The 72089-nt window shown below is 35.7% G+C and overlaps 1 long non-coding RNA gene and 1 pseudogene across 1 annotated transcript; one reads left to right on the forward strand and one right to left on the reverse strand.

Moving 5' to 3' along the window:
* Positions 1-6330: 6330 nt before the first annotated feature.
* On the forward strand, positions 6331-6910 carry LOC131513121 (phosphatidylethanolamine-binding protein 1-like; annotated as a pseudogene).
* A 9028-nt stretch (positions 6911-15938) lies between these two features.
* On the reverse strand, positions 15939-39017 carry LOC131512123 (uncharacterized). The gene is made up of 3 exons (XR_009261971.1): positions 38905-39017; positions 37411-37480; positions 15939-16296 (listed from the first exon to the last, which is right to left on the reverse strand). It is a non-coding gene; the product is annotated as an uncharacterized LOC131512123 (long non-coding RNA).
* Between the last annotated feature and the right edge of the window lie 33072 nt (positions 39018-72089).

Genomic DNA, 72089 nt, shown 5'->3' on the forward strand with positions numbered 1-72089 from the left:
CGCCACCTGAATTTATCTTTCTTGTATATTTAATTTCTCTCTTCCATTTTGAACTGTGACCTTTCTATACTTCTATCACTTTATCTCCAACCCTTAGAAGAGTAATTGGAACATACTGGGTATGTATCCAGGGAGGGTAAGGACACATGACAGAGAGAAAGACAAAGAGAGATAGTTTATGTACAAAATGATATTGAAGTGCTTGACATTTAACCCACATTTCCCTTTAAACTGGTTTGGATAAATTCTAATCTATAGGATTCTTAGACAAAAAAGATTCTTTGGACAAATTAGTTTGGAAGATTCCATTAGAGATTTATAAAAAAAAAAAAATTAGTCCATTACTCTATAAGTTTTACAATAAGGAATCTTATTTAATTATATTTGATCAAATGAATCCTAAAGTTAGTTGGCTCTGGAAAGTGTTTCCTGCCCTCCCCACCCCACTGCTTTTGACATAGTGACCTTTGGAACTGCTGATCTAAATCAAGACAGTGTCCCACTTAGAAGAGAATTAAGGTAACAGTAGGGTAATATCTTTTTTTAAGGTGTTTAAGAAAAAGCCTCAGTGAGTAAGAAAGATATATTTGTTTTTGAGAATTTTGTAGGAATTAAAAATGGCTACATTGAGAGAAGAGACAAAAATATGCTAAAGAGAAAATTTAGTTAACAGCAGTTAAGTAAATTTAGGAATTCCACTTTCTGGGGCACCTAGGTGGCTCAATTGGTTAAGTGTCATGATCTTAACCATGGTCTTCAGCTTAGGTCATGATCTCGTGGTTTGTGGGTTTGAACCCTGTGTTGGGCTCTGTGCTGACAGCACAGAGCCTGAAGCCTGCTTCACATTCTGTGTTTCCTTTTCTCTCTGTCTCTGTCTCTCTCTAGTTCTCTCTCTCTCAAAAATAAATAAACATTACAGAATTTAAAAAAAAGAAACCATACACATACACCATATACAAAAATAAATTCAAAATGGATGAAAGACCTAAATGTGAGACAGAATACCATCAAAATCGTACAGGAGAAAACAGGCAACAAACTCTTTAGCCTCAGCTGCAACAACGTCTTACTTGACATGTCTCTGGAGGCAATGGAAACAAAGGCAAAAATGAACTATTGGGACCTCATCAAGATAAAAAGCTTCTGCACAGCAAAGGAAACAATCAACAAAACTAAAAGGCAACTGATGGAATGGGAGAAGATATTTGCAAATGACATATTAGATTAGGGTTAGTATCCAAAATCTATACAGAATTTATCAAAACTCAACACCCAAAAAACAAATAATCTAGTGAAGAAATGGGCAGAAGACATGAATAGACAGTTTTCCAAAAGAAGACATCTACATGCACTAACAGACACATGAAAAGATGCTCAATATCACTCATCATCAAGGAAATACAAATTAAAAGCACAACGGGTGCCAACTCACACCTGTCAGAATGGATAAAATTAACAAGTCAGGAAACAACTTGTTACTACTAACAGATGTTAGTAAGGATGCAGAAAAGGAGAATCCTTTTGCATTGTTGGTGGGAATGCAAACTGGTACAGCCACTCTGGAAAACAGTATGGACGTTCCTCAAAAATTTTAAAATAGAACTACCCTGCAACCCAACAATTGCACTAACAGGAATGTATCCAAAGGATATAAAAATGCTGATTCAAAGGGTCATATGCACCCCGATATTTATAGCAGTGCTATCAACAATAGCCAAATTATGGAAAGAGCCCCCAAATATCCTTCAATGGATGGAATCTTGCCATTTGCAACAATGTGGCTGGAACTAGAGGGTATTATGCTGAGCAAAATAAGTCAGCCAGAGAAAGACAGATATTATTGTATGATTTCATTCATATGTGGAATTTAAGAAACACAACAGATGAACATAAGGAAGGGAAGGAAAAATAAGATAAAAACAGAAAGGGAGGCAAACCATAAGAGACTCCTAAAAACAGGGAATAAGCTGAGGGTTGACGGAGGGGAGGTGGGTTGGGGCTTGGGCTAAATGGGTAAGGAGGGCACTTGTTGGTTTGAGCACTGGGTGCTATATGTAAGTGATGAATCACTGAGTTCTACTCCTAAAACCAATACTACACTGTATGTTAGCTAACTTGAATTTAAATAAATAAATTTAAAATAAATAAATCCATAAAATAACAGTAGCAAAAATTAAAAAGAAAAAATGGACAATTAAAAATAGTTTCAGATGTAGAAGAATAATATTGGGAAATTTTGAGCAGAATGTAGTCAGATTTCTAAAAAGTGTAATTATCAAACTTGTTCTTTACAAAGTCTATAAAAGATGGGATAACATAAACATGAATATCCTGGTTCTAGTTAAGGAAAGTGATGTAAAACCAGACGTTCAAAGTTAAATCAAGAAAGATTAGGGGGATTAAATTGAGAGGAATAAGCCTGTGAAATTTATAATTAACCACAATGTAGAGGGATAGTTTTTAACAGCTGTTCTTTAAAAAATCCTGCTTTTAGCTCCATAAAACTTTACCTCATGGCTGTAGTGTTTTGAACTTTCATCATATATTTATACTTTGCTTTAAAGCTTATGAAGAGCAAATATGAAAGTTTGTCATAGATAGGGGATATATTATAACTCCTAAATGAAAAAAAATGTGTATTTGAATTCTAAGATCTTTATATACCTATCCACAAAATCACTGTTATGTTTTTAAACCTCATTCCTGGAAACACTGCAGATGTCAGATCAATTTAGAAGCCAAAGAGTACCTCTGGGAATGATATGGCAGCAACTGAAATAGTGTTTGGCCAAATTAAGCCTGTATGCCAAGGATGCCAAAAATCACAGTAACCTGGCAGGTAGATAGCTATTATTTAACTGTATGATCATTATTGCTTTCTCTACTGAAAAACTGTTGGCTGTTTATGCAGTGAAATGGAGCCCATGATTTAGGCAGAGTATCTCTCTTCTTTGATGTCAGTAGTAGCTGGTTGGGGATTGCACCCAATCACAAAATCAAATTTCTCAATCAAACTTTTGGGGACAAACAGAAAAAAAATAGCTTTTAACAAATTATATTATGACTCACTTAGAAACAGAAATGAGGGAATATCAATGTAGAGATTATTTTTGCTATAGATTCTTAAAAAATTTTTAACATTTATTTATTATTGAGAGACAGAGAGAGAGACAGAGCATGAGCAGGGGAGGGGCCGAGAGACGGGGAGACACAGAATCCGAAGCAGGCTTCAGGCTCTGAGCTGTCAGCACAGAGCCCTACGCAGGGCTCAAACTCACAAACCGCGAGATCATGACCTGAGTGGAAGTCGGACGCTGAACTGAGGGAGCCAGCCAGGTGCCCCTGCTATAGATTCTTAATATTCAAAATGGTATTCATATTCTGCACCACTTCTATATTTCTTTCTCTCTGGTACAAACAGACTGGCCTGATCTTAGTTTGGTGCAGAGCTTTTCAACTTAAGTGTTTATTTTGTAAGGCAACTAATAAGATCATTATTTTTTTAAATAACTTTCTCTATATGTTCATAGTTCCTGGATCCCTGCTCTCTCAACTGCATGCTGGTCATAGTCTCATGCTGTTTGGAAAGAACTTCATTTTCATAGTTCTTAAAATCCCAAATTGGCAAAAGTTGCCCAAGTACCTTGCAATGTAGCATGTGTTTTTAAATTTAGGAAATTAAGGGGCGCCTGGGTGGCGCAGTCGGTTAAGCGTCCGACTTCAGCCAGGTCACGATCTCGCGGTCCGTGAGTTCGAGCCCCGCGTCAGGCTCTGGGCTGATGGCTCGGAGCCTGGAGCCTGTTTCCGATTCTGTGTCTCCCTCTCTCTCTGCCCCTCCCCCGTTCATGCTCTGTCTCTCTCTGTCCCAAAAATAAATAAAAAATGTTAAAAAATAAATAAATAAATAAATAAATTTAGGAAATTAAAACTTCATTTTTGTAAGGTTGAAATGTAATGAAACAGTCTCATTAAACATATCCATTATGTAATGGAAAGAACATTAAATTTGACCCCTGTGTACCTGGATGACTCAGTCAGTTAAGTGTCTGCCTCTTGGTTTCAGCTCAGGTCGTGATCTCACAGTTTTGTAGTTCGAGCCCTGTTTCGGGCTCTGCCACCATGCAGAGCCTGCTTGGGATTCTCTCTCTCTCCTTCTCTCTTTGCCCCCCACCCCCGGCCCTGACCCACACTATTTCTGCCTCTCTCAAAATAAATAAATAACCTTTAAAAAAATTTGACCCCTGTGTGTGATCTGCCTCTTCCAGGTGGAGTGTATTTGGTCAAGTCACTTCTCCTAAATTTACTTCTTTGGTTAATGATGTGAGTGTAGTAACACCTGACTCTGAAATAGTGTTGTTTGTAACAAAATGCAAAGAATTATCATTATTATCATCTTCATCATCACCTATTTACATCGTTATGATTATTACAAAATTTAATGGAGTCCATGGAACATTTCAGAACTTCCACACTCACAAACATGTACAAATCTGAACCTACTATTTATGGGGTTAGAAGGCAGAATTCAGAATTAATACACAATCAAATGCCAAACATAATTTTGAGTATTTTTTATCTTTTCTATACTTGTCAAAATTTCTAAATTGCTGTCTTAGGCAAATAAACGATACAGAAATATAAATTAGAAAATGTAAATGTTTAACTCAAGTAAAAGAAATTATTGGGTGCTTCTGTTTCATGTCCAAGTTGAAATCACAGAAGAGGCTTTGGGCAATCACAAATAAATTGATGCTTTATTTATGTGCAAATTTAACTTCCCACATTGTATTATAAGTGATGAAGTTATGTCAGTTGTAGAAAGTGGCAAAGAGATTACATCTGCTAGAGTTCTTATAAAAGAATGACACAAAATACATTGTAATATAATATAAAAATTAGTTTTGATATGCAAAACTTTATGCCCTTTATGTCACATATGCTGGACAATGATAATCTAATGGAAAATTAGATTATTAGATTATTAAACTAGAAAATTAGATTATTAGAGATGACTGGGTGGCTTAGTCAGCTAAGCATCTTACTCTTGATTTCAGCTCAAGTCATGATCTCACAGTCGTGAGATAAAACCCCGTGTCAGGCTCTGTGCTGGGTGTGGAGCCTCCTTAAGCTTTTCTCTCCCTCTCCCTCTGCTCCTCTCCCACCCACATGCAAGCACTCTCTTTGTCTCAAAAAAGAAAAGAAAAAGAAAATTAGATTATCAAAGAATCCAGAAATTCTTTCATTAAATACACAAGCACAAGTGTTCTTGACAGATTGAATCATCAATATTGTTGAGAGCTAACTTTCATATCTAAGAAGCAAAAGCAAGAAAAAAACACACATCTGGGCAAATAAATATATCTGAATATTTTATCATTCTTTATCATTTTAGTCGGTGCATGATATCTTTTCTGAGTTTCGCAATGGTTTTATGTGTTTTTGTATATCCATAAGAAACACACACCATGCTAAAATATAAATGAGTTTAAATAGGCTGTGAATAGTCTAATCATTCATTTATCCATCCATCCACTGAAGAAACAAAGATATCTGAGTATCTGTTTTTAATTGACATTGCCAATTAAAAACTAAATGTTACAGCTTGGCAGACTTAAAAATAGTGTTTAAAATCTAGTATGATAAGTGCTACTACACGCACATGCACATGCACACACACACACACACTCAACATGTATAGTGTTGGACAAATAAAAGTGTAATTTCAAATTTGCAACATGGACAGGGAAGGCTTTACAGAGGAAAAATCATCTGAACTATGTTTAAGCCTACCAAGGGATTTTTAGACACTTAAAAGACAATTGTTTAGTTCAGGAGGGAGAAAAAAATCAGGAGCAATGGCAGAGAAGTTAGCATATAGCCTGAGTTGAATGAGGTGGGACCACATAAATGATGAGAACAAAGGCAGAAACTAAATCATAGAATACTCTACAATTTCATCGAAGGACTTCGGCGTTTAGACTATGGCAAATATAGTATCCCTGATGTGATTGTAGCATTTGAATAACAAAATTGATTTTCAGTTTTGAAAATTCCTGCTAAGAATTTTCAAGAGAATTCCTATAAGAATTTTCAGTTTTGAAAATTCCTATTAATTCCTAATTAATAGAAAGTGTGTAGAGGCAAAGACATGAATACAGTAGGAAGTTACCACATAGGTTTGTAAGACACAGTTAGGACTTAAATTAAGCCAATGAAGTGAAAATAAGAAAATGTGTTGAAACACTTTGTGGACCACTCGGAGTCGGTGCTTCAGGCTGGTACCTTGCCTCCCAAGACTCTTCCCAGCTGTCTGCCCAACCCGGCCCCGTGATGCCCATAGACCTCAGCAAATGGTCCAGGACTGAGCTTATAGGAAGTGGATGAGCAGCCACAGCATCTGCTGCAGGTCAAATATGCCAGGGTGGAGGTTGACAGCTGGCCAAATTGCTGACACCCACCCAGGATAAGAACAGACCCACCAGGACTTCATGGGGTGGTCTTGAGCCACATAAACCTTACACCTTGGTCATGACAGATTCAGATGCTCCCAGATGGAAGGATCCCAAGTACAGGGAATGGCACCATTTTCTGGTGGTCAGAGTGAGGGGCAATGACATCAGCAGTGGCATAGTCCTCTCTGATTATGTCGACTCTGCGCCTCCCAATGGCACAGCCTTCAATTGCTATATCTGGCTGGTTTACCAGCAGAATGGGTCACAGAAGGATGATGAGCCCATTCTCAGCAACTGATCTGGAGACCACCATGGCAAATTCAAAGTATGAGCTCGGGCACCTGGTGGCTGGCACGTGCTACCAGGGTGAATGAGATGACTGTGTGCCCAAACTCTATGAGCAGCTATCTAGGAAGCAGAGGCATGCTAGGAGACAGAAATCGTCCCTGAGGTGTTGAGCAGTGTTCTCAAGCTCAGTGATGCATGTAGATTTCTCTGCTTCCCAGCTTCCCATTCTCACAGGTGAGGCCTGAGCCATCTGGTAGTGGTTTAGAGTGACTTTTCCTTCTGCCTAACCATAATAATTCTAGAGGTTCACACCCAGGTTTATGTTTTGAACAAATTTGAACTGTATTTTGGGGAATATTTTGGTACTAGGTTGGGGTCATCAAATTGTGAATATAAGAATAGCAATCCAGGGGCGCCTGGATGGCCCAGTAGGTTAAGTGTCCGACTTCGGCTCAGGTCATGATCTTGTGTTTTGTGAGTTTGAGCCCTGTGTCGGTCTCTGTGCTGACAGCTCAGAGCCTGGAGCCTGCTTCAGATTCTGTGTCCCCCTCTCTCTCTGCCCCTTCCCCGCTCATGCTCTGTCTCTGTCTCAAAAATAAATAAAAACACTAAAAAAATAAAAAAAAAGAATAGCAATCCAGAATTTAAAGAAGAAAAAATGACCAGAAGAAAAAATGTCTATAGTAACAGAGCAGAGCATCAAAGAATCCTTAAGAAAGGTTTAAAAGAGAGAGAGAGAGAGAGATTTGTTGCCTCTGCCTTTGTGAGCCTGAGTCCAGAATTATGCATGATGGCACTTTTGGGAGTGTTTTCACTGCTATGTCCCTCACCAGGATAGCCAGAGACTGGTGTGGCCACTAACTCCCAAAGTGATACATCCTCGGACTCCTTACTAGGGGTCAGTGCCCCGCTCTGGCTCTTTTAAAGAGCAGTAGTGGAAAAAGCTATAGGGAGAATCACTTTGTGGTTAAGGCAAGGCCATACAAATGAGCTTCAGCGCTGGGTGAGAGGTTGTCAGAAATCCTCAAGTCTGCACCTGTTAAACTGTTCACTCCCCGTCTGTATAAGAAACCCTGATCTGGAGTTGTGGAACGTTGCGTTAATTCTGCTGTTTGCTTACAGTTGAATAAAAATAAAATCACTGTGTGGATAAAAGAAAGACAGAAAATGTGAAAAATTGGTAGGATATGGTAATCTATTGCATGCGAGGTCAGGACTGTGAGAGAGAAGGAAGATCTGCCAGGTCCTATGATTTCACTTTTGAATAGGAAGACTGCATAATTTTTTTTTAATCCAAATCCTAAAACTTACGAAAATAAAGAAGGTTCTAAAATAATCAAACCTTTGTAATGTTGACTTTTATATCTTAATGAATTTGTTGCTATTGTATTAGTGAATACATACTTTTATTCAAAACTATTCTTACAAATAAAATTACTTGTACAAGTAAAAATGCATACCTGTATATATCAAAACAAAGCAAAATATTGAAAAATTACATAAATAGAATTACTGTATTTGACTTATATTGATATACTTTAATAAGTTTCTTAGCCATATCTGTGTCTCAAACTATGTCGTTGTAGAATGATTTTTTTTAATGTGTTCAGATAATTTTTTAAAATAAAATTGCTTGCAATCTTTCTCAGAATTGTATTTTATGGTTAATAAATTTGAAGTAATGGGCTGCTTCTGTTGTTAAAGTTCCGTAAGCCAGAAATATTTTTACCTGAGAAAAAATCATCTGTATTTTCCTAAGGTACCTGTAAACTCAGAGTTAATTCTGCTAAATAAAAAATATTCTTCATTTTATGTTTTTTATTGGAACACATAAAAATTTTAGCCCAAGTAGGGCACAGTTAGTTAAGCTTCCAATTCTTGATTTTGGCTCAGGTCATGATCTCATGGTGTGTGATACAAAGTCCTGCATTGAGCTCTGTTCTGACAGCACAGAGCCTGCTTGGGATTCTCTCTCTCCCTCTCTCTGCCCCTCCCCAACTTGTGTATGAACACTCTCTCTCTCTCTCTCTCTCTCTCTCTCTCTCTCTCTCTCTCTCAAAATAAAGTATTTTTACCAGCCCTGTTTTTTTCCTTTATTCAAAGTAACATTTTTCAACAAGTATTTTTGTATAACAAAATTCATCAAATATATGTCTCTATGATTTTTTTCAATATCTTGTCAAACTTGGATGCTACAGTAAACAAAAGTTGTCTCAATTTCTTTCTATTCTATCACAGAATATTAATTTATTAAGATTAAAAAAGGAGAACCTTTAAAGTCTTTCTCAGAACCCAAGTTATTCTGCAGCTCAAGTGTAGATTTTCAAAAATAAGTTATGTACCCTTTTTGAGCTCTCATCATCTGATTTTCTAGATGTTTTTTGTTTCTGTCAGAAAAAAAATTATTCTTTCTATCTCCAATTTTGTTTCAATTTCCTGAAAGTGTTAAACTTGACATTTTTAAAAAAGATTTCCAGCAAAAGAGTTTGAAAAAAAAAAGTAAACCAAAATTTAGAAAACTCTTTTACAAAATAGTTCAATACCATTGTAGGACACTTAGATTGTTTTATAAGGTTGTTTTAAAGGCTAAAACATTTCTACAAATTTATTGATGGTGGGGAAGAAAGAAAGTGTGAAACTCTCTTTTGTAAGTGTGTTTTTGTTTTGTTTTTAAATTTTTTTAGCATTCATTTTTGAGAGTGAAAGAGACAGACCATGCGCGGGGGAGGGGCAGAGAGAGAGGGAGACAGAATCAGAAGCAGGCTCCAGGCTCCAAGCTGTAAGCACAGGGCCCGATGCGGGGCTCGAACTCACGGGCTGCGAGATCATGACCTGAGCCGAAGTTGGACGCTCAACCGACTGAGCCACCCAGGCACCCCTTGTAAGTGTGTTTTTGTATGTACAGCTGCTGTAGTTTACAGCTTGATACGTTAGACTGGCAATATACTACAAATTGTTGGAGATAATTATTAAGTTTGTGTGTATACAACAAATTCCAAATATATTCACTCTCCATACATTTCTTAATTCAAAAAAGAATATTACCTTTACTATGACTTTATGATCTACAAATGTTTATATTTTTATTCACCTAAAGCTTATCATTTTAACCTTCAAGGTTGAAGTTTTAAGTATTTTAGAATTTTAGTCACAATAATCTCAGGTGTTTCACCACAGAATAATTACCTTCCAAAAGCTTTAGAGTCCATTGATTAAATAAAGCTATAACTATTATTGGCATTAAAATTTCTATTTGAAATAACTTAAAGTCAATTTAAGCCATGTATCATTTAACCCTTTGCAAAGCTTTTCTTTGGAAAATAGAGCCAACCTATGAATAGTTGTTACTATATTGTTGTGTGTGCTTAAGAAAACTTGAGATTGAGGGGCGTTGAGCATGGAGCCTGTTTAAGATTTTCTCTCTCTCCCTCTGCCCCTCTCCTCCACTTGTATTCTCTTTCTCTTTCTCTCCAAAATTTAAAAAAAAAATGAGAGTGAAAAAGTGAAATTAATTTAGAATAGTCATAGAATCTTTTTTCAAAAATTTTTTTAATGTTTATTTATTTTTGAGAGAGAGAGAATGTGAGTGGGTTAGGGGCAGAGAGAGAGGGAGACACAGAATCCGAAGCAGGCTCCAGGCTCTGAGCTGTTTAGCACAGAGCCCAACGTGGGGATCAAACCCACGAGCTGTGAGATCATGACCTGAGCCAAAGACCGACACTTAACCGACTGAGCCACCCAGGCGCCTCTAGAATAGTCATATAATCTAAATGAAAAGCTACATTTCACAGAGTGATATATAAACCCACTTTGCATATTAATTAAATCAAGATCTACTGGCATGGTTTTCTTTTTAAAATTTTAAACTAAATGCTACTGTTTCCCCTTAAGATTTGGTTTTCATGTGGTCTGTGATATTATGGCCCCACATGTGGTAGATGATTAAAGTCACAAATATTCTGTGCAACTCAGAGCAACCTTTAGTAGTAGATTTTATATTAAACATCTATTTCTTATAGTTTAAATGTTTTGGTTCTTAAAAGAGTTTATTGCAAAATAAAAGTTCCAGCAATCAGTGAAAAATTAGTTATAAATATTCAGCATAAAATATAAGCTACCCTAGAGATGGGAGACCGGTCCATTAGCTGATCTAAGAAAGGATCAGAGGATCTAGGAAAGAGATAGTTTTTAGTTACAATGATGAGTTCAGGTTGGGCATCACTAGTTGTTGATAACTGTGGTACACACAGTTGGTGATGCCCACGAAATATTTGGTAATATTGCTTTGGAGTACAGGAGAGTGGTGAAAGACAGAAATACAAATTTGGAAGTTTTCAGCATATGGGTAGTAGTTGAAACCATGTGAGATAAAAGTAAGACATTTTCAGCACTGATACTTGTTGAGGAGTTTCTGGGAATAGGACCAAAGTTCTTTGGACGTTGACAACAAAGGGGAGAATATAATGTTATTACTTTACTCTAAATGACTTGTGTATTAGTTTCTTGTAGCTGCTGCAGCAAATTACCACCAACTTTTAAAGCAACAGAAATGTATTCCTTCACAGTTCTGGATGCCAGAAGTCCACAATAAGTATCACTGAGCCTGAATCAAGATATTTGCATGGCCACATTCCCTCTGGAGGCCCTAGGGGACAATTTGATTTTGGCCTTTTTCAGCTTCTGGGAGCTGTTGACATTGCTTGGCATGTGGCCACATTACCCCAATCACTGCTTCTGTCATCGTATTCTCTTTCTTCCTCAGTGGTGAAATCTCCCTTTGCTTTCCTCATAAAAATAAATAGGATAAATATGATTACAGTTAAAACCCCTTCTGATAACGCAGGATAATCTCTCCATCTCAATATCTTCAATTTAATCACACCTCCATCTCATTATCTTTACTTTAATCATATCTAGGAAGTCCTTTTTGCCTTAAAAGGTAACATTCATAGGTTCCAAGGATTAGGATGTGGATATCTTTGCAGATAGGAGGCTAATATTAGCCTACCACAGCTTGTATCTATCTGATCAACATTGCCCTTGAACATGGAAGACTTGGTACAAAAAAAGTAGTCTCATAATGTCTCATAATTTTTGATTGATTGAAATGACATCTTGGATATATTCTATTAAATATGTTATTAAAAGAATATTATATAAAACATTTTTTCAATATAGCTACTAGAAAATTTTAAATTGCAGGGTCCCTGGATGTCTCAGTCAGTTGCATGTCTGACTCTTGATTTCAGCTGAGGTCATGATCCTAAAGTCACAGGATCGAGCCCTGCATTGGACTCTGCACTGAGTGTGGAGCCTGCTTAAGATATTATGTCTCCCCAACACCTGCTTTTCATGCTCTCTCTCTTTCTAAAAAAAAGAAAAGAAAAGAAAATTTTAAATTGCATATGAAGTTAGCATTGCATTTCTATTAGCACTGGTGTAGAGTGTGTATGTGTTTAAATCTCTTCATCTTATAGAGAAATTGCTGTTTCCTTAAAAATAAATAGTTACAAATCTTGAAAGCTGCACATTAAGTTAATTAAATGCTGAATTTTAATGGTGCCTGGGTGGCTTAGTAGGTTGAGCGTCTGACTTTGGCTCAGGTCGTGATCTTGCAGTTTGTGAGTTCAGGCCCTGCATTGGGCTCTGTGCTGACAGCTCAGAGCCGGGAGCCTGCTTCTGATTCTGTGTCTCCCTCTCTCTCGCTGCCCCTCCACTGCTCATGCTCTGCCTGTCTCTCTCTCTCTCTCTCAAAAAAAAAAAAAAATTAATGCTCAATTTTATTCTATAGATGCACTTTGCTATATTGTAATCCATATTCAAACTGTTTATTTGTTGCTTTTCTCCATTTTACAGCAAGAAACCGAAAGGCCATCATGTGAAATTATTGACCACTTGTGTTTCCTCCGCCTCCATTAACCCCTAATCCTAGGCACCTGGGAGCTAAAGAACACCATAAAGAGCCACAGGTTCTCACTCTCTCTGATGAAGCATCTCTGGAAGGAAGTCTCACATGGTGAGTGCAGACTGACAGTCTCTTAGAACTGAGAAGAAATAAGGTACTTCTTAGGAGTTTGAAACTTTTTTTAAAAAGAGCTGGTATTCTAAAGGGTGAAAGGTGGTAAAGAAATAAGGGTAAAATATTTTTAGTGGGGATCCATCCAAGGGAAACTTATAGGAATTGAAGAGTCTTCCAGGAAAGGAGATTTGTGATTTGAGAGGTTCCTATATGTGGGACTGAGGAAAGAGGTGGAAAAGAGTGATCAGAAGAGGAAATCTAGGAGATCCTAAGCAGTGAAGATCTAGTGAGAGGGAGAAGAAAGAACACTACTATTTGTCAAGCCTCTACCACATGTTGAGTACCTTCATATATGTTATCCAAAATATATTTATAATATTCATTTTTGCAGGCCAAAAATTCGAGGTACAGAAAGATGAAATGATTTTCCTAAGGTCACACAAGCAGTACATATCAAGGGCAAATTTAGGATCCATTGGTTAGTGGGTTGATATTCTTTAGAGTGTTAAAGGTGGATTAAAAGGTGAATCTGTTGGGGGTGACTGGGTGGCTCAGTCTGTTAAGCATCCGATTCTTGCTTTTGGCTCAGGTCATGATCTCATGGTTCATGGGATGCAGCCCCACATTGGGCTCTGCACTGACAGTGTGGAGCCTACTTGGGATTCTCTCTCTCCCTCACTCTCCATCCCTCTCCTGCTCTCTCTCACTCTGTCTCTCTAAATAAATAAATAAACAAACTTAAAAAAGGAAAAAAGTGAACCAGGGGCGCCTGGGTGGCTCAGTCAGTTGGGCATCCGACTTCAGTTCAGGTCATGATCTCATGGATCGTGGGTTTGAGCCCCACGTCAGGCTGTGTGCTGACAGCTCTGAGACTGAAGCCTGCTTCTGATTCTGTGTCTCCCTCTCTCTCTGCCCCTCCCCCATTCATTCTCTCTCTCTCTCTCTCTCTCTCTCTCTCTCTCTCTGAAAAATAAATAAAACATTCAAAAAAAGTAAACCAATGATAATGGAAAACACGGCCAGTGACTTGAGTAAATCTAGGAAATTTCAATGATAGGAATGAATCTATGTGTGATTGAAGTAGGCAAGAGGAAGAGGCAGGCCAGGGAAGTATTTGTACTTGGAACTATTTGTGGCAGTTGTGAAAACACATCACATCCAAAGGGCTCAGAAGAAATGGGATATTGGTTAGATTTTTAGCTCGTTAAGTTTTTGTACTTGACCAGTTCCTCAGCATTGCCCTATATTTGTAATAAGCATAAACCTTTTGATTTTTATGTAAGTACACATAGGAAATATAAGCATATTCAACTTCAACATCCCACAGATTTCAAAGAAACATAGCAAAAAACGAGTTCGAGTTTTAGTTCATCTGTAAAAAATGAAGGCAGTAGAACTATTCTAGCTCATAATGATGTGATTTAAAGGTACCATGACATCACCTCAGCCTCCAGAATTCCCAAATCATGTATTCCCAACTTATGCTAGTCTCCTTAGAAATCATTTCATTTTAGGGGCGCCTGGGTGGCTCAGTCAGTTAAGCATCAGACTTCAGCTCAGGTCATGATCTTGTGGTTTGTGAGTTCAAGCCCCACATCGGGCTCTGTGCTGACAGTTTGGAGCCTGGAGCCTGCTTCAGATTCTGTGTCTCCCTCTCTCTCTCTGCCCCTCCCCTGTTCACACTCTGTCTCTCAATAATAAATAAACGTTAAAAAAAAAGAAATCATTTCATTTTCATTTCACCCAGAACTATTAAGGACTCAATACCTTTTCTTCAAATATTGGCATTCCCCTCATTTCAGTGGACCCTTCCATCCAGGGGCTCTGAGATCTGTTATGTTATTGATGCCCTCCCCTGGCATACTACTGATCTCTAATCACTGAAGCATCCAATCTAAAGGCAGATGACAGAGCAGCTGCTGGAGATGAGGGGGGAGAAGATCCTACATGCTAGCAAACTTGACTCACCATAAATTTACAGAAACCAGATAGAACTTTCATTCTTTCTCCTCTTTGGCAGCCTTCTTTTATTAATTGCTGAGTGTTTTCCCTGTTCTGATTTCTCAAAATCTTTATTTCTAGCTGTCAGTCTTGCATATCATTTAGCCAAAACAAGACACATGACTTAGGCTCTCTCATTTCACCTCCGTGTTTCAATGGATCACTCTCTCAACATACAGAACTTCTCATCCTTCCATGATGTCTGAGAAAAATAAAGCACTTGAAAGCAAGTATCTTTAACTAAGCTCTATTTCAGATTCCTTTTTGTTTTCTTAAAAAGGTGTTTCTCATTGTTTACTTTTCGTCTATTATTTTTAATTTCTTTTTTCTATTGATTCTCTTTTATGTCCTGATCAGTGGCTCACACTTTTTTTTTAAGTTTTGATAAATCAATAGAAGCTATTGATAATGAATATCATTATTATTTAAATTGAATTTCTTGAATAATGTGATTAAAATTTTAAATATTCAGCAGCGATTTCATATTCTATCCAGTGAACTGTCTTTTGAATATCCGTGCCACTTTTTCTATTGATAAATTAATATAAATTTTGCAATGTTTTTTAAACTTTTTAATTAATTAATAGAAAGCATTTTTCTATCACATTCGTGACGAATATTTTTCAGTTTGTTGCATCTGACTAACATATAAGAATTGGTAGGAATTAAAAAAGTTTAATTTTATCTATCACATTGGTCATCATTTCTCTTTCTGATATCCTCAAATGCTTCTATACTTAGAATATTACTTGGTTTATATATTTCAATTAATACATGCTTCTATATTTGTATAATATATGTTTTTATTTTATTACTTTAAAGTTTTGAATTCATGTGCAATTATTTTACTCTTTATCATAATAATTTTGCAATTTATGGTAGGTCATCAAAATTGCAAATCATCTTTGACTTGTCCAGCTTAATTTATATTCCATGTCATTAACTTAGAAAGTATAGTTTTCCAAAATTAAATAAAATTTCACAGCCTTGCTGATTCATTTTATTAAACAATAAGCATAGTAAGGATAAGAATCATGTCATATTTGTTTCCTTAGTACATAGTATAATCCTTATGTATTATTTAATACTATGTATAATACATAATAGGCTTTTGATAAATGTTTACTGAATTCGATTACAAAATTGGGTTATCACACTATGTCAATGTCATGATAATTATTTTATTAATATAATGCTTTGCACAGTCTTCTTGAAACTATGCTTTTAAGCAAGACAACTTATATATTATTCAGTAGTCCTCATTCCTTACTTCTATATTCTTCCTTCTTTCTATGCTGCTTTAGATGATGTTGGCATAGTCTCTTCCCTGTTTCTCATTCTAGAATGCTGCTGCTTTGATAGCGTGTGTTAACCCAGTGTCTTCTTGTTTCTGACCACTTTCGATGATCACCTATGTTCAGTCCTTAGGACTCCCTGTATGCATGAGCTTTTCAATAGAACTGGCCTTATCCATTCAAAAATGTGGCAGTCTTCATTCAGCCAAAAGTCTCTACACTTTGGACTTTCTAATATCACCTGCAGTAAGAAGAACACAGAGACAAAATTGCTTGGCTAATTGCTTATTGACCATATATTTTATTTTGTGACAGTCCTTTCAAATAGTGCCAACTCTAGCAAAGACCAGGAGGGTCCAGAGATTTCTAATAGGAAATTATTAAGCAGATTGCATTTGCCAATAAATGGAACTCCATAGTTGATGTATAAACTGTCAAGAAAAATAATGAAAGAAAGAAAAGTGTTGGAAAGTGTTAGTGTTGGAAAACAGCTTCCTATGTAGTCAGATGATTAAACTTCTGAGAGGATATAGACTGAGTTCATAGTTTAAGACTTCCTGAAGCAGATATAGAGAATGGAGAGGAGGGACAGTCAGATGAATGCAAGGAACTAAACAAGGAAATAGTGTGACGATCTCCATAGAATAAAATAAAGTACTAGTATTGCCTTCTATATATTTTTTTTTTTTAGGAAATAGCCTTGAAGAAGGAAACGCATGTTGTTTTAAGACTAGTGAGAAGAAAAATAATGAGTCAGAGACTACAACTGTGTGGGTAAGCCATAAAGCAAAATTTGTAGAATAATCTGGAAGTTTGAGACTACACAGCTTTGCTTAAGGCTACCTCTATTTTTTTTTTCATCTAGGCACTAGGTAAATAAGAGTAATGTAGAAGTATTTTCTGTCTTTTATAACAACATAGATTCAACTTTTTATAGAAACTATATCATAACTTTTATAGAAACTATGACATATTTTCACTGTTTAATAAGAAAATTACAGACTTTCAATGTCCCTTTTGTTCATTAAAAATAATAATAGCCAACACTTGTTGAGCACTGACTGTTTGTCAGACACTATGCTAAGTTCCTAAATAAATCACGTTTTATTTTATCTTCACAGATAAAATACAAGTGTAATACACATGAGATGATACAAGTGTAATATGCGTTTTACAGATTAGTACACAGAGACTTAACTGGTGAGGGCCATACAAATGTAAGTGCCAGAGGCAGGAACTGAACCTAGGAATTTGATCACAGAGCCTCTATAGAACAAAACCCTAATAGTAAGTCACATAAAATCCAATTTCCAGTATTAGTAATATAAGTTACTGGTTATGTTAAGAATATTTGTATATGTGATCACTTCAGCTTTACAGACTTAATCTTTTATCCATGGATTTAATAGTTGTATTTACAGAATGTATTTTTGTTTGCCTTCGTAAGTGATATACTAATAACAATTTGCATTTTCATTGATGAGTCCGGGCTCTGACCAGCCAACTAAAATAATGGAAATGATGTAGTTCACTGGATTAAATCTAAATATGAAAGGTCATATCTTCTATCTAGATCTCATGAATAAATCCATAACTCCATGACCTTTCGGTAGCCTTCTTTACTATAACTGCAGGAAATAATAAGCAATGGGGATCTCTGTGAAGTATATTGAGTTAAGACTGAGACAGCTGTCTGCTCAGGTTTGCCTCAGTGGCAATACTTGATAATTCCAAAATTTAGAGTGGTGGATTATTGAAATATAATTCTACATTAAAAAAAAAACTCCTTTGCAAGTTTTGGGTGAAAAAAGAGTACTGGAGAATAAGGAATATATTAAAGGTGAGGCATGGGGATGACAAGTTTTTAACAGAGAGGGGCAGGAGATTTTATTGGGAAAGTAATGTTGCATATTGCTCCAGAGGAAATGCATGCAAAGAAAGTAGATAATGAAAAGATAGTTTTTGTTGGTTATTTTTGTTATACTAATTTTGATATGCCAGCTGGGAGTAACACGTGTTTCCATTAACCTCTGGTCCCTTGCTGCTGTTTGAAAACCCTCCAGATGGCCTTATGGTTAGAGAATGCTTGTGATCATCTGACATTGGGGAAAAAGGGCCTTTGTAGTCCCTTTGAGGATATTGTTCAATTTGAAAAACAAACCCTAAGAAAACCTTACTTGATTCTTTCCACTTCTTTATATTTTGGTACAATGCATATAACATAAAACTTGTCATCTTAATTATTCTTAACTGTACAGTTCAGAGGTATTAAATACACTTGTAATATTGTGTAAGCATCACCACCATCCAATCCATCTACATAACTGTTTTCATCTTGAAAAACTAAAACTCTATACTCATTTCCTCATTCCTCCTCCTAGCCCCTCGTAACCACCATGTTACTTTCTATGATTCTGCATACTTCAGACACTTTATATAAGTAGAATGATGCAGTATTTATCTTTTTATGACTGGCTTATTTCACAGTCATAATGTCCTCAAGTTTCATCTATGCTATAGCTTATTTCAGAATATCCTTTCTTTCTAAAGCTAAATGATATTCTTTCTATGTATATACCACCTTTGCTTATCTATTCATATGTCAATGGGCACTTGGGTTGCTTCCACATTTTAGCTATTACAAATAATGCTGCTATAAATATGACCACCACGGTCTCTTTAAGACCGTGCTTTCAATTCTTCTGGGTAGGTAACCAAAAGTGGAATTGTTGAATCATATAAATAGTTCTATTTTTAATTTTTTGAGGAACCACCATTCTATTTTCCACAGTGGCTTGACTATTTCACATTCCAACCAACAGTGCACAGAGGTTCCAAATTTACATCATTACCAGTACATCTTTTCTTTCTCTTTTCTTTTTTCTTTTCTTTGCTTTTCTTTCCTTTTCTTTTTTCTTTCTTTTCTTTTCCCTTTCTCTTCTCTTCTCTTCCTTTTCTTTTCTTTTCTCATCCCTTCCTTCTCTTCTCTTTTCTCCCTTCCTTCCTCCCTTCCTTCCTCTCTTTCTTTCTTTCTTTTTTCTTTCTTTCTCCCTTCCTCCTTTTCTTTCTTTCTTTCTTTCTTTCTTTCTTTCTTTCTTTCTTTCATTCATTGTAGCCATCCTAATGGGTCTGAACTGGTATCTCATTGTAGTTTTGATTGGCATTTCCCTAATTATTAGTGATGTTGAGCATCTTTTCATGTGCTTATTGCCCATTTGTTGTATATCTTTTCTGGAAAAATATTCAGGTACTTTGTCCAGTTTTTAAGTCAGGGTGTTTGGTTTTTTGTTGTTGATTTTTAGAAGTTTCCTATATATTCTGTACATTAATCCCTTAACAGATATATAGTTTACAAATATTTTCTCTGATTCTGTGGTTTGCATTTTTATTCTGTTGGTATTAACTTCCAATGTGTAATTTTTAAAAATTTCCATAAAGTCCAATGTGTCTGTTTTTTTTCATTTGTTGCCTGTGCCTTTGGTGTCAAGAAATTATTGCCAAATTCAATGTCATATTACTTTTCTCCTGTGTTCTTTTTCCTAAAAGTTTTATAGTTTTTCATTTTATATCCACGTATTTGATCCATTTAAGTTAATTCTTGCATATGGTTTGAGAAAAGGGTTCTACTTCATTCTCTTGCATGTGGATAGTTTCCCCAACACTGTATGTTGAAAAGACTGTTTTTCCCCATTGCAAAGTTTTGGTATCTTGTCAAAAATCATTTGACTGTGTATATGAAGGTGTATTTCTGGGGTTCTGTATTCTACTCCATTGCCTTTATGCTAGTATCATACTGTTTTGATTACTATAACTTTGTTATAAATTTTCATATCAGGAAGTATGCATTCTCCAAATTTGTTATTCCTTTTCAAAATTATTTTGGCTATACAGAGTCTCTTGAGATACCACCTGAATTTTAGAATAGGTTTTTCTATTTCTTCACAAAATGTCATTGGAATTTTGATAGGAATTACATGAATCTTTTGGTAGATTGCTTTGGGTAGTACTGACATCGTAAGAATATTGAGTCATCTAATTCATAAATGTAAGATGTGATTCTATTTATTTATATCTTCTTTAATATTTTTCAGCATTGGTTTATAGTTTTCATTTTACAGGTCACTTATCTTCTTGCTTAAGTTAATTTCTAAGTGTTTTTTTTTTTGGTGCTATTATAAATGGAATTGTTTTTGTACTTTCCTTTTCAGATTGTTTTTTAGCATATAGAAATGCAATTTTTGTATGCTGACTTCATATTCTGCTATCATATATATACTGCTGAACTCATTTATTAGTTCTAACAGCCTGTGTGTGTGTGTGTGTGTGTGTGTGTGTGTGTGTGATCTTTAGGATTTTCTACATATAAGATGATATCATCTGAGAACAGAGATCATTTTACTTCCTCTGTTTCAATTTGGATCCCTTGAATTTCTTTTTTAATTACATAATTGCTCTGCCTTGAATGTCCAGTGTTATGTTTTTTGTTTTGTTTTGTTTGACTTTGTATTTATTTTTTTATTTTTAAATTTTTGTTTAAATTCTAGTTAGTTAACATTCAGTGCAATATTGGTTTCAGGAGTAGAACTCAGTGATTCATCACTTACATACAACACCCAGTGCTCATCATAACAACTGCCCTCATTAACAACCATCACCCATCTAGCCCGTCCCCACCCACCTCCCTCCATCAACCCTCAGTTTGTTCTCTATTGTTAAGTGTCTCTTATGGTTTGTTTCCCTCTCTCTTTTTTTCCTCCTTCCCATTTGTTTATGTGTTTTGTTAAATTCCACATATGAATGAAATCATATGATATTTGTCTTTTTCTGACTGAATTTTTTCACTTAGCATAATATACTCTAGCTCCATCCATGTCATTGCAAATGGCAAGATTTCATTCTTTTTGATGACCGAGTAATGTTCCATTGCATATATATACCACATCACTTTATCTATTTGCCATTTGACAGACATTTGGGCTCTTTCGAGAGTTTGGCTATTGTTGACAATTCTGGTATCAACATCGGGGTGTATGTACCCATTCAAATCTGTATTTTTGTATTTTCGGGGTAACTACCTAGCAGTGCAATTGTTGGGTCATAGAGTAGTTCTATTTTTAAATTTTTGAGGAACCTCCATACTGTTTTCCTGCTCAGTATGTTGAATAGAGGTGGCAAAAGTGGGCATCGTTACTGTGTTACTGATCTCTGGGAAAAATCTTGTGGTGTTTCACAATTGAGTATGAAGTTCACTGGGGTTTTTCCTATATGGCTTCAATTATATTGAGGTAGTTTACTTCTGTTCCTAATGTGTTGAGTGTTTTTATCATGAATTTGAACTTTAGCAAATGCTTTTTCTGCATCAACTGAGATGATCATGTCATTTTTTTCTCTCATTCTGTTAATGGTATTTTATATTGCTTGATTTTTATATATTGAAACATCTCTGCATTTCAGCAATAAACTCCATTTGGTTATGTTATACAGTCCATTTAATATGCTGCTGAATTTGATTTGCTAGTTCTTTTTTGAGGATGTTTTATCTAAGCTTGTAAGGGATGTTGGTCTGTAGTTTCTTTTCTTGTAGTGTCTTTGGCCTCATTAACAGGCTAATGCTTATCTCATAGAATAAGTTAGGAAGTGTTCCCTCCTCTTTAATTTTTCAGAAGAGTTTGAAAAAGATTGCTATTCTCTAATAATACCTAATTGGTATTTTCTAATGTTTGGTAGAATTCGCCAGTTAACTCATCAGATCCTAGGCTTTTTTTCATCAGGAGATTTTTGATTACTGATTTAATCTCCTTACTAGTTAAGAGTCTATTCAGATTTCCTATTTATTTATTATATAGTCTTGGTACGTTTTGTATTTCTAGAAGTGTATCCAAGTTATCTAAATTATACAGTTTGTGGGTATACAGTTGTTCAATAGTACACTCATATTTTTATTTCTATAAAATTGGTAATAATGTCTCTACATTCATTTATAATTTTAGTAATTTGAATGTTCCTCTCTCTCTCTCTCTCTCTCTCTCTCTCTCTCTCTTTAACCCATCTAACTAAAAGTTTGTAAATTTTGATGATCATTTCAAAGAACAAACTTTTGGTTTCATTGACTCTTCTCTATTGTTTTTCTATTCTTTATTTTTTGTCCTTGCTCTAACCTTTATTGTTACTTCTATTAACTTTGAGTTTAGTTTGCTCTTCCTTTTATAATTCCTTAAGCTATAAAGTTTTGAGACCTTTTGTTTATATATATATATATATATATATATATATATATTATTTCTTAAAATCAGTTTATTGGGACATAATTAACATTAAAATTATAAGATATTTGAAGTGTGTGTTGTGGTGATTTGATATATATGTGCATTGTATAAAGATTCTCCATCTAGTTAATTAACATACCCATTACTTTATTTACTTATTTACTTACTTCTTTATTTATTTTTGGTGAGAACATTTAAGTTCATTTTCTTACCAAATATCAATTATACAATACTGTGTTGTCAACTATAGTCACCATATTTTATGTTAGATATTCAGACATTATTCATCTGATAGATGAAAGTTTTTACCCTTGATCAAACTCTCCCTTTGGGGCAACCAGAAAGAAGATGAGTAGGAAATAGAAGTCTTTAAACAACACAATAAACCAACTAGATCTAATAGAAAAATACAGAATACTTTACTCAACAACATTCTTCTCAATGGTACATTTTCCAGAAGAGACCATATGATAATCCATAGAGTAAGTGTCAATAGTTTTTAAAAGACAGGTATCATATAAAGAAAACTTCTTTGACCACACAAGATGATGTTAAAAATCAACAATAGAAGTAAAACTAGAAAATACACAAATTTGTGGAAGTTAAAAAGCCTCCCATTCTTAAATTATTAATGGATCAACAAAGAAATCACAAGAAAAATTAGAAAATACTTAGGGATGAATGAAAACAAAATGAGACATACCAAAATTTAATGAAACAGTGAAAGCAAATGCTAAAGAAGAAATTTACAGCTATAGACATTTACAGTGTTTGTCCCTTATTTCTTGCATTATTGTCTTATTTTGTGTTGTTTTTTAGCAAAATATTTAAATTTTTATTTCTCCTTTTGTCTTGAGCATATTACATAGCTAATCTCTTTATATCTACCACAAAGAACACATTTAACATCTTAAAGTTATAACACACTGATTTGAATTTATACAGTTTAACCTCAATAACATACAAAAATCAGTTCTTTTACAGCTTTTCCCTGAACCCTTTTAGTTCTTCATATCACAGAATCACATTTTTATACATTGTATGACTCCAAAATAAACTAATAATTTTTAAATGCATTGATCTTTTAAGTTAGTGTTGAAAATAAAAGGTGGTGTTATAAACCAAAGTGATAATAATACTAGCTTTTAAACTTATAATTGTTAGGGTTTTTCTTTTTTGTATTAGTCTTTTACACTTGTACAAAAACAACTGAAGTTGCAAATTACTGTTACTATTTTACTAGCTTTTACAATTGCTCATGTATTTATGTTTATTGATATCTTTATTTCTTCACTCTGCTTCAGGTTACTGTCAAGTGTCCTTTCATTTTTACCCCGCAAGACTCCCTTAAGCATTTCTTGCAGGGCAAGTATAGTGATAATGAAGTCCTTCAGCTTTGGTGTATCTAGGAATGTCTTAATTTCTTCTTCACCCTTGTAGGACAGTTTGCCAGGTATAGAATTTTTTTTGTTTGTTTACAGTTTTTTCTATTAGCACGTGAATATACTAGTGCACTAGCTTCTTCTTACTAAAGTTTCTGATGAGAAATCTGTTCATATTCTTGTTGGGGATAGCCTATATATGATGAGTCACTTCCTTCTTGTTGCTTTCAAGATTTTCTCTTTGTTTTTGGACAATTGGTCATAATGTGTGTTGGTATGGGTTTTTTTGAGTTTGTCTTAGAGCTTCTTAAGCTTCTTAGATGTTTTTACTCATGATCTATCAAGTCTGAGAAGTTTTCAACCATTGTTTCTTCAAATATGTTGTATGCTCTTTTCCTTTTCTTTTTCTGGGACTGCACAACACATAGGTCCTTTGGTGTCCCATAGGTCTCTTAGGTTCTGTTCACTTTTTATTATTTTTTCCTTCTGTTTCTCAGACTCAATAATTTCTATTGCCTTATCTTTAAGTTCACTAATTCTTTATTCTGCTTGGTCAAATCTGTCTATGAATCCTTGTAATGAGTTTTTCATTTTAGTCATTTTTACTGTTCATCTGTATAATTTCTTTTCAGTTCCTTTTTTAGGTTTTCTATCTTGTTATTGATATTTCCACTTTGTTCATATATCAATTTCTTGACTTTTTGTACATATTAACTTGTTCGTTCAATAGCTTTAAAACAATTGTTTTAAAGTCTTTATCTAAGAGATCTACCATCAAGTCTTTTTCAAGGGCAGTTTCTGTTGATTTATTTTTTTTCCTTTGAATGAACTATACTTTTCTGTTCTATGCATGCCATGTTATTTTTTGTTGGACATTTGAATGTAATAATGTGGCATCTCTAGAAATCATATTTTCTTCTTTCCCCAGAATTTGCTGGTTTTTGTTTTTGTATTATTGCTATAGGCTGTCTCTGTGCTGAGAATCACCCTGAGGTGGAAACACTGACCCTGTGCCTTTCCCTGCTTTGGAATATCCTAATCTTTATGTCTGGCCTACAAAAGGAGAAAAATAAAGGGGAGAAAAAGCCACTACCCTTTAAATCTCCTTGAAGTCACTTTAGCTTGAGGTGAGGGTCTTGCAGTGATACGAGGAAGTGCAACAATGGCCACGTGTCTCTTTGTCCATATCTCTGAGACTGAAAGCAAAAATCAGCTCTGAGAGAACAATTCCCTAGTATTTGGAGGACAAAGTTGTTTTGTCCCACCCTGGCTTCTGCAAGGTGTTTATAAGCTGCTCCAAGACCATCTGCTCAGCTTCCTGCCATGGAGTTTGGGGTGGGGTATCCATAGCTGCTATGGTGCTGAAAGCTAAAATTTAGTAAAATTAACCAATTTGCCATCTAAGCCTTCCCCTGGATTTTGCAAGTCCTCAACAGATGCTAGAGATCCAAAATAATTATATCATATAGATCCTGCCAGTGTAATTTTTGTCTAGGTGGGGGGAAAGATCCCTGGTGCTTCCTGGTGTCTCCAGTCCCTCCCTTGTTTGATGTTTTAAAGTAGCTGCAGACTTAGTTCAGCTACCATAGTGAAGATAATATTTTATTTATTTATTTAATTATTTAATATTACTTCAAATATGATAATTATATGTATATTACATGCTGAAGAGTATATGTTACATCAATACATTTTTTAAGCTATTTACTTAAAAGCCATACTTCTTTCACCAATAGTATAGGGGATTATCCATTTTTCTAGTCAATAAGAAAGAAAATATATACAATGTAAAAAATATTGAGTGTCAATTTTTAGTCTGAAACTTGATCTTTTCCTATACAATATTATCAGCTAATCATTAAAGTTGGATTAATGTAGAGGAAGAAACATTTAGACATTTGGCAACTGTCTCTGTTAATCCAGTAGTTATATCAAGCACAATCACTTACCCCAACTTGGCTTCTTCAGTCATTTTTCTACTGATACAGAACAGTGTCATTTATCCTAATGTGCTTACAAGGTTTTTATCCTAAGTCAGAAACAATGACAGTCTCAGCCTGTTATTACACTGACAAGTTTACAACTTTGCCAAATGCAGAAGACATTTTAAAGGAAAATGTTTTTCATTCATTCATTATACATCGAACTCCTAAAACGCTTACTAAGTGCCTGTAACATAAAGTTACTGCTTGAAGCACCAAAGATGTAGAAGAGATCAAGACATGCTATCTACCTTCAAAGAACTTCTACACCAGTAGTAGTGAGAAGTAAAGTTTGTTAGCTTCATATGTGGGGTCAAGAAAGTCTTCACAGAGGAAGTGACACTAAGTGTCCTAGAAAATGCAACAGCTTTGCAGGAAAAGTGACTGGGATTTAACAAGAAGCCTGAGGAGCTAACATTCTAAATAGAGTAACTGGAATGGGGAAAGGCAAAAAATCTATAGAGAAAACACAGGAGGCCTAAGGCAAAGAAAGTCTGAGATTCTGACCACAAAATCCTGCTCCCAAAGAAATCCCCTTTTCCAAGTAATAAATATTCTACCCCCTAGTTAACAACAAAAGATAGAGACCCAAATCCCAGGGGTGTAGCTCTCCCTGGAGCTCACCCACTGTCATATTTCCAGAGCACACTCTCCTTTAATCAACTCTTCACTTACACTACTGGAGCACTGTGTCTGGTCCACGACTGAATTTTTTCCCACCAGGAGAGGAGACACCCAGTGACATCTGGGAATGGGCTGGGCAGAGGCCTTAGGGCCAGGGGTCTCCTCACTTCACCTGGCAACACATATGCTGCTTAACTGAACCTAGATTTTAATTTTCTTGTACATATACTAACTATGCTGTCAGTGTTTTATACTGTACTGAGTTTTCCAAGCATACAAGTGAAGATAAAGTCAACACTGAGGAGACGTGGTAGATAGTCAGAAACAACCTGGTGAACTCACTTGGGGCTAAACCAACTGATTCACAAATTGCTCTCAGTTATACACCCGATTACATGTGCCGATACTGGTTAAGCCCATTTGAATATTTTTTAAATACGCGGCCGGAAGCAACCTAAAAGTTTGGCACAGGGATTTATTATGATTTGCTTATCTTGAATTATTTATGCTATTTCTACATTTCCTCTTTTTTTTTTTGCTATTATATGACATTGTGATAAATAGCATTATAAATGTTTTCTTATGAATTTCTCTGATTACTTCCTGAGGATTAACTCCTATAAGAAAAATTACTAGGCTAAATTCTCATTCTCTTTCTCTTTCTCCTTCTCTTTCTCTCTCTCTCTCTAGCTTACTTCTCTTTCAGCTTTTTATACATTGCTAAATTAATTGCCTCTTAGAAAGGTGGTACAATATCCATTATTATATATTCATAAATTTGCTTTTGAAACCTATGGAAATAGATTTAGATGACATTTGATCTTTTTCCAACTATTTCCAACTCTATTAAAAATATAAATGGGTCCAGGTGATTCTCTATTCCTTTTTTTCAGTTTAGAAAATTATTGAAAAAAATCTCAAAGATACTGAGTTTTAGAATTCTCTTAATGAGGAAAAAAAACAGTAGATATGAAAATAGGAAATTTCCATAGAGATTTTGGTGCTATCCAAAGAAGAAATAATTTAAGTGATTTAACACTTAGTTGTAAATGTTGAACTCTAACTTTTCTTTATATCTGGCTTTTACTATATTATATAAATAGGGAAGGGGAGCTTATCTAGAGTTGTTAATGCTGTTGCTGAGATAAGTAAAGGAATATCAATGGGGAAAACCAGAATGAGTCTATTCTCTGTGCATTTAAAACCTCTCCCCTTCTGACTTCCATTTTCTTTTCTTGTCAAATTCTCTGTACTTGTCAAGGACGCTCTAACAGTAGAAAAGCACATTTCAACATAATTTAAAATGACAAAACAACTCTCTTGGCCTGCCCTGAGATAGGCCTTCAGTTTTGTGTATTGAAATGGCTGCTTAGAATGAAAAAATAGAATTCTATATTATAAAACCCTCAATTGTTATATTGTTTGTTGTCTGAACAGATGGAAAGATATGAGCGATGGCTTCCGGGTTAGAAATACCTGTGTAAATTTGTGCCTGCCACTTCATTATTTTAGTGATATTGGGAAAGCTAATTATATATTTTTTTCAATATATGAAGTTTATTCTCAAATTGGTTTCCATACAACACCCAGTACTCATCCCAAAAGGTGCCCTCCTCAATACCCATCACCCACCCTCCCCTCCCTCCCACCCCCCATCAACCCTCAGTTGGTTCTCAGTTTTTAACAGTCTCTTATGCTTTGGCTCTCTTCCACTCTAACCTCTTTTTTTTTTTTTTCCTTCCCCTCCCCCATGGGTTTCTGTTAAGTTTCTCAGGATCCACATAAGAGTGAAACCATATGGTATCTGTCTTTCTCTGTATGGCTTATTTCACTTAGCATCACACTCTCCACTTCCATCCACGTTGCTACAAAGGGCCATATTTCATTCTTTCTCATTGCCACGTAGTACTCCATTGTGTATATAAACCACAATTTCTTTATCCATTTATCAGTTGATGGACATTTAGGCTCTTTCCATAATTTGGCTATTGTTGAGAGTGCTGCTGTAAACATTGGGGTACAAGTGCCCCTATGCATCAGTACTCCTGTGTCCCTTGGGTAAATTCCTAGCAGTGCTACTGCTGGGTCATAGGGTAGGTCTATTTTTAATTTTTTGAGGAACCTCCACACTGTTTTCCAGAGTGGCTGCACCAATTTGCATTCCCACCAATAGTGCAAGAGGGTTCCCGTTTCTCCACATCCTCGCCAGCATCTATAGTCTCCTGCTTTATTCATTTTGGCCACTCTCACTGGCGTAAGGTGATATCTGAGTGTGGTTTTGATTTGTATTTCCCTGATGAGGAGCGACGTTGAGCATCTTTTCATGTGCCTGTTGGCCATCCGGACGTCTTCTTTAGAGAAGTGTCTATTCATGTCTTCTGCCCATTTCTTCACTGGGTTATTTGTTTTTCAGGTGTGGAGTTTGGTGAGCTCTTTATGGATTTTGGATACTAGCCCTTTGTCCGATATGTCATTTGCAAATATCTTTTCCCATTCCGTCGGTTGTCTTTTAGTTTTGTTGGTTGTTTCCTTTGCTGTGCAGAAGCTTTTTATCTTCATAAGGTCCCAGTAGTTCATTTTTGCTTTTAATTCCCTTGCCTTTGGGGATGTGTCAAGTAAGAAATTGCTATGGCTGAGGTCAGAGAGGTCTTTTCCTGCTTTCTCCTCTAGGGTTTTGATGGTTTCCTGTCTCACATTCAGGTCCTTTATCCATTTTGAGTTTATTTTTGTGAATGGTGTGAGAAAGTGGTCTAGTTTCAACCTTCTGCATGTTGCCGTCCAGTTCTCCCAGCACCATTTGTTAAAGAGACTGTCTTTTTTCCATTGGATGTTCTTTCCTGCTTTGTCAAAGATGAGTTGGCCATACGTTTGTGGGTCTAGTTCTGGGGTTTCTATTCGATTCCACTGGTCTATGTGTCTGTTTTTGTGCCGTATTAATACCATACTGTCTTGATGATGACAGCTTTGTAGTAGAGGCTAAAGTCTGGGATTGTGATGCCTCCTGCTTTGGTCTTCTTCAAATATACTTTGGCTATTTGGGGCCTTTTGTGGTTCCATATGAATTTTAGGATTGCTTGTTCTAGTTTCGAGAAGAATGCTGGTGCAATTTTGATTGGGATTGCATTGAATGTATAGATAGCTTTGGGTAGTATTGACATTTTGACAATATTTATTCTTCCAATCCATGAGCACGGAATGTTTTTCCATTTCTTTATATCTTCTTCAATTACCTTCATAAGCTTTCTATAGTTTTCAGCATACAGATCTTGTACATCTTTGGTTAGATTTATTCCTAGGTATTTTATGCTTCTTGGTGCAATTGTGAATGGGATCAGTTTCTTTACTTGTCTTTCTGTTGCTTCATTATTAGTGTATAAGAATGCAACTGATTTCTGTACATTGATTTTGTATCCTGCCACTTTGCTAAATTCATGTATCAGTTCTAGCAGTCTTCTGGTGGAGTCTATCGGATTTTCCATGTATAATATCATGTCATCTGCAAAAAGTGAAAACTTAACCTCATCTTTGCGAATTTTGATGCCTTTGATTTCCTTTTGTTGTCTGATTGCTGATGCTAGAACTTCCAACACTATGTTAAACAACAGCGGTGAGAGTGGGCATCCCTGTCGTGTTCCTGATCTCAGGGAAAAAGCTCTCAGTTTTTCCCCATTGAGGATGATATTAGCTGTGGGCTTTTCATAAATGGCTTTTATGATCTTTAAGTATGTTCCTTCTATCCCGACTTTCTCGAGGGTTTTTATTAAGAAACGTTGCTGAATTTTGTCAAAGGCCTTTTCTGCATCGATTGACAGGATCATATGGCTGTTATCTTTCCTTTTATTAATGTGATGTATCACATTGATTGATTTGTGAATGTTGAACCAGCCCTGCATCCCAGGAATGAATCCCACTTGATCATGGTGAATCATTCTTTTTATATGCTGTTGAATTCGATTTGCTAGTATCTTATTGAGAATTTTTGCATCCATATTCATCAGGGATATTGGCCTGCAGTTCTCTTTTTTTTACTGGGTCTCTGTCTGGTTTAGGAATCAGAGTAATACTGTATTCATAGAATGAGTCTGGAAGTTTTCCTTCCCTTTCTATTTTTTGGAATAGCTTGAGAAGGACAGGTATTATCTCTGCTTTAAACATCTGGTAGAACTCCCCTGGAAAGCCATCTGGTCCTGGACTCTTATTTGTTGGGAGATTTTTGATGACTGATTCAATTTCTTTGCTGGTTATGGGTCTGTTCAAGATTTCTATTTCCTCCTGATTGAGTTTTGGAAGTGTGTGGGTGTTTAGGAATTTGTCCATTTCTTCCAGGTTGTCCAGTTTGTTGGCATATAATTTTTCATAGTATTCCCTGAAAATTACTTGTATCTCTGAGGAATTGGTTGTAATAATTCCATTTTCATTCATGATTTTATCTATTTGGGTCATCTCCCTTTTCTTTTTGAGAAGCCTGGCTAGAGGTTTATCAATTTTGTTTATTTTTTCAAAAAACCAACTCTTGGTTTCGTTGATCTGCTCTACAGTTTTTTTAGATTCTATATTGTTTATTTCTGCTCTGATCTTTATTATTTCTCTTCTTCTGCTGGGTTTAGGCTGCCTTTGCTGTTCTGCTTCTATTTCCTTTAGGTGTGCTGTTAGATTTTGTATTTGGGATTTTTCTTGTTTCTTGAGATAGGCCTGGATTGCAATGTATTTTCCTCTCAGGACTGCCTTTGCTGCATCCCAGTGTTTGGATTGTTGTATTTTCATTTTCATTTGTTTCCATATGTTTTTTAATTTCTTCTCTAATTGCTTGGTTGACCCATTCATTCTTTAGTAGGGTGTTCTTTAACCTCCATGCTTTTGGAGGTTTTCCAGACTTTTTCCTGTGGTTGATTTCAAGCTTCATAGCATTGTGGTCTGAAAGTATGCATGGTATAATTTCAATTCTTGTAAACTTATGAAGGGCTGTTTTGTGACCCAGTATGTGATCTATCTTGGAGAATATTCCATGTGCACTCGAGAAGAAAGTATATTCTGTTGCTTTGGGATGCAGAGTTCTAAATATATCTGTCAAGTCCATCTGATCCAATGTATCATTCAGGGCCCTTGTTTCTTTATTGACCGTGTGTCTAGATGATCTATCCATTTAAGTGGGGTGTTAAAGTCCTCTGCAATTACCACATTCTTATCAGTAAGGTTGCTTATGTTTGTGAGTAATTTTTTTTATATATTTGGGGGCTCCTGTATTCGGCGCATAGACATTTATAATTGTTAGCTCTTCCTGATGGATAGACCCTGTGATTATTATATAATGCCCTTCTTCATCTCTTGTTACAGCCTTTAATTTAAAGTCTAGTTTGTCTGATATAAGTATGGCTACTCCAGCTTTCTTTTGACTTCCAGTGGCATGATAAATAGTTCTCCATCCCCTCACTCTCAATCTGAAGGTGCCCTCAGGTCTAAAATGAGTCTCTTGTAGACAGCAAATAGATGGGTCTTGTTTTTTTATCCATTCCAATACCCCATGTCTTTTGGTTGGTGCATTTAGTCCAATTACATTCAGTGTTATTTTTTTTTTTTTTTTTTTTTTTATTTTTTCAACACTTTTTAAATTTATTTTTGGGACAGAGAGAGACAGAGCATGAACGGGGGAGGGGCAGAGAGAGAGGGAGACACAGAATCGGAAACAGGCTCCAGGCTCCGAGCCATCAGCCCAGAGCCTGACGCGGGGCTCGAACTCACGGACCGCGAGATCGTGACCTGGCTGAAGTCGGACGCTTAACCGACTGCGCCACCCAGGCGCCCCTACATTCAGTGTTATTATCGAAAGATATGGGTTTAGAGTCAGTGTGATGTCCATAGGTTTCATGCTTGTAGCGATGTCTCTGGTACTTTGTCTCACAGGATCCCCCTTAGGATCTCTTGTAGGGCTGGTTCCTACAAGTGGTGACGAATTCCTTCAGTTTTTGTTTGTTTAGGAAGACGTTTATCTCTCCTTCTATTCTAAATGACAGACTTGCTCGATAAAGGAGTCTCGGCTGCATATTTTTTCTGTTCATCACATGGAAGATCTCCTGCCATTCCTTTCTGGCCTGCCAAGTTTCAGTAGAGAGATCGGTCACAAGTCTTATAGGTCTCCCTTTATATGTTATAGCATGTTTATCTCTAGCTGCCCTCAGAATTTTCTCTTTATCCTTGTATTTTGCCAGTTTCACTATGATATGTTGTGCAGAAGATCGATTCAAGTTACGTCTGAAGGGAGTTCTCTGTGCCTCTTGGATTTCAATGCCTTTTTCCTTCCCCAGATCTGGAGAGTTCTCAGCTATTATTTCTTCAAGTACACCTTCAGCACCTTTCCCTCACTCTTCCTCCTGTGGAATACCAATTATGCGTAGATTATTTCTCTTTAGTGCATCACTTAGTTCTCTAATTTTCCCCTCATACTCCTGGATTTTTTTTATCTCTCTTTTTCTCAGCTTCCTCTTTTTCCATAATTTTATCTTCCAGTTCACCTCTTCTCTCCTCTGCCTCTTCAATCCGAGCTGTGGTTGTCTCCATTTTATTTTGCAGCTCATTGATAGCATTTTTTAGCTCCTCCTGGCTGTTCCTTAGTCCCTTGATCTCTGTAGCAAGAGATTCTCTGCTGTCCTTTATACTGTTTTCAAGCCCAGCGATTAATTTTATGACTATTATTCTAAATTCACTTTCTGTTATATTGTTTAAATCATTTTTGATCAGTTCGTTAGCAGTTGTTATTTCCTGGACGTTTTTCTGAGGGGAATTCTTCCATTTCTTCATTTTGGATAGTCCCTGGAGTGGTGTGGGACTGCAGGGCACTTCCCCTGTGCTGTCTTGAATACTTGCGTTGGTGAGCGGGGCCGCAGTCAGACCTGATGTCTGCCCCCATCCTACCGCTGGGGCCACAGTCAGACTGGTGTGTGCCTTCTCTTCCCCTCTCCTAGGGGCGGGATTCACTGTGGGGTGGCGTGGCCCATCTGGGCTACTTGCACACTGCCAGGCTTGTGGTGCTGGGGATCTGGCGTATTAGCTGGGGTGGATCGGCAAGGTGCACAGTGGCGGTAGGGGCAGGCTCAGCTCGCTTTTCCTTCAGAGAGTCGCTTCGGGAGGGGCCCTGAGGCACCAGGAGGGAGTCAGACCCACTGGAGGGATGGATCCGCAGAAGCACAGGGTTGGGTGTTTGCACGGTGCAAGCAAGTTCCCTGGCAGGAACTGGTTCCCTTTGGGATTTCGGCTGGGGGATGGGCGAGGGAGATGGCACTGGCGAGCGCCTTTGTTCCCCGCCAAGCTGCGCTCTGTCATCCGGGGCTCAGCAGCTCTCCCTCCCTTTGTCCTCCAGCCCTCCCGCTTTCTGAGCAGAGCTGTTAACTTATGACCTCCCAGATGCTAAGTCGCGCTTGCTGTCGGAACACACTCCGTCTGGTCCCTCTGCTTTTGCAAGCCAGACTTGGGGGCTCTGCTTGTCCAGCAGGCTGCCCCTCTGCCCCAGCTCCCTCCCTCCAGTCCGTGGAGTGCACACCGCCTCTCCGCCCTTCCTACCCTCTTCTGTGGGCCTCTCGTCTATGCTTGGCTTCGGAGATTCCGTGCTGCTAGTCTTCTGGAGGTTTTCTGGGTTATTTAGGCAGGTGTAAGTGGAATCTAAGTGATCAGCAGGATGCGCGGTGAGCCCAGCATCCTCCTACGCCGCCATCTTCCCAGGATCCTCCAGGAAAGCTAATTATAATATCCCTAAGCCTCAGGAAGATTTAGCGGTCAGTGAAAATTTATATAAATTTATTTTTAAACTATTATTTATTACTTATGTAAATATGGTTTCACTGTTCAGTCGATGTGTGTGTGTGTGTGTGTGTGTGTGGGGTGTGTTTGCATATAAATTTAATAGGTTCCAGAAGCATAAGCATATACAGTGGCCATTTTTTCTAACGGAGAGGACTTATTGAAGGGAGATTCAGTGTCAAGTTTCAGATCTACAATCCTGACCTTGGATACATGGTCATGTATTAGCTACATGACCTTGGATAAGTTACTTAATTGCTCTTTTGTTTTATGTACCACCCGAGTTCTTTCCCTATCCTGGCCAGTTGAAGAAGTTCCTTGCGCAAAGTGAGTTTTATTCCTGGAGCAGATTCTTTATCTCTTCCAGACCCTTTATTATACCCTAGCTAACCATCTCATTATGCACACTGCTAAGGTCAGAGAAAGGATGTCAAACAGCAAAAACCTCCTTTTGTCTTTCAGTGTCACTACCACACATGCAGTGTATCTTTTTCATTGATACTAAACCCCCACTTATTTAAATTTCTTTCTTTGGTCTGTCAATACTGGTATAACGACTGTGAAATTTTTAAAAATTGTGTGCCAGTCTGCTTAGAACATATGCTAAACTATTCCTGCAAAGCACTGGGTGAACCAGTCCTCAAGAAACATCTGTATTGAATCAAAACTCCCTGGGGATGTGAATATTTTCTTTTGTTTCAGTAGTTTTTTGTCTTTTTTTTTCTCCTTCATAATCTTTACTTGGGAACAATTCACATTGAATTCACAATCAGACTTATTCTGCTCTTCCCAATACAACAGTGGAAATAAAATAAAATGTATAACCAACATATTGTCAATTCACCATTACAGTAATGCTTATGAATATGGCATTTACCTGCCTGACAGATGTTCGCCTATGTGATTATCTAGAATTATATTTTCCATCGCTTTTTTTAATGTCTATTAACAATAGAAAGCCAAGAGCTAAAATTTTAACTCTGAATAAATTTTTCACTAAAAAAGTATAAGAAATGATTAATTTTTATTTTTATTTCTATTACCATCAATTACATATGATTCTGACATTAAATGCCTGCCAGAAGGTAGATCACCTGACTACCCATCACTTACTAAAGATGAGTCCTTCATACGCCTTTTCCACCAACCACCACCCACTAAAATATCTTCTATTCCACAGTAAATTTCATTTTATATATGAAATGTATTTACATCAAAACTATTGTTTATTATTTATGTAAATGTGCTTCACTGCTAAACTAATACATTTTTTCTAACTGTAGAAAATTATATGGGTGTGTTGGGTTAGAATGGGATGTATAATATTTTTTCCATAAAAATTACTAGATGTATGTGCTTGTGTGAGCATATGTGTGTGTATAGACAAATTTTTCAGAACTAAAATTTGTTAACTAAAAATGGGTATCAATTAATCCCTGAGAGATTCAGAAGCCAGTATAACTTTTACTGTCTATAAATGTAATTTCCTTTTTGAATATCATAAAAGAAGTTTTCCATTAAATGTCATTAGTTATTACATTCTATACATAGCAAGCTACATGCATAATAAGACATAATGTTACAAAGTATACACTTAAGAAACATCCAGGGGTGCTTGGATGACTCAGTCAGTTGAGCATCCAACTCTTGATTTTGACTCGGGACATGATCCCAGAGTTGTGGAATTGAGCCCCACCTCAGGTTCCATGCTGAAAATGGAGCCTGATTGAAATTTTCTCTCTCCCTCCACCCTTTACCCCTGCTCATGCTTGCGCGCTCTCTCTCTCTCACTCTGTTAAAAAAAAAGGCATTTGTATAATTGTTATAAATTTCAAAATATTATTTGCCATATAAATAATATACAAATCTTAATATACTGTCTTTAAAAACATAATTTTACAGTGGCAAAATTTGATAATAGTATGTCTAAGTTAAATATGTGAAACAGAAAACTATTGGCACAGAGTCTAGCCTTTCTTCTTAGAAATTTAGGATTAAAAAAAATTAATGTTTATTTATTTTTGAGAGAAAGACACACAGAGCATAAGCAGGGGAGGGGCAGAGAGAGAAAAAGACATAGAATCGAAAGCAGCCTCCAGTTTCCAATATGCCAGCACAGAGCCCAATGCGGGGCTCAGACTCACAAACCACAAGATCATGACCCGAGCAGAAGTTGGATGCTTAACTGACTGAGCTACTCAGTCTCCCCGAAATTTAGGCTTTTTCAAAAAATTGTCTTAATTTAATTTTTTATGCTATGATGAAGTGAAAATTCAAAATCATCTATGATACATCTACTTGTAAGTGAATTTTCCCTACATCCCACTGTTTACAACAATGGTTTCTTCTATGAAATCTCCCTAGAAATATGTTATTTTAGAGGCAATAGTGAAGATATGAAGGCTTCAACAGCACTTGTGCCTTTGTCATTGTAAACATGGATAAGCCATAATTTGGATAGTAACTTTTTATATCTGTCTGTTCATCTGCCCATCTGTCCATCTATTCATCAATCTATCCCTACCTACCTATCTACCTATCCTTTATCCGCATTAGGTAACTTCATTTATTTAAGGAAAGTATATTTACTCAAAGCTCATTAAGTGTAGAAAAAAGTGCATTTGACTTTGCTTGAAGAGGGCTCCATAGAACCTCCTGGATGGTTCCATGCATTACTATTACATAAGTTTTTAAATTGCAACAACTTAAACTGTGTAATAAAAATACACGTTGCTTTTGCTGTTTTGTTTTGTTTTGTTTTGTTTTGTTTTGTTTTGTTTTTACCAAGGGCTGACTGCATCAACATTTCAGATAGAGGCCACAATTGTTAAAATATAAACCCTCAAAATAACTAAGTTACCAGACTCAGAGAAGAATAACAAGAAATATTTAGTAATTTTGTTAACGTATGAAGGGACCATAGATTTTTACATGTGGGAAACATCTGCTGAAGCTAATTACAGAGTTAATACTAAGATACTGATTTAATGGCTTTGGTATTAGGAGAACTGGACTCTTATTCTAAGAATAATAAGAGTGATAAATCACAGTGATATTAATGTGAATATTAGTATTACTATTACCATAGTTAATACTTGCTAAACACTTAAAACTGGTCAATATGCTAAGCATTCTGGCTTAAGAATTTTATTTGATTTCACATCCCCAATGTGAAAAACACTATCGTTACCCTTCTTTTATCAGTGAGGAAGTGAACTTAAAGAAATTAAAGGAAATGTACCAACAGTTTCTCAGCCCATAAACTGGGGATCTAGGGCTCAAAATCAAGTTGTTTGACTCTAGAAATTACCTTCTTAATGACAGTTGACCACAGTTAAGAAGTTGGAATAGTCAACTTCTCAGGACCTTCATTTATTTATCTGTAAATGAGAATAATCCATTAATCTCCAATTCCTTTGTAAAATCTATAGTTAAGCATTATAATGTAAGTGAAGTTTTGGGGCTCCTGGGTGGCTCAGTCAGTTAAGCCTCTGGCTTCTGCTCAGGTCATGATCTAGTGGTTTGTGGTTTGAGCCCTGCGTCAGGCTCTGAGCTGTCAGCACAGAGCCTGGAGCCTGCTTCGGATTTGGTGTCTCCCCTCTCTCTGCCTCTCCCCACTTTCTCTGCCTCTCCCCCATCACGCTTTGTCTCTCTCTCTCCTTCAAAAATAAATAAACATAAAAAAATTTAAAAGATAACGTAAGTGAAGTTTTTAAGGAGAAAAATTGGTTCTTTTTATTCTCTTTGACAGCACAGTGTGTGTGGCCTAAATATTTATACCCACAATACCTTATGCCTTTCCTCTATCTATGCTTACGGAATTAGGAAATCGCTTTATGCATGTATAAAGAATACTAAAGCTACAAATAAGTATTCTTCTCTTTTATTTTTTTTTAAAGTTTATTTATTTTGAGAGAGAGAGAGAGAGCTTGCAAGAGTGGGGAAGGGGCAGAGAGAAAAGGAGACAGAGAGAATCCCAAGCAGGTTCCACACTGTCGGTGAAGAGCTGGATGCAGGGCTTGAACTCATGAACCATGAGATCATGACCTGAGCCTAAACCAAGAGTCAGACACTAAACTGCCTGAGCCACTCAGGAGCCCCTAGTCTTCTTTTCTTTTAATTACACTTCTCTCATTTACTCTTTTGTCGTCATGGTTTTGTTTTATTTCAGTCCAACTGAGATTTTGAGATTTTTCTTATTTTTATTTGTATTTTTTGGTGATAGGTTTTGTAGCCTGTTATGTATTATGTTGTTAACTGACATGAAATTATATTAATATTTTAAAATAGGCATTCTATTATTGATCATTATTAATTCCCTATTAACATTTATAGCAAACTATCTTCCTTGTCTCAAATTGCTTAATTATGCATAATAGAATCTCCTTTTCCCATGGTTCAGACTATCCATGGTCAGCTTTTTGAGGTCAAAATCACTCAAGTAGTAACTGAAATTTCTAAGATGTTTTAATAAAATTTTATTCAAGTAGCTGAAATAATGGGGAAAAAAAGCAGCAATATTCCACATTATACTTTATATACTCAGGTTAGTCTTAGTGTTGTCACTCTGAGATTGTCCAAAAAACATAGATCTTACTAATGGCATTGAAAGTGATTACTATTTTTTCTTTTAAGTTGTGGAGCAAGAAAGGTCTCTGCAATTCTCACTCCTTCTTGCCCTCTCAGTGACACCAATTGTTACCTGGACCCTGACATAGTCCTCTTCCTACAGCTGACAAATGTTGGCTTAAGTTGTTATACCTTGAAGAAGAAACTGTTTTCACAGGGACTTGGGGGCACCTACCTGCATGGTGAGGTCTTGTCTTCCTCATCCTGAGAGTCCCACAGAGGTGCATGGCAGGGAAAGCACACTGATAGTTGGGAGCTAAATACAATTGTATTGAAGAGCCAGAAAGCACATCTCTAATGGTGGAATTAAAAAAAAATGTTTATTTATTTATTTTGAGAGAGATAGAGAGAAAGCAAGAGAACACATATACAGGTGCAAATGGGAGTGGGTGGGGAGAGAGGGTGGGAGAGAGAGAACCCCAAGCAGACCCCATGCCACCATGAAATCAGGACCTGAGCTGAAATCAAGGGTTGGATGCTCAACTGAGCCACCCAGGTGTTCCTTTAATGGTGGAATTTTAGGCCAGCAGGAAAGGTTTAATTTTGAGAGGCTTTCCCAGTGCTTCCCAAGCAAATGCCAAGGTGTAACTGCCTACACAAAGACCCCGTCTTCCATCATCACTGTATAGAGTCTTTGGCACTGAGACCATTACAAGGTACCAGGGAGATGCATGGTACAGAGAAGTTGTTTAGAGAAGTCTCCTCTGGTGTTCTGGCCCTAATAATTCCAAACTGAGAGCAGCCTGGGTTTCACTTGGGTCCTCCTCTCTGAGAATACAGGGAGGCTAGCAGCCCAACAATCTTGGACAGCATCAAGAGCTCACAAGGGGGATAAATACTCTCCCTGAGCAAGGCATCCCTCAAATGTCATCATGGAAAAGGTGTAAGAGAGAAGCAGGACTGGTTCCAATGTGAGTAGGACTCAATGGGATTGAAGAAGTCAGTCTGACCACCAGATATTTAGAGCTTCCTTACCCCATCTCCAATATCCATTCACCTTTTAAAAATATTTGGATCTTTTTGAAGAAAGTCTACTGAAGAATTTTTACATGAAAATGGTACAAACATTGCCCTTTGCAACTTTAGCTCAAAATCGTTTTACAGATACGCCCTATCCCAGAGAAGAGCCCTGAAAAAACATAGCATATATTTAATCACTGCTTCCTCTCATTCATTTCAACCACCTGCTCCCTGACTAATAACCAGATCTTCATTCATTCACTCATTCACTAAGTATATACTGAACACCAGCTTTGGATCAGGCAATGAATTAATCCCAGAAATTCAAAGGTAAACCCAACAGAGATTACCTTGTCCTTAAGGAGCTTATACTCTAATTATCCTACTCTTCTGTCCCCTCCCCAATTCAGAAAAAAAGCAAACAACCAACTCTGACACTCTGTGATTAATGTTAGAATCCAGGCAGCTATCAGGTGTATCTAGACATCCTTAGGAGACACTCTAGGGAAGCTTCCTGGAACGCTAATTGTAGGGTGTATTAGTTTGCTATTACTGCTATAACAAATTACCACAAACTTAGTGGCTTAAAAGCTTATTATCTTAAGGGCGCCTGGGTGGCTATCTTGGTTGAGCATCTGACTCTTGATTTCAGCTCATGGTTCTTGATTTCTATCTCATGGTTTGTGAGATCGAGCCCTACATCAGGCTCTGTACTGATAGCATGGAGCCTGCTTGGGGTTCTCTCTCTCTCTCTCTCTCTCTCTCTCTCTGCCCCTCCACTGCTAATGTGTACTTTCTCTCAGAATAAATAAGCATTAAAAAAAGAAACTATTCAAAAAAAGTTTATTTTCTTAAAGTTCTGTAGATCAGAAACCTAACATGGGTCCCACTGGGCGAAAAATCAGTCATGTTCTTTTCCGAAGGCTCTAAGGAAGAATCTGTTTCCTTGCATTTTCCAGTCTCTAGAAGCTGTTTACATTCCTTGGCTCATGACCTCAATTTTCTCACTTAAAAGCCAGGAGTGTCAAATCTCTCTTACCATTCTTGCATCACCACATCTCCCTCTCATTAATCTAATTTTTTAATTGAAGAATAGTTGACTTACAATATTGTATTAGTTACAGGTGACCACATAGTGAGTGATTCAATATTTATATAATTACAAATGGTCACTACAATAAGTCCAGTTACTATCTGTCACCATACAGAATCATTGTAATATTGTTGAGTATATATTTCCCATTCTCTATATTACATCTCTGAGTTTTATTTGTTTTATAATTGGAAGATTGTACCTCTTAATCCCCTCCATCTATTTAATATATTCCCCCTACTCACTTCCTCCTGTGGCAACCATCAGTTTGTTCTGTGTGTCTCTGAATCTGTTTCTGTTTGGTTTGTTCCAAACATGTGATATTTATCTTTCTTTGACTTATTTTACTTGGCATAATACCCTCTAGGCCCATCCATGTTGTCACAAATGGCAAGATTTCATTATTTTTATGGCTGAGTAATATTCCATTGCATATGTGTGTGAACAGATATTGATATGAAATGTGTTATTATACAAGAGATATAAAATGGATTTTTTTTTATTTTTTCTTTTCTACTTGGTTAATATAATAGCTGCTATCACTGTGCTACTTACAAAATCAATTACTAGGTAAGGAATTAAAATCTAGGAGATAAATTTTAGAGGACACTTTGAAATAATCCACACTCTGAGTTTAAGACTTCACCCTCTAGGGTAACATTTCAGTGTGTGATTAATGAAATCTATACTTAACTATACTAAACATATGGAATGTGTCTTATTCCTTGTGCAGTACATGGTAAATCTCTTCTTTGTTGTTTCTATGGTAGCAAGAAGTAAACTTTATTTCTTAAGACTATAAAAAATGAATTGGACTTTTTATTTCCCAACAGCTAAACCACTTAAACTGGACCAAACTAAAATGTGAAAAAGCTTTAGTGAAGAGAACATATTTCAAGTCTGGGATTTACTTTCCCTGATCACAGCTAAATAATGCTAGTTTTATGAGAAATAAAAATAATTCCAGTATACTCCTGTGTCTTTAAGGTTCCTTTTTCATTATTATTTTAAACAACTGTGGTAGAAAGCATATTTCAGAAATAAAATTTATCCTCAGTTTATTATTCCCTCTTTATTATTGAACATAGACACATTGTGTAAAATATTGCACATAAATATTCAATAGCTACAGTGTTAAGGCATTTTATTTTTATCATAATAAATTTTTATTAAAAAATCACCAAAGATAAATATAAATCCATAGGTGAATTAATGTCATCCTGATATACCATTACCATTTTCTAAACTCACTTGATATGACTTGTAATTCTTTTTTTTAATTTTTTTTTCAACGTTTTTTATTTATTTTTGGGACAGAGAGAGACAGAGCATGAACGGGGGAGGGTCAGAGAGAGAGGGAGACACATTATCGGAAACAGGCTCCAGGCTCCGAGCCATCAGCCCAGAGCCTGACGCGGGGCTCGAACTACGGACCGCGAGATCGTGACCTGGCTGAAGTCGGACGCTTAACCGACTGCACCACCCAGGCGCCCCGATATGACTTGTAATTCTATTTAAATATGCTTAAAATACCAATATATAATTTATAAGTAACATCTTACTAGTAGTACATGTTAAAATATGATCTATTGCAAATTGCACATGACCAAGTCTATTACAATGAATGTAATGACTTTACTTGGAATATATTTTCACTAGAATGGGTTAATTCATTATGAACATAATTATTTCATTTACAAAATAAAGCCTATTAGCCAAAATATTTAAAATTATCAAATAAATAAAAAATACCAAAGAAGAACTGAAAATCTCTTTATAAAATATCATCTATATTATATTAGTTCTGTTTGTACTGTCAAAAAGCTTTCGTGGTGCCATAATTTTAAAACACACACAAGATAGGGGTACCTGGGTGGCTCAGTCAGTTAAATGTCTGACTCTTGATTTTGGCTCAGGTCATGATTTCATGGTTTGTGAGTTTGAGTCCTGCATCAGTCTCTATGCTGACAGTATGGAACCTGCTTGGGACTCTCTCTCTCCTTCTCACTCTGCCCCTCCCCTACTCATGCTCTCTATCTCAAAATAAATAAATAAACTTAAAAAAATACACAAGATAATTTTGAGTCAATTTTTAATTTTTTTAAACATTTATTTGTTATTGAGAGACAGAGAGAGACAGAGCATGAGCATGGGAGGGGCAGAGGGAGGGTGAGACACAGAATCCGAAGCAGGCTCCAGGCTCCGAGCTGTCAGCACAGAGCCCGACATGGGGCTCAGCCCACAAACCTAGAGATCATGACCTGAGCAGAATTCGGACACTTAACCAACTGAGCTACCCAGGCTCCCTGAGTCAATTTTTAAAAGTGAAGAAATAATATAAAAGATAGCTTGGATCATTTAAACTCTCAATATACTATGGGCAGTTTGACGACAAATGAGATAATGTGTTCAAATCTCTCCCTCTATGTTGGGTTATAATAAATATAGGTAATCAATTTCATAGAGAATTCACAAGTCTCTTCTTTAGGAAATATAACTTTCTAATATAAAATCTGTACTTCCCATTTTTATTACTTATTTTCTGTCACTGGGAGTTTAGTGATTAGAAGAAGGGGATGGATTAGGTTTACAAACTACACTTAAAAAGATTACTCAAGTTTCAAGTACCTGAGGTATGCATGTTGGATTCATAGCTTTACATCAACAGATAGGGGGGAAATGTTCAGATATGTATTCAGCTGGAAGGGATTGTGTTCTACCGTGGCCTATCCATGTGAGAGACCTGGCAAGAGTGGTGCACAGATGCTTAGAGCAGAATTGGAAAAATGACAAACATTTGCATGTCAATGACATCAATGCTGGACAACTTATAGTCACAAATTAAAAAGAAGGCAAAAAAGGAAAAGATAAAGTCCCTTAGGCTCCTTCAGCAACCTAAGCAGTTGCTGAAATCCTTGCTTTTGGAGAAACTGATTTTTCCTGGCAACAAAAAAGAGGTATCTGTCAAGAGTGTGAGAAGACAAACTGCAGACTGGGAGAAAACATTTGCAAGACACATATCTGATACAGGATTGTTATCTAAAATATGTAAAGAAGTCTTAAAACTCAACAATCAGAAAAGCAACAACCTAATTTCAAAAAATCGGCAAAAGATCTAAATAGACATCTCACCGAAGAAGATAAACATATGGCAAATCAGAATATTTCATTAAAATAATGAAATGAAAACAATTATGTATCACTACACACCTATTAGAATGGCTAAAACTAAGAACACTGACAACACTAAATGCTGATGAGGAAATGGAGAAACGACAGGAACTCTTATTCATTGCTGGTGGGAATGCAAAATGGTACAGCCACTTTGGAAGACAGTTGGCAGTTTCTTACAAAACTCAACGTGTGCTTACCATGTGATTTGTCATTCATGCTCTTTAGCATTTACCCAAATGAATTGAAAACTTAGGTCCACACAAAAAACCTTCACACAGATGTTTATAGCAGCTTTATTCATAATTTCCAAAGCTTGGAAGCAAGCAAGATGTCCTTCAGTAGGTGAATGGATAAAATATTTCATTGTCTACTTGTACCACATTTTATGATACAGTTTTATCAAGCTATGGAGAGATATTGAGAAACCTTAAATGCATATTATTATTAAGTAAACGAAGTCAACCTGAAAAGATGCATGCTATATAATTCTAATTATATGATGTTCTGGAAAAGGCAAAACTACTGGAGAGAGTAAAAAGATCGGTGGTTGCCAGGGTTTGGGACATGAAAGGGTGATTATGCAGGGTACAGAAGATTTTTAAGGCAGTGAAACTCCTCTTCATAATCATATAATGGTGGATACATGTCATTATGCATCTGTCAAAATCCACAGAATGTACAATACCGAAAGTGTACTATCATGTAAACTATGGGATTTAGGTGATATTTTAGTGTAGGTTTCTTGATTGTAACAAATGTATAACTCTGGTAGGGGATGTTGATAGTGGAAAAGGCTATACATGTGTTGGGGAGGGGTATGAAGAAACTCTGTACTTTCCACTCAGTTTTGCTGGGGAGAGAGGGAAGGAGGTGAGAAAGAAGAGGAAAGAAGACAGGGGAGAAGAAGGGGAAGGGAGAGGAGGGAGGTGGGGAGAGAGAGTTCTCTGGCAGCTTTTGAAAAGTAGGGGGTGCCTGAGTGGCTCAGTTGGTCAAGCGTCTGACTTCGGCTCAGGTCATGATCTCTTGGTTTGTGAGTTCGAGCCCCACTTCGGGCTCTGTGCTGATAGCTCAGAGCCTGGAGCCCGTTTCAGATTCTGTGTCTCCCTCTCTCTCTGCCCTTCCCCTGCTCATGCTCTGTCTCTCTCTGTCTCAAAAATAAATTAAAAAAAAAAGAAAAGTAAAGCCAGCCAATGAAGGCAAGAGAAAAAGAAATCATAATAGACCAAGGGAGCCAGAAGTGACAAAAAATTTGCCACAGTTTTTTGAAGTCAGATTGGATATAGACACGTTCCTATTGGACTAGGAAATATGAATTAACTTCCAAGTGCTTGTTTCCTGAAAATGATGAGGTTAGCCAGAAGAGTTTCCTATGTACACATGCAAGGAAGGGAAGCCACACATCATCCCCTAAGTTATCAGAAGGGAATCTTACACTACACACAGAAAAAGAGATGGAGAAGAGTCAGTGTGGGACTATGGATGCAAATGAGCACTCGCTATCACTGATTGGCATTTTATCCTCCTCTGTGGAATACTGCAGTGATTTGACTCAATGAAAGATGAAAAGAGAAGGTTTTCACATGTGTGTTCAGTACTTTTTTTCCTTCCTGTGGCCACTAAGGAGACCTTTGCTTCTCTCTCTCATTTCTTTTTTCTACCACCAGAGAACTGTTGTCAGCTCACCCCACCACACAAAGGACTCGAGAGAGCTGGAGAGTTTCATCTTGACTTGATTAGCTCTAAGCCATGTCTATATCAGAGTAATAGCTGAACTGGAAGTGCAAGTGGGAGAAAATCACGGCCATCCTCATCATAATCATAATCGGATAGAGAAAGGAGAACAGAGCTAGAGAGAATAGCTGGAGTCTGAACAAGGTGGATTGGGAAAATGTTCGTTTGAGGTTATTTTGAGGGAAATTTGAGGAAACTATGCTGTCTATGAGGGCAAGAAAAAAAACACAAGGGAATTTTATGACATGTTGCCCTAAAAAATTACTAAAAGTAACTCTATAATTAAAGAAATAACTCTACTGATGTTTTCTATAGAAATTGTGTTAAAGATTTAAATTGCTTTCAATCATATCTTGATCGTCAAGTTGTGTTCTTGTTGCATATTTTTTGTAATAGCAGTAATAGTCATAGTAATAATAATGTTATTAATATTATTATTTTGAAAATACTGAATTCCAGGAGTTACCTACAAACTGATAGGAGTTACCTACAAACTGAAAATTAAAAGTGTTAAAATCTCGTATAGTTAAATCTGCATTATTATGTGATACCAGGGATTGCTCTTTAATCTACCATTGTGTCTCAGCTCACATTTGGAAGTTGCTGGCAAAGGGAGGGACTTAGAATATTAGTAAACCTAAATATAGCATAGATATAAATTCATGGAAGCTAAATTCACTTATTGAAAACATTTTATGATGTGAGTCATTTCATTTTTCTTCTTGGTGATGTAATTCAGAGTTCTAAAGGCAGGGGCACCTGGGTGAGCAGTTGGTTAGGTGTCTGACTTCGGCTCAGGTCATGATCTCCCAGTCTGGAAGTCTGAGCCCCACATTGGGTTCTGTGCTGACAGCTCAGACCCTGGAGCCTGCTTCAGATTCTGTGTCTCCCTCTCTCTGTGCCCCTCCCCTGCTCCCGCTTTGCTTCTCTCCCTCTCTCTAAAATATCAATAAACATTTAAAAAAAATTTTTTTTAAAGTTCTAAAGGCAGTATACTGTGGCACTCAACACCCTTAGAAAACATTAAGGCTCAAATAATAAAGCAACAAAGCAGACAGCTGTGAGAGTTGATATATTTCAACTTTACAAAGTTTTCTTTTTAATCTTTCAGTAATTGATGATGCTATTAGACATATTTTACTATCTACCAGCTCCATCAAAAAGTAGACAAGACAGACAATATGAATGGAAATCACTATTTCTTGTGGATTATATTTGACATGATATACTATGGTTTTTTGAATACCCAGTTTTATATATCTCTGCTGAGAAATGGAAATCTTTATTTTGTCTTTTTTATCTGATTTATAACACTATTGAATTCAGAAATTGTACTCAATCCAATATGATTCCTCATCTGTCTTTCAATTTAAAAATAACAACCCAAACAAAATCAATGACTGTTTAAAAAAAAGAGAGTGAGATATAACCCTCCTATCATGTAAGAAAAAACTGGAAAGCCTTCTATTTATACAAATATAATCTATCCAGGGAGAATCATGCTCCAGGGTACTTGTCTGATAGACACCGATGTCTAGTTCAGTATTAGTATTTTGTTGTTAGTTGTGACACCTTAATATTATAAAAAAAATTCATGTTACCCACAATCATAAACCTTCCTCTGTTACTAGATGTTGAAGTGAGAGTATATCAATTGTATGTTGGGCTGGAAGGATGAATTTTGCTTCCATCTTTGAGACATTTTGTGACGATGTTGCTGAAAGCCTATTCCAGGACTAACTATATGAATCATTAGTTAAAAAAAAATCCTGAATCCCATCACTAATCCTACAGACAAAGAACCTTCAGGAGTTACATTTTTATTTATTTTTATTTTTTTAATGTTTATTTGTTTATTTTGAAAGAGAGAGGAAGAGAACAGGTGAGGGGCAGAGAGAGAAAGAGAGAGAGAACACCAAGCAGGCTCTGTGCTTTCAGCTCAGAGCCCCATGCAGGACTGGATCCCACTAACAGTGAGATAATGACCTGAGCTGAAATCAAGAGTCAAATGCTTAACCAACTGAGCCACCCAGACACCCCAAGAACCTACATTTTTAAAAAGTACCTTTTGAATGAGAAATACTGGTCTTTGTTTCAGAATAAGTCCATATTTGACAGAAATTTTTATCTTAATGTTCTAAGTAACTAGGGTTAATAATTAAGAATGTTGCAATTAATAATAGCAGATAATTTATAATCAATATTAACTAGGATTAAATTTGATGTTAAATTCACTTTTAAATAATACTGTCTTCACATTTTAAGCAATATAACAAAATATTAATCAATTCAGAAATGCACATTAAATATTTTTCCAGTGATTGGAAATCCAGTTAAAATTGAGAAATGTTACATATAACTTGTGATATTAAATTTTGATATTTAAGGGGCGCCTGGGTGGCTCAGTCGGTTGGGCGTCCGACTTTAGCTCAGGTCACAATCTCGAGGTCGGTGAATTCGAGCCCCGCGTCGGGCTCTGGGCTGATGGCTCAGAGCCTGGAGCCTGCTTCCAATTCTGTGTCTCCCTCTCTCTCTGCCCCTCCCCCGTTCATGCTCTGTCTCTCTCTGTCCCAAAAATAAATAAACGTTAAAAAAAAATTTTATAAATTTTGATATTTAATAAAATTTAACATTATAGTGGCATTATATGTTCCAAAACAGGTTAGCGCTTAATGTTCTCTACATAAGCTTTGTGTCAAGGAATTTATTTTTCAAAAAACAGAGTTTATAAGAGATTATAGATAGAAGGATTCCACCGGTCCAAAACTTCCACCTTAATAATGAGAAAAGAGAAGACCAAGTAGGTAGCAGAGCTAGGGCCAGCACTAGGCCCCTCAGGGCAATTTCTGTTACCCAGCCTGACATTGTGACTTGTTATATGTGTGCCTTTCAAATCAGGAAGAGGATGGTTGTTTTGAATATAGACTTTGAAGTCAGAGACATCTAGACGAGAGTACTAATCTGTTTTTTGTAACATTAGGGAAGTTACTTAATTCCCTGTGTCTCAGTTCCTCAGAAATTTAGGAGAAAGTAGAACCTACCGTATTGGATGGTTGAAATATTAAATGACAAGGGCACCTGGGTAGCTCAGTCAGGTAAGCATCCATTTCTTGATTTCAGCTCAGGTCATGATTTTGTGGTTCGTGAGATCAAGCCCTGTGTCGGGCTGTGCACCATTGGTGCAGAGCCTGCTTGGGATTCTCTCCCTCCCTCTCTCTCTGCCCCAGTCCCCCCTCAAAATAAATAAATAAACAAATAAAAAGGAATTTTAAATGACATACAGAATTTCAAGTGTCTGACTCCTTATTGCTATCTGCTTTAAATATATTTACATGTTTTTATATTTATAAATGTTTATATTTTGAATTTAATATTTTCCATAGGTAATGTACTCAGTTTTTTTAAAAATCAAAGCAATGTAAAAACTATACAGTAAAAATTACCCCTACAAGTCTTCTTCCTCTCACCTGTGGACAACTACATTTATTTGTTTGCGTATATATGCCTGGTTCTGCATTTTCTTTATGTAAATATTAACAAGTAAAAGTTAATATATATTGTTCTTTTTCCTTCATATATTAATGGTGACCACACACAGCCTTATACATTTTTTGTTTAACTTAACGTTATATCTTGGAGATCACTCCATGTCAAAATGCAGAAAATATCTTCATTTCTCTTTTACAGCAGAATCATAATAATGGCCAAAATTTTTGTGGTAATTAGCATGCACAAGGTATTATTTTAAGTATTTTACACATAGTAAGACATATGTAATAGCATATTCTTCAGAACCACACTAGGAAATGTATATTTATTTAATTCCTATTTATAGATGCAGAAGACATATTTATGAATCTTGCTGCAAGTCTTACAATGTCAAGGTATAAAGTAAGGATTTGAAACTGTTAGTCTTGCAATTTGGGCTCTGAAAGTTTACACGTAATACATCTCAGCTTCATAATATCCCATTCTATAGATGAATCATAACTTATTTATCCAGTACTCTACTAATACAAAATCATGTTGCTTCCAAATTTTCTTTTTATTACAACTAATGCTGCAGTAGTTGTTGAACAGAAAAACATATGCAGCTATATCTATAGCAAAAATTCATAGAAGTCAGATTGCTGGCTGAAAATGTAAATGCCTTTGTAATTTTGATAGATGCTGCCAAATTACTCTCTTTAGTGATTTTTAATGTGTAGTTCCACCAGCAATGTATTAGAATCTTTATTTTGCCATAGCCCTGCTAACAGATATTGTCAAACATTTAGGTTTTATCCCCAAATAGGACAAAAACACTATGTCACTATAGTGACATGTTAAGAGCATATACTGTCACATGGTTTATTACTGTGGATGTTGACCTTGATCACCTGGCCAAGGTAGCATTAGTATTAATTTTTCATTAGAAATTAGAGTGAGCATGTTTCCATTTGTTTCAAGACAAATATGTATTTCCTTTTCTGTTCATAACCTTTACTCATTTTTAGAAACTGGACAGTTAGTCTTTTTCTTATAAATATCTAGGAATTCTTTTAATGTATTCAGGAGGTTGGTCTTTTAAATGCAAAGTGATTTGAACATTTTTCAAGTTTTCATTTTTTTAAATAGACTTTATTTTTTGAAACAGTTTTAGATTACAGAAAAACTGAGAAGATAGTACAGAGAGTTCTTGGGTATCTTATACTCAGTTTCCCTTATTATTAGTATCCCACATAGTATGGCACATATGTTACAATTAATGGACTAATATTAATACATTATTATTAACTAAAAGCCGTATTTTCTTCAGATTTCCTTAATTATTACCTAATGGGCTTTTTGTTTGTTTTGTCTTTGTTTTTCTCTTTCAGGATCCTATCCAAGCAACCATAATACATTTAGTTTTCAGGTCTTTGTAGGCTCTTTCATCATTCAGACTGCTATAAGTAAATACTACAGACTGGTGGCTTAACCAACATATATTTATATCTCATAGTTCTGAACACATAGAAGTCCAAGATAAGGATGCCAATATGGTGGGATTCTTGGTGAGAGCCCCCTTCTTGATTGGATCCCTTCATGGGCTTTCCTTGGTTTGTGCACTCAGAGAGAGAGGGAAAAGGAGGAAGGGAAGAAGAGAGAGACAGAGAGAGAGAGAGATCCTCTCTCTTCCTATTTTTTAAGGGCATTTATCCCATCATGAGGCTCTACCCTCATGATTAGATCTAAAATTAATTATTTCCCAAAGGCTCCACCTCCAAATACCATCACATTGGGAATTAAGCTTCAATATGTGAATTTGGAGGGATAGTCAATCCGTATCAGGCTTTCTTGACTGTGAAAGTTTGTGAGATTTTCCTTGTTTTTGTTGATCTTGACAGTTTTCAGGAGTATTGTTTAGATACTTTGTGGGATGCCATTTTGTTGGAATTTTCTGATTTTTTTTTAAGTGATTAGTCTGAGGTTATGAGTTTTGGGAAGAAAAACAAGGATATATAGTACCATTTTCATCATAACATGTCAAGAATATATACTGTGACATGATTTATTACTGTTGATGTTGACCTTGATCTCCTGGCCCAGGTAACATTTGTGGGTTTCTCCATTATAAAATTACTCTCTAACTCCACCTACTTTCCATACCAGTTCTTTGGAAGAAAGCTACTATGCCCAGTCCAGACTTAAGCATGGGGAGTTATAACCCTCCTACTCAGGGAGAGGAGTATCTGTGTGTATTACTTAGAATTGTTCTGCATGGAGATGTATTTATTATCTTCCCTTTATTCATTTTTTATATCCGTATGAAATCATAAGCTTTTGTTTGTTTTTTGTTCTTTTTTTTTTTTTTTTTTTGTACTTTGAGTTAAACCAATACTATTTTATACATTTTGTTGCTCAGGAAAGCTTTGTCCATTAGAAGTTCTTTCACTTGGCTCCTGTGTCTTTTTGAAATAACTCCATCAATGTCTGGTTTGTTTGAGTACTTCCTCACTTTCTAGCAATATAAGATGCTCTAGGCTTGTTTTGTGTATTTACTGCCCCAGTCCTAGAATCAACCATTTCTTCAAAGAGTCCTTTTGAAGGTTCCTTTTATTGTAGAATAATGTTAGAAACCAAGGTCTGGGCACTATATTTGCTTATTGCTAGGGTGGTATTGTTGCCTTTACTCCTTCTTAGGAGACGGAGTAAGAAAATATATGTGTGTATACTGTCTTGTGTGTGTGTGTGCGTGTGCGTGTGTGTGTGTGTGATTTCTATATGCAATCATATGTAACCATATTAATTAAACATGAATTTAAAAAAAAAAAGGGAAAAAAAACCTGTGAGTTCATATAGATGTCTCCAACTCTAATCCCTTACCACATGGATCATTCTAGCCCCCTTCCCTTGATTAGCTGTAAATTCCCACTCCAACAGTGAAAACTTTGGTTTCCACAATTTGCCATCCACTTACTCTATTTTTCAGTTCCAATGTATGTATAGCAGTATCAAAATTGTAACTGGCCCAGAAAGCCTAAAGTGCCTTGCTTATTTGTAGTCCTCTTCCCATTAGTTGTGTAGACTCAATCGATTTCCAGAGTTACTTAGGTCAGCACTTTTTCTCATCTCCTTTAGTGAGGTTGTTTCATACATTTGTAATACAGTTAGATTCTATTGTCATACTCTGTCTTCCTTCTTGGGATTCCCCAACCTCCTAAATGAATTTTTAAATTTGCATACATTAAGATTCACCTTTGTACTTTAAAGGTTGATGAGTTTTGACAAGTACATAATTTTATACCACATTACAGTATTATACAAAATATTATCACTAAAAAATTTATCACCTAAAAAACTTCATGAGCCTCACCTGTTTAATCATCTCATCCTGAGGATTCCCAGAAACACTGATCTTTTTACTGTCTCTATAGTTTGCATTTTCCATAAGGTTATATAATTGGAATCATATAGCATATAGCTTTTTTAGACTGGCTTCTTTACTTAACAATATGCATTTAATTTCCATCCATGTCTTTCCATAGCCTGGTGGCTCACTTCTATTTTATTGCTGAATAATGTTCCATTGTATGGATATACCCAGTCTGTTTAACTATTCATCTACTGAAGGACATCTTGACTGGTTCGTTTTTTAACGATTATGAATAAAGCTATTATAAACACTTGTGTAGGTTTTTTATGTAGACATTAGTTATCAAATAATTTATGTAAATACCTGGGAGAATGATTGCTGAATCATTTGGCGAGTGTCTTGTCAACAACTACCATACTATCTTCCAAATGACTATACCATTTTGTGTTCCCATCAGCAATGAAAGGAATCATTCCAAAAGCTTGCTAGAATTTGGCATTGTCATTTTTTTTTCATTTTAGACATTCTAATAAGTATGTAGTTGTATCTAGCTGTTGTTGTAATTTGAAATTCCTTAATCATAAATGATATTGAACATCTTTTTGTATGTTTGTTATTGCTATGTCTTCTTTGGTGAGGTGTCTGTTTAGATCTTTTGCCCATCTTTAATTGGGTTGTTTACTTATTGTTGAGTTTTAAGAGTTTTTCATATATTTTGGATAACAGCTCAAGTATTTTGCAAGTATTTTCTCCCAGTCAGTGACTTTTCTTTCATTTCTGTAAGGGTCTTTTACAAAGCAGTTATTAATTTAGTTAAAGTCCAATTTATCAGTTTTGTGTTTGTGGACCATACTTTTTGTGTTGCAGCTAAAAAACCATTACCAAACACAAGGTTATCCAGATTTGCTTCTATGTTTTCTTCTAGAAGGAGTATCATTTTGCATTTTACATCCAGGTATATAATCATTTTGAGTTGATTTGATTTTTAGTGTTTTTTTTACTCGTTTTTAGCATTTCTCTTATTTCTTTGTTTACATTACCTGTTTGTTCTTGTATGTTGCCAACTCTTTACATTAGAACCCTTAACTTATTAATAAATAATATTCCCTGTCTAATAATCCCCAAACCTGTGTCATATCTGATGCTTTTTTTTTTTCCCTTCAGACTGCATTTTTTTTTTTTTTTTTTTGGTCTTTTTTGCATTTCTAGCAATATTTTGTTGAAAACCAGACATGATGTATTGGGTAACAGGAACTAAACTAAATGGGCCTTTAGTGTAAGGTATCATGTTAATATGGTTAGGGGTTGGACTGTTTTTAATGTTAGCTGGGGTTATAGTTGCTGGAAGCTTCAATTTCCTTTAGTATACTTGCTTTTGTCTCTCCTGTTGTTTTTGAGTTTCCAAAAGAAATCCTCCTTAAATGGAATCTGGCCTTGTAGGTCTTTGAGTTGTAATCCACAGTCGATGCGATGCACAGAAAGTGTACCAGAGGAGAAACATTCTATGGTATTATGACTTAATCTTTCTTTTTTTTTTTTTTTTTTTTTACTATGGCTATATCACAGAACTGTGACCTTTACAAGTATTTCTTCATCTTTTCTCCCCCTTAGATGAGACAAGAAGGCTAGAGGGGCTGGAATGGAGTAAGTGCCCTTCCCCCAGATGGGATAAGGCTCTGATAAAGGCTCTTCCCCTGAAGAGGACTTTGTTATGGAGATTACTCTGGCTGTATTTTAATGTTTTCCTCCCATTCCTGCAGGAGACCTGAGGGAATTTTTCTTAGCTTTTCTTTGATAATCTTGTGGAATTCTGGAGGTAAAAGGCCCAAAAGCATGAGGGAGGGCCTTCCTAAAACTGTGGCTTCCAGAAATTTCTTGCACTCATATTAGTCCACAGTCAGCCTTCAACAACTTGTCAAATTAATTATTTTCTTATTTGTTTATTGCCCCAGCCACTTCTGTTCCATGTAAACTGACCTCAACTGTGATTCTTTATATTTACCTGCCTCATCAGGTTTCTAGGTTTCTCTTTCTCCGATGGGTCCAAACGTAGTTATTAATGTTGTTTGTTTCATTTTTTTTTTTTCCTTTTTAAAGTTTATTTATTTTGGGAGAGAGAGCAGGGGGTGGCAGAGAGAGAATGTGAGACAGAGAGAATCCCAGGCAGGCTCCTCACTGATACAAGGCTCAATCCCACAAACTGTGAGATCATGACCTGAGCTGAAATCAGGAGGCGAACGCTTAACCGACTGAGCCACCCAGGAGCCCTGTTTTTTTCTTAATTGTAAAGACAGGGGTGACAACTTCCAAGACATGTTGGAGCTAAAACCCAAAGTCCTATCATTTGTTTTTTGACCTTTTAGAGTGTTTGGGGTTTTGTTTTGTTTGTTGTTGCTATTGCTGTTCTATCATGTAAAAATTTCATTATGGAATGCAGCAAATCCCAAACAACTTTAATTATCGAGATTTTATAAAATATTTGAATTTGAATGTATAGTAGGGTTACTCCACTTTTTTTTTTTATCAGTTATCTATTGGCATATAGAAAATTAGTCCCCAAACATATTGACTTAAAGCAATAAACATGTTTGCTTGTTGTTGTTGTTGTTGTCGTTGTTGTTGTTGTTGTCACTTTAAATCTCACATAATTTCCATGGGTCAGAAATTCCGGAGCAACTTGGTTGACTCAGAGTCTCAAAAGATTTCACTCAAGGTGTCGGCCAATACTGTTGTCATCTTAAGGTTTGACCCAGGTTAGAGTATCTGTATTCAGATTGGTTCTCATATAACTTGGAAGTTACTGCCAGCTATTGCCATAGGGCCTCAGTTTTTCACCACCTGTACTTCTTCACTGATACTGCTTGAGAGTTCTTACAACCCGGTGATGACTTCCCCCAGAGATTGTAATCCAAGAGACAGCAAGGAGAAAGTAGCAGTATTTTGTAAAGTATCCTTCTATATGACACACCATTATAACCATATATTCAACTGATAGTATAGGTCAGCCCTATTCAGTATGGGAAAGGACTTTATAATAGCATGAATACTAAGATATAAGGAACATTGGACACCATATTGAAGGTAGGCTATGACATACTTCTTCAATTGTCATCCTCAGAATATTAATTACTTTTGCCAGTTTAATTCTTTATGTGAAATTTAGATTCAGTTTATACATATTTTTGTGTGTGTGCGTATGTGTGTGTATGTTTGGTGAATATTAAATTTTAAAATTAAGAGAGAATTGACACCTTCACAAAGTTGGGTCTTATACAAGAATATGACTTTCAGTTTGTTCAAATATCCTTTTATGCCTTTCATGTTTTAATGGTTTCTTCATAGAAGTTATCTGTATATCTTATCTTGTAAAATATGTTTTAGGTATTTTACCTATTTTTGTGGCTATTTCGGTAGGTTTATTTCTTTTTTAACAGTTTTTTTTAATGTTTGTTTATTTATTTTGAGAGAGAGAGAGAGGGAGAGAGAGTGGGGGAAAGGGCAGAGACCTAGGAGAGAGAGAATCCCAAATTAGCTCAGAGCCCGACACAAGTCTTGATCTCACAAACCGCAAGATCATGACCTGAGCTGAAATGAACAGTTGGATGCTTAACCAACTGAGCCATCCAGGCACCCCTAGGCTTGCTTCTTCTAATATACTTTTGATAATGATTTTGTGTGATAAGATAGCTATTGATTTCTGTATATTTTGTACCCTAATACTTTATCACATTATTTTATTATATAAGCAGTTGAGTAGTTTACTCTCTGGTATATTCCAGACATAGTGTTAACATATGCAAATAGTGAGAGCATTAGGTCTCTATTTCAGTTTTTGTAACTTTAAGATTTTTCTCTTCTTTAATTTTTTGGCTAATATACCCAGTTCAGTGCTAAATTATAGATATGCCTATAAGCGTCCATGCATTGTATGAAACCCTGCCTTTGTAGCTGACATGATGTTAAAGATATACCCATTGATTCCTATTTTATTCAATATTTTTAGCAAGAGAAGTTTGAATTGTGTTAAATTTCTTTGTACTATTTATAGAGATGATGGTATGATTTTTCTCTTTATATCTGTTAATCTGATTAATTACTTTAATAGACTTCATAATACTGAACCAATCTTGCTTTATAAACATAAACTGCACTTGGTTCTGATAATAAACATTATAGTATGCTTCTGGATAATATTTGGGAAAATTGCATTAATTGATGCAATTGACTCTGAGAGAGTCAGAGGTAGCGTGAGCTGGGAAGGAGCAGAGAGAGAGGAAGTGAAAGAGAAGAATTCCAGGCAGACTCTGGGCCACCAGCACAGAGCCCCATTTGGGGCTTGACCCCATGAACAATGAGATAATGACCTGAGCTGAAATCAAGAATCAGATGCTTAACTGCTTGAGCCACCCAGGCACTCCTTAAACCTTTTGAAAACCCTAAGTGATAACAAATTAGGAGCATCTTTTATTCTAATGAGGTGACTCTAGGTGGGTCTTGGGTGGCTCCTGGATGGGGGCTGGTAACCAGAAAGACCAAGCCATGTTCTTAAGGTTGGGATTTTCAGCCCCACCCTCATTCTACATGAAGAAGCCTTTATAAAAACCCCATAGTACAGGGGCGCCTGGGTGGCTCAGTTGGTTAAGCATCCAACTTCGACTCAGGTCATGATCTCACCACTAGTGGGTTCAAACCCCCCCGTCAGGCTCTGTGCTGAAAGCTGAGAGCCTAGAGCCTCCTTCCAGTTCTGTGTCTCCCTCTCTCTCTACCCCTCTCCCACTGATGCTTTGTCTGTTTCTCTCAAAAATAAATTTAAAAAATTAAAAACAAAACAAAACAAAACCCCTGTAGTACACGATTCAGAGAGCTTCCAGGCTGATGAACATATCTACATGGGTGGGGGGTTGGGAGACATACCCCAACTCCACAAGGACAGACCCTCCTGTGCTCTGTACCCTCCTCCCAGACTACTCCCTATGTATTTCTTTATCTGGCTGTTCATCTGTATCCTTTATTATATCCTTTAATAAACTACTGACCATAACTAGTTTCTTTGATCTGCTCTATCAAATTAATCAGAAGCAGCTGGATGGCTCAGTCAGTTGAGCATCCAACTTCAGGTCATGATCTCACCATTCATGAATTTGAGCCCCATGTCAGGCTCTGTGCTGACAGCTCAGACCCTGGAGCCTGCTTCGTATTCTGCGTCTCCCTCTCTCTCTGCCCTTCCCCCGCTCACACTCTATCTCCCTTTCTCTCTCTCAAAAATAATAAAAAAATTAAAAGGAGGGAAAGATGGGGTTTTCCATTTTAGTTAAGGTAATTTCTTTTTTTTTTTTCTTCTGTACAGATATTTAATTATTCCAGTTCCATTTGTTGATAATACTTTCCTTTCAACATGGAATAATCTTGGATTCCTTTCCAAGTTGCTTAAACTTATGTATATTGATCTATTTCTGGACTTGATTTTTCTGTCCTGTTGCTCAGTTTGTTTTGCCTCATATCAGTACCAAAATATCTTCTTTATTTTTTAGTGCAGCTTTTGAAGTCAGACAATATAAATTGTCCAATTTTGTTCCATTTTCCCAAGATTGTGTCAGCTATCCTAGAACCTTTGCATTTCCATATAAATTTTAGAATCAGCTTCTCATTTTTTTTTTTACAAAAGAAAAAAAAGCCCATTATTATTTAGAGGCGTGAGATTGCATTGAATCTATGGATTGAGCTGGGGAAAATTAACATGTTAACAATCTGTGAAATCTGTGAGCATGATATATCTGCTCATATATTTACATCTTCCTTAATTAGTTTATACAACGTTTATAGTTTTCATTGATGAATCTTAATCCAACTTTCATTATATTTATTCCTAACTTTTTTATGGTTTTGATGTTAATAAATGGTATTTTTAAATGTTTATATTCCAATTTTGTGTTGACATACAAAAATGCAATTTGTTGGGGTTTTTTAAAGTTTATTTATTTATTTTAAGAGAGAGAGTGGACGTGTGTGCAGGAGAGAGGCAGAGAGAGAGGGATTCTCTGGTCTGTCAGGATGGAATCTCAGGAACTATGAGATCATGAGCTGAGCTGAAATCAAGAGTCAGACGCTTAACCAACTGAGCCACCCAGGCATCCCTACAATTAAAAACAAATTTTTTTTTGAATGCTTATTTATTTTAGAGAGAGAGAGACAGAGTGCAAGCAGGAGAGGGGCAGAGAGAGAGGGAGACACAGAATCTGAAAGCAGGTTCCAGGCTCTCAGCTGTCAGCACAGAGCCTGATGCAGGGCTTGAACAGGGGAACTATGAGATCATGACCTGAGCCAAAGTCGGATGCTCAACCCACTGAGCCATCCAGGCTCCCCAGAACCCTACAATTTGTTTTTTAATCTTGACCTTGTATCCTAGGACTTTGCTGCATTCACTTAATTGTTTTACATACCTTAAGATTTTCTAAGTATAGGTCAAATCATCTCTGAATAAAAAGTTTGCTTTTTCCTTCCCAAATTTTGACTGTTTGTTTGTTTGTTTGTTTGTTTTTAACTTGCTTTGGCCAGGAAACCCAGTACAATATGGAATAGAAATGATGAGAGTAAATATTTGGTCTTGTTTCCAATCTTCTGGAGAAGTATAAAATATTTTACCACTAGCTATGATGTTAGCTGTAGATTTGTCACAGATGTCTTCTTAGATTGAGGAAGTTTCCTCCTATTCCTAATTTGTTAAAGATTTTTTTAAGTCATGAATTAATGTTAAATTCTGTCACTTGCCTTTTCTGCTTCTATTTAGATGATAATATAATTTTTAAATTTTTATTCTGATGATGTGATAAATTGTACTAGTTGTTTTCCAAGTTCTAAACCAATCTTTGATCTCTCCATTAAGCCCTGTATTCTCATGATGTATTATTTATTTTATGTATTGCTGGATTTGATTTACTAACATTTTTTTGATGATTTTTACATAAATGTTTGAGAGATTGATATATAATGTTCCTTTGTGGAAATGTCCTCATTAGATTTTGATATCTGAGTTAGTCTGGCCTCAAAAAATGAGTTGGAAAATAGCCCCTTCTCTATTTCCTGAAAAAATTTGTGTAATATTGGTATTGATTTCTTCTTATACGCTTGCTAAAATTTATCAGTCAAGTCACTTGGGCCTAGTTTATTTTAGAAAGGTTTTTTATTTTATTTATTTATTTTTGTTTTGTTTCACTTTTTTTTTTTTTTTTTTAATGTTTAGTTTTGAGGCAGAGAGAAAGAACGCAAGCAGGGTAGGGACAGAGAGAGAGGGAAAAAGATCCTAGGCAGTCTCTGTGCTGACAGCAGAGAGCCCGATGCTGGGCTCAAACTCACAAACCCTGAGATCATGACCTGACCTGAAGTCAGATGCTTAACAACTGAGGCACCCAAGTGCCTTTTTTTGGAAAGGTTATTAATTACAATTTCAGTATCCCAAATTTTCTTTTTCTCCCCCTTGTGTTGGTTTTCAATTGTATTTTCCAAGATATTTGTCCATTTTGTTTAAATTCTTGAATTTATTGGGGAAAAATTTTAAACAATGTCTTATTATTCTTCCTGTAGTATATGTAGGGTATTACCTCTTTCCTTTCTGATACTGGTAAATCTCTCCTCCTTCCCCTTATTTCCCCCACTCCTTCTCCCATTTGCCCCTTCCCCATTCTTTTCCTCCTCTTCCTCTCCCTTCTTTTTCACTTTTTCTTTAATTTGCCAGTTTTATTAACCTTTTAATGGATACTTTTTGACATTGTTAATTTTCTCTATTGTTTGTTTTCTATTGCACTGATTTCTACTTCACTCTTGACTTTATATTTCCTGTCATGTGTTTTCATTATCATTCTGTTGAACATAAATTATAATTTACTTCTGGTCTGTTTAATATGTTCTTATTTAAAAGTACATTTCAGGGACACCTGGGTGGCTCAGTCATTTGAGAGTCTAACTCTTGATTTCAGCTCAGGTCATGATCCCCAGGGTTGTGGTATTGACCCCTACTTTGGGCTCCTCACTGAGCATGGAGCCTGATTGAGATTCTTTCTCTCTCCCTCTGCCCCTCTCCCCCACTTGTGCATGCTCTCTCTTTCTAAAATAAAAAATAAATTAATTAAAAAAATAAAAGTATGTTACATAAATTATATCCATATGGGGATTTCTATCTTGGTTTTCTTGATTTCTAATTTAATTCTGTTTTGATAAGAGAACATACCCTGTATACTTCAGAAAGTATGGAATTTATTGAGGCTCATTTTATGGTCCATATTACAGTTGTTCTTTGTATGTGTTCTATCTGTGCTTGAAAAGAATATGTATTCTGCTGTTGGGTGGAACTTTTTATATATGCAATCCTTAAAATACTTAGGTCAAGTAGTTTGGGAGTTTCAATCATATTTTCAATACCTTCACTGATTTTTTAGTCTATGTTATCTACTGAAGGAGGGATGTTAAAAATACTTAAGATTATAGATTTGTTTATTTTTGCCTTCAGTTCTGTCTTTAGTTCAATTTTTGCTGAATATGTATTAACGTACTGTGATTAAGAGTTCAATATTCAAGATTGTTGTTTATTCTTGGTGAAAATTGAACTTTTATCATTATACAAGTGACTCTTCTCCATAATAGTCCTTTCCTTTAAGTCTCCTTTGTTTTATATTATTATAATCAAACTAGGATTCTTATATTTAATGCTTGTATAATGTATCTTTTTTCCATATTCTTTTATTTGCTACTATCTAAGTTTTTTTTTATTTTTAGTCATATCTTGTAAACCATATATAGTTGGGTCTTATTTTTTATCCAGTCTATCAATCTATTTCATTTAGAAGTTTAGGACACTTAATTTTTTTAATAAGATGTTTTTAAAGTTTATTTTATTTATTTTGAGAGAGAAAACACAAGCAGGGCAGAGGCAGAGAGAGAGGGAGGAGAGAGAGAATCCCAAGCAGGTTTCACAATGACAGTGGGAAGCCCAATGTGGGGCTCAAACCCATGAGCCATGAGATCATGACCTGAGCCAAAACCAAGAGTCAGGCGCTCAACTGACTGAGCCACCCAGGTGCTCCTAGGCCACTTAAATTTAATCTAATTATTGATATGGATGAATTTGAATTTACCCTCTAATTGTTTTCTACTTGTCCCACTTGTATTTTATTTCTTTTTTATCTGTGTAGGCACAATTGAGCTAAGTATCTTTTAGTATTTCATTTTATCTCCTCTACTGACTTTTGAGCTGTTGATATTTATCTATGGATTAAAAATGTGCATCTTTAACTTACTACAGTCTACTTTCAATTGTTTATTATAAACCTGTATTGTATAATGTAAGAATAATACAAATTGTGTTTTCCTTTTTTGCACACCTGCCCTTTCCATCCAACACACACACACACACACACACACACACACACACACACACACACAGTTTAGGAACCAAGCATTGAATGGGAGCTGTGTCAACTAGGAATAAAGAAGCAAAAGCCTTAGTTTCCGCAGGAGACCACTGCACAGGCAACACGTGTGAAAACTTATGCAAATAACTTTCCTGAGCAGGCAAACACAAAGACAAGCTCCGGGCTCTGAGCTGTCAGCACAGAGCCCAACATGGGGCTCGAACCCATGAACCATGAGATCATGGTCTGTGCCAAAGTCAGATGCTTAACTGACTAAGCCACTCAGGTGCCCCTAAAGCCAAAAAATTAAAAATATGATATTAGATTAAAATTATTAATGTACCCATCACTTGGATTTAATACATGGTAAGATTTGTACTTCTGATTGATTTTCTTTTTAATTTTTTTTAATGTTTATTTTGAGAGAAAGAGCACAAGCAGGGCAAGGGCAGAGAGAGAGAGGAAGACACAGAATCCAAAGACTCCAGGATCTGAGCTGTCAGCATAGAGCCTGACTCGGGGCTGGAACTCACGAACCATGAGATCATGACCTGAGATCATGACCTGAGGTGAAGTGGGATGCTTAACTGACTGAGCCACCCAGGCACCCCTTGATTTTTCTTTTTAAAACAATTAAATGATACAAATACATGTAAAGCCTGCCTTTCTCCACCTTATTCTTCTCTTTCTCTTCTTTCTTATAATTAGAATGCATCTTTCTGGATCATGGTTAAGAAAGGAAAAAAGAAAGTATATCCTCTAATTGTCTGTGATATCTGTTAATAGTGTGGTTCAAATAGTTTATATCCTTTCTAATTTTTTTAACATATTTAGTCTTTCAGTTCCTAGGACATGCATTAAAATCTTTCACTATGGTTTTGGATTGTAATTTCCTTCAATTTGATTCAGTGTTTCAAATATTTAAGATTATTCCATTAGACCACAGGAGATCATGATAGTTGCATCTTATTTTTTCTCTCTCTCTCTTTTTTTTTTTTTTTTTTTTTGTTTTGTTTTGTTTTGTTTTGTTTTGTTACTCTATATAGTAACCTTATCCTTAGATTCAGTGTAAGGAAAAGTTTTAATTTTAACCTTATCACTAACTTAGGTTATTTAATGTCTCTGCATTGCAGTTTGAATATATATAAATGGGGGTAATTATGTAACCTTTTAGTAAAATGGAGGATTAAATAAATGAGTTCAGTTTAGTAGTAGTTTGAGGAGTAAATGAGTTAATACACATAAAGTATTCAAAAAAGTGCTTGGCTTGTGATAAGTACAAATATCTATTAAGGTGACAGGATGCTGTCACTTTTCTATGGTCTCAGAGTTTAGGCAGAGGTCTCTAGAACCAAGAATATTACAACAGGTGTCAGTGTCCCCTCATTCCATAGTAAGGTGCTAATTCATCTATATAGGACATAGTAAGAGTTTGACCTTTTAACTAACTTTTGATCTTTACTCACCTTGAAATTGTATGAAAGGAAGGAAGTTGAAAAGACCCATTGCAGATTTCTTTATAAAGTTATCAGAGCGGCTCCATTTCTAATCCTGGAAGGGCCTAAAACAGCAGTTAGTTAAAGGAAAAGAAATTAGACCAAAAAAATAAAGAAAAGAAATCACCCAAGTTTCCACATCATAGATGATTTGATCTAAGATAGGTTATAGTTGGCGGAAGTAAGCTTTAATTATGTGGACGCTTGGAGGTTTTAAATTGGACAGAAATTTTCACTCTCTAAGTGACAGAAAAACCTATGGAAAAAATCCTCATTCAGGAGACAGAAGGAAAAGCCCACAAATAAATATTCAGGGAGAGAAACAAAAGAATGAAGTTGCTTTTCCTCACCTTTGACTGAATCTACTTATCAATAAACCACTGATTAGTCTAGGTTTTGGTCTTAGGTATACAGTCAGTTTGTTTAAATATGTCCAGGAAAAATAGAACAGATTCTTATTGAATTTATATAAACAATTATATTACCTTGCTAAGTAATGAGACTCAGAAAAAGTATGTGTTTCTGAATTTTGAGGAGATAGAATCAGATACCATTTAGAAATGTTTCATTTCACTTTACAAAAGTATGGTCTTATAAAATTGAAGGTTAGAGATAAGTAAAGAAGAAAGTGACTAAACCTTTTTATATATACAGAAAAGAATATAAATTAATGTAATTCTAACAATATTCCTAACAAATAACCAAAATAAAATTCCCTTTGTCCATTTATTCAGACCAATATTAATTCTTGTTTTATTGACTCTTGGGTTAGCAGTGAACTTTGATGGAGTATGTTCACTTTCAGACTGACAAGGGTCCAGGAAATTCTGACTCAGTCCACTAGTACAGTCTGAAAGTTTTCTAAGCAGCATAAGCTTAAAACTATTTACCCAAGCATATATTCTTTGAACTATTGAAGTAACAATAGTTCAGAGTATCTGGTATAGTCCTTTTTATGAGGTGCTAAAACTGTTGAAGATACTAATTCTAGTCTGAAACTCATAATATATATAGCAGAGCCTTCTGGCAAATATCAGGAAGGAAAAACCTGTTGGATAATAAGACTCAATTTATTATAATAATCAAGAGTATGAAGATGAGGAAAAGTAAAATTCTCTATTGGGGTATAGTAAATAACTATAAGAGTTTGATCAATATTTTCAATGAAGGGCAAGAATATCCTATGGATAAAGAGGACATTAGCAAAACTCCAGGGCCTTCTCCAAAAGAACACAATTTGTGAAATATTAACATTAATATCATTTTCCCTATAAACTTAGGAAAGGTAACTTAGGATATTTAGGAGTATCTCTTCTGACTTGATAGTTCTACCTGGGTAGTTCTTACAATGGTATCGAGCTAATAAAGCAATATGGAGCCTGATCATTCTAGAACCCACCCCCATTATAAGGTGAAATACCAAATTTTTTAGGTTTCCTGGGGTCCTCTGGGAAAATAGTTTTCTTATTTCCTCTGAAATAGTTTAAGCTGTAAAAGAAAACCAGGAAATTTTATTTCTAGCCTTTAACTTAGGATCTGATCTTGGAAGACAAAATTAAAAGAACTGTTAAATGATATGAGGTCAATTAATCATTTAATTAATAAATGATATGAGGTCATTTAATCTTAGGTGCCTGAGAAATTATACTTGTTTACCTATTTAATCAAAGTGATGAAATGTTTTAAAATAAACATAATGAAAGTAGCAATATTATAAGTAACTCTAGTCTTTCACAAGGGAGAAACCTTTGTTATTTGTATTTTTGTATATCATTGTCTTTATTTTAAATATTTAAGGATGTGATAAAGTTAACACGAAATAGAGACAATTATTCTAGAGAGACCTGAAACCATATGTCTATCTGGGTAAATTACACAGAAGGTAAAGAGTAATTTCTACCATTCTATGTTAATAACTCAAGAGGCACCTGGGTGGCTCAGTCCTTTAAGCATCCGACTTCAGCTTAGGTCATGATCTCACAGCTCCTGAGTTTGAGCCCCATGTTGGGCTCTGTGCTGACAGCACAGAGCCTGGAATCTGTTTCGGATCCTGTGTCTCCCTCTCTCTCTGCCTCTCCCTTGTTCATACTATGTCTCTCTCCCTCTCTCAAAAATAAATAAACATTAAAAAATTAAAAAAAAAAAGAAACCTCTAAGACCAATTTATCATTTTAACAGAGATAAAGTCAAATACAATATTTAGGAATAAAGAATATAAGCTTTCTTTCCTTATGAATAAACCCATCAAAACTGAGCCACCTTTGGCAAAATGTTACCACATTTCATTTCTTTTTTTCAGACTTTAATGTATGCAGATATTTTTAACCAAGGCAAGTAGAAATAATTCTTTTTCTGCAAACTACAACTTTTTATAGCTACCCTAGTTTTGTTTCACTATCCCCTTTCACATTCTAAACTGCAAACAATTTAAGATGAAACTACTCTTTTTATCTTGATGAACTAAAATACATTCCATTACCTTGTCTACACATTCATGTCACTGTCACCATTGTCCCAAGTGTAGTTTCAACTACCTGCAGTAATTACAGCTTTTAACCAAAATAAGTAATTTCGATTTCACTTAGCAAACTGAGAAGCTGATAATTCAGATCGCTCAAATATAAGCCGCCAGACCACCAAAGCTGACTCAATGAAGTCATACAGGTCAATTGACATCATTTTAAAGTTGCAAATGTGAACTCACTCATTATCATAACCCAAAGATACAGTATGTAAAATTTTATATATACTTTATGGTATATAAAAATGAAAACAAAAAGTATATAAATTTAAAATGATGCTTAATAATCAGTACTTCAATATTTAGTCATACTCTGAAATTAAGATCCCAAAAATTATTCATAGTTTTAAGTTACCTAAGAATCTTGAAATTTTGGTTTGTCTGACATAGTATAATTATATAATTGTATTACTGTTATAAAAATGTTTATCATAATTATGATCAAATTTAGTTGAATACAAATAAACTATTTATATTCTTAAAATTTAGGAGTAATATTTATTTAGGAGTAATATTGGCTTATTTGATCAATAAACCAATATAAGTTTAGGAAGTTCAGATGAACTAGTTTGTTCATGAAAAAAACAAATCCACATCTTTTAAAAATACAACAATTTTTATATTATGCCCATAATAATAAACCCAAGCCTAACACATAGAGCTATTTATATTTTTTAATATTAAATGAGCCTAATTTGTCAAAAAAACACTGTAATTACATGAATTTGGATTTTTTATAAATGTTTCTGAGATAGCAGTTTCCGTAAAAAAGAATTTTTTAAGATGTCTAGCATCGTTAAGGTACTAGAAGCTCACTTTCCTTATTTTCTATTTTCCTCATATTCTTAGCAATGTTAGACTTATGTATGAATGTATCTATGTTCTTAAGACATGTAACGCAATCAAAGTAGAGCTACTTTAAGGAACTTAATCATCTAATTTATTAATGCCCTCTGGTGGTAGGAAAAGATGTCACTCTCACACCATGAAAGATAAGTTTTTCTGAATTACAGAGAGCTTATGATTTTAGTTCTACAACATCAGTCACAGTTAACAGGTTAACCATAAACAAAACCTACCAGCTCAGATATCAAAAAGCTATTTCCCTTCCCAGTGGGTATTGAGATTTGAGTTCATAAGCAGATAACAGAGATAAATAAATAAATAAATAAGACTAGCAAAACATTCTTTGTCATCTCTCATTGAACAGAAAATAGATCACCATCATCCATCTGACAGAGATCTTTGAATGGTCAAACCATGAAACCAAATTCTCAATTAGCACAGCCATCAAGAGAACAACTTATCAGCTTTGCACAAGTCAGACACGAAACCAAAACACAAAATCACTAGGGGAAAAAAATTAAAAAGCACCACTAGAGCATCAAGAAATATTAAGTTCTGGGTTTCACTGTGAGAGTCTAAAAAAGTCTTCCCTGGGCTTACGCATCCCATGAGGTACACTTGTCTGGAGGCAGTTTTTCTTGACATCATCAGATGAGTCCACTGGAGCATCACAATAAATAACTTACACAATTGCGAAAGGTTAAAAAAAAATGGTTCTCATGCAGATATAAATAAACGTGTGAAATATTTATTCAACTCAATAGTTAATGAGGGAACCAACACCATAATAAAGACATACAAAGGAGTGTTTTTCAGAAGCTAGGATTTTTAAGCAATGATAATATATGATTCAAACTGGTTAGTGTCCATAACCTTAAGTTTTGGGGAGATATTTTTTAACAGAAAAAATTATATGCATTTCTTCCAGTCATAAATTCACACATTAACCTGGTACCCTTTAGAGTGTAAAAGAGCCCTATAAATAGAAAGCCTGGAAAAGTCAAGCCTAGTACAGCACTGACGAACACTTAGTAATCTCCATGTTTTAACTATCTTGTCTATCTCCATATTTCATGTAATTTTCTTCACCAGGATCTATTTTAAATTGTTCCTTTTCCATTATTCATTTTCTTGTTTATGGTTTTATCTTAATCTCACTGAGTATTGGAATTTTTATCTTTGTATCCTCAAGTTTTTCTGTGCCTCTTAGTATCATTTATTCTATTTTCATTTTTATCCTTTACATTTATTTTATTGCTTTTTTTCTCCACTGTCCAATTATCATTCATTCTTCATTCACACTGATGGGTGAAATGTATTGACTTGTATAGGGGACCAGCAATGATTTTTATTATGACATTAGTAGTTATATCCTTAATAGCCCTTAGTTTTTCATGGAATGGAGACTGTATGTTCTGTGTAAGTGGACAGTATATTTTTATAACCAGGGTTTCCTATGGAATGCATGAACAACAAAAAGATAATTAAGTCATTGACATCCAACATTTCCAAATTAAAGTGGATTTGTTAGATGGTATTCTTTAACATCATTCATTTTTCCTTGGTTGTGTTTGTTTTCCTTTTGTTTTAGGATTTTTCCCCCCCAAACTGATGAAGTAGCTTAGATCTGTTCTGTTCTTCTCTCATCTGGGAATCTAACCAGAAGTCCTCCAAAGGCTATATCTTTCTTCTACAGAGAGTTTGACCTTAAGACAAAATCCACTCCTTCCTTTTGATGGTTTAAGAAGAGAAGAAGGCCCAGCTGCTCTGGATACTGTTACTCCTCAGCCTCTTGCTGTGTGCATTTGTTGATTCAGAGGTTGTAGCTTCCCCAAAGCTCTCTTAGAACTGACAGTATATACCTTGTTTTTCTCAGGCTAAGATTTTACTGTCATGATTTCTCCACCACCCAAATACATATATGCCTTTTATCTTTCAGGTCCTCTGTGGTGATTCTTCTTTTTCCAGTGCTATTGTGGTTTCATTATTTTTTAACTTATTATTTTTATAATATCTTTTTTGTCATTTGCATTAAAAACTTAGAATTGAGAGTAGGAAACATTTGTGCTTAGTCTGCATTTTCACCCAGAATTTAATCTGCTATAACCTAACACTTATTTTTATTTTGACTAGGCTGTGTGAATTATATTGAAATAAATTACTAAATGTACAGTTGAATAATAGAAACATATTTGGTAGTGATAGATCGTTTTCACTGCATGCAAATATTTGAAACACTATATGTTAACTGTATTGGGAGGAGAAAGTTTCCCTCTCTCTATTTAGGCCCAGTGTTTGGGGGTCTGCACATTAACTGACAATAAGCAAATAAAGAGACAAGACAAAGTCTATTCAAACTTGTGCATGGTAGTTGGTCAGTGGTAAGTAATTTACTGAATAGCCAGAAGGAAAGGTTTATATACAAAATCAACAAAAAATGGAAGGGGGAATTAAAGCTTCAATGAGAAGATAAGAAGTTTCTACTGTATTTTTTTTTATAGTAATAGTAGACAGCCTGTCTCCATGTGGGCTGAATTCATGGGAAACTTCCTTTGAGAGAAGTTAATGACAGGTATGTTTTCAAGGGGTTCTGCTTTAGTCAGATAAAGGAAGTTCAGGTAAGAATTTTTCTGCATCTTCTGTAGCTTGAATGCTTTTACTTTATAATGATGTTATACCAACTCCTAGAATCCAGGTGAGTCCCTACATTCCTATTTGAAACTTCCCTAGAAGTTGTGTGTGCACACACACACACACGGGCTTACACACACAGCTGTACTGATTGGTGTAGAGAGAGATTTAGGTTAGAAATTAAGAGGTAAGAAATCTGCAGAGGGGGAAATGAGCATTGATTAGAACAAGGATGAATAAGCAAGGAAAGGACAAATCTAAGGAAACTGCTTCACATCCCACTGAACCAGTCTCTCAGTCCTGGGAATAGGTAGATAGTTTAGTTTAATAGTTGTGTCTCATTTAAGGAGGTAGTGATGCAGATGGGAGAGCATGGTGCCCATCAAAGTTAGGCTTCTATATGGTGGGAATAACCAAGCATTGCCTCATAAAGTCCATCTTAGTTCCTTAAAACCGTCTAATTGCATCTGATTCTATGCACATCATTCTCAAATATGACATTCCAGTTAAAGCCTTGATAATATGATCAATTTTCCCAGGTGTGCCCTGTAACAAGGAGAACAGATTCTCATTGAATTTATGCAGATAACTGGATTACCATATAAGAATACTTAATGACAGTTTCTGAATTCTAGAGGGATCAGGCAGGGAAAAAAGATAAATGTTTCATTTCTGTTTACAATAGTATAATCTACTAAATTTCTATAAGTTATGGCTAGCTTAAGATGAAAAAAAAAGAGTTCCTTAAATCTGAAAAATAGAACATTGAAGAAACAACAATGTTCCCCCAAAAAAGTTCACAAAAAAACTTATAATAGTCATTTATCACTTTATTTACTTCCATACAATTAATTTTTGTTCCACCTGATCTTGAGTTAGTGGTTTCACAAACTCATCACCTTCCCCGTCAGTTTTAGAAATCCTTATCTGGTTCAGTGGTATTATCTAAAAGTTATTAATGCTATCAGAATCCTCTGCCACAGAGTACCTGTCTTAGTCCTTTCCAGGGGTCTCTGAGACAGTCCCTTTGTTGAAGATGAAGCATTCTGGCTTATAGTTTATTGAAAAGCTTTCAGGTAAAACAATAACTATCTGTGGATGACAAGAGATTCAAAATAGCTGTGGTTAAAGATCTGAATAGAGTTTATTAAAATAGTTGACAAGGAAATTTAGTTGTTTTTATGACATAACATTTTAAATAAATGGAATTATGAATTATAACATTATACCATTGTTTTCTACTATCAGACAAAGCAGCATTAATGACATATTGTAAACTGCTAGGGCATTGAAAATTTTCTAGAAATTTTAGGGGCACTTGGGTGGCATCATCAGTTGACCATCCTACTCTTGACTTAGGCTCAGGTCATGATCCCAGGGTTGTGGGATTGAGCCCCACATGTCAGGCACCACACTGAGTGGGGAGCCTGCTTGGAATTCTCTCTCGCTCTCTCTCTGTCTCTGGCTCTGTCCCTCTCCCTTGCTCACATTCTCTCTACAATTTTTTTTAATCTAGAAATTTTATATAATTCCTGAAATATTTATATTGATAGTATCTACCCACATAAATACAACCTAGGGGGAAAAGTTAAGCATCTCTTCTTTTTTGACAGTACTTTTCATGCCAGCCAACATATAAATGAGCATTATTATTTGAAATTATTTAGAAAAACAAGCACAATTTGCTTTCCTGGGGCTCCAGCCTCTAGATGGTAAATCATGAAACTTCTTGGCCTCCATATTTGCATAATCCAATTCCTTATAATAAAGTCCATAGATACATACAGAGATAGATACAGAGATAAAGATAGATATTTCCTATTGGTTCTGTTTCCTCTGGAGAACCCTGACGAAACACTTTTCACACCAATTTTTTTTCCCTTCACCATTATTGTTTATAGCAGTTGTATTTATATACATTGATTATAATTTTTAACCATTAGTAACCCTTATTTTACAGAAAAAACTAGAAAATAGAAAATTATGAATCATCTGTCATATACCAGCATTCTTAGTAGATTAGCAAATTTTATGAATGTATCATTTCACAATTTCTAGAGGCATATGCTTTATTATAATATATATCTTTAATGTGACAGAGAGAACATGTTTATTAACTGACCCAAAAATCCTTAGTCTCTCTGTCAGAAGTAAAAAATACATATGTTCAAAATTATGTTTAGTAATTAATATTTCAGTATTTGATCTCGCTTAGAAACAATCTAGGTATTTATCGAACATCTATTACTTAATGTCAAACAACTCTAAGGTTTCAAGTTACCAAAAAGATCTTGGAAACTACTTTTAGGCAGACATATAAAATAAAATTATTCTAGAAATACAGTTTGTCAGAACAATGACTCAATTTGATTACAATCATATCTGTGAATTTTATTATCTTAAACATTTAATAGATTTAATTTTAGCTTATTTGACTCATAAGCCCAGGGAGAAAAATAATGTATGTCTGTATTAGCTGATGTTGACAATTCTGAGGACATGCCTGTTTTATTAAACCAAATAACATTGATGTGTTCACCAAAGGCTTATAGAAATTGATGGGGTCTTGGGGTGATGGTGGGGTTCAGAGCCGATGGCCAAGAAAGAATTCTTGAAGATGTCTTTGGTGCTTTATTAAAGCATGGGGACAGGACCCTTAGACAGAA

The sequence above is a fragment of the Neofelis nebulosa genome, chromosome 5 (assembly GCF_028018385.1).
Source record: "Neofelis nebulosa isolate mNeoNeb1 chromosome 5, mNeoNeb1.pri, whole genome shotgun sequence".
Classification (NCBI taxonomy): Eukaryota; Metazoa; Chordata; class Mammalia; order Carnivora; family Felidae; genus Neofelis; species Neofelis nebulosa.